The following is a 72,089-nucleotide window of genomic DNA, read 5'->3' as shown; positions in this document are numbered from 1 at the left end:
ATGTAAGAATTTTACTTTATGCACTTCCTCTGTAATCCCTCCTGGAAATGTAAGAACTTTACTTTATGCACTTCCTCTGTAATCCCTCCTGGAAATGTAAGAACTCTACTTTGTGCATTTCCTCTTTAATTACTCCTGGAAATGTAAGAACTTTACTTTATGCACTTCCTCTGTAATCCCTCCTGGAAATGTAAGAACTTTACTTTATACACTTCCTCTGTAATCCCTACTGGAAATGTAAGAACTTTACTTTCTGCACTTCCTCTGTAATTCCCCCTGGAAATGTAAGGACTCTACTTTCTGCACTTCCTCTTTAATTACTCCTGGAAATGTAAGAACTTTACTTTATACACTTCCTCTGTAAATCCTCCTGGAAATGTAAGAACTTTATGCACTTCCTCTGTAATCCCTCCTGGAAATGTAAGAACTCTACTTTGCGCACTTCCTCTGTAATCCCTCCTGGAAATGTAAGAACTCTACTTTGTGCACTTCCTCTGTAATCCCTCCTGGAAATGTAATAACTCTATTTTGTGCACTTCCTCTGTAATCCCTCCTGGAAATGTAAGAACTTTACTTTATGCACTTCCTCTGTAAATCCTCCTGGAAATATAAGAACTTTATGCACTTCCTCTGTAATCCCTCCTGGAAATGTAAGAACTCTACTTTGTGCATTTCCTCTTTAATCCCTCCTGGAAATGTAAGAACTCTACTTTGTGCATTTCCTCTTTAATTACTCCTGGAAATGTAAGAACTTTACTTTATACACTTCCTCTGTAATCCCTCCTGGAAACGTAAGGACTCTACTTTGTGCATTTCCTCTTTAATTACTCCTGGAAATGTAAGAACTTTACTTTATACACTTCCTCTGTAATCCCTCCTGGAAATGTAAGAACTTTACTTTATGCACTTCCTCTGTAAATCCTCCTGGAAATGTAAGAATTTTACTTTATGCACTTCCTCTGTAATCCCTCCTGGAAATGTAAGAACTTTACTTTATGCACTTCCTCTGTAATCCCTCCTGGAAATGTAAGAACTCTACTTTGTGCATTTCCTCTGTAATCCCTCCTGGAAATGTAAGAACTCTACTTTGTGCACTTCCTCTGTAATCCCTCCTGGAAATGTAAGAACTCTATTTTGTGCACTTCCTCTGTAATCCCTCCTGGAAATGTAAGAACTTTACTTTATGCACTTCCTCTGTAAATCCTCCTGGAAATGTAAGAACTTTATGCACTTCCTCTGTAATCCCTCCTGGAAATGTAAGAACTCTACTTTGTGCACTTCCTCTGTAATCCCTCCTGGAAATGTAAGAACTCTACTTTGTGCACTTCCTCTGTAATCCCTCCTGGAAATGTAAAAACTCTACTTTGTGCATTTCCTCTTTAATTACTCCTGGAAATGTAAGAACTTTACTTTATACACTTCCTCTGTAATCCCTCCTGGAAATGTAAGAAATCTACTTTATGCACTTCCTCTGTAATCCCTCCTGGAAATGTAAGAACTTTAATTTCTGCACTTCCTCTGTAATTCCCCCTGGAAATGTAAGGACTCTACTTTCTGCACTTCCTCTTTAATTACTCCTGGAAATGTAAGAACTTTACTTTATACACTTCCTCTGTAAATCCTCCTGGAAATGTAAGAACTTTATGCACTTCCTCTGTAATCCCTCCTGGAAATGTAAGAACTCTACTTTGCGCACTTCCTCTGTAATCCCTCCTGGAAATGTAAGAACTCTACTTTGTGCACTTCCTCTATAATCCCTCCTGGAAATGTAAGAACTCTACTTTGTGCACTTCCTCTGTAATCCCTCCTGGAAATGTAAGAACTTTACTTTATGCACTTCCTCTTTAATTCCCCCTGGAAATGTAAGAACTTTACTTTATGCACTTCCTCTGTAAATCCTCCTGTAAATGTAAGAACTCTACTTTGTGCACTTACTTTGTAATCCCTCCTGGAAATGTAAGAACTTTACTTTATACACTTCCTCTGTAATCCCTCCTGGAAATGTAAGAACTTAACTTTATACACTTCCTCTGTAATCGCTCCTGGAAATGTAAGAACTCTACTTTATGCACTTCCTCTGTAATCCCTCCTGGAAATGTAAGAACTCTACTTTGGGCATTTCCTCTTTAATTACTCCTGGAAATGTAAGAACTTTACTTTATACACTTCCTCTGTAATCCCTTCTGGAAATGTAAGGAATCTACTTTGTGCACTTCCTCTGTAAATCCTCCTGGAAATGTAAGAATTTTACTTTATGCACTTCCTCTGTAATCCCTCCTGGAAATGTAAGAACTTTACTTTATGCACTTCCTCTGTAATCCCTCCTGGAAATGTAAGAACTCTACTTTATGCACTTCCTCTGTAGTCCCTCCTGGAAATGTAAGAACTCTACTTTGTGCATTTCCTCTTTAATTACTCCTGGAAATGTAAGAACTTTACTTTATACACTTCCTCTGTAATCTCTCCTGGAAATGTAAGGACTCTACTTTGTGCATTTCCTCTTTAATTACTCCTGGAAATGTAAGAACTTTACTTTATACACTTCCTCTGTAATCCCTCCTGGAAATGTAAGAACTCTACTTTATGCACTTCCTCTGTAATCCCTCCTGGAAATGTAAGAACTTTACTTTCTGCACTTCCTCTGTAATTCCCGCTGGAAATGTAAGGACTCTACTTTCTGCACTTCCTCTTTAATTACTCCTGGAAATGTAAGAACTTTATACACTTCCTCTGTAAATCCTCCTGGAAATGTAAGAACTTTATGCACTTCCTCTGTAATCCCTCCTGGAAATGTAAGAAATCTACTTTGCGCACTTCCTCTGTAATCCCTCCTGGAAATGTAAGAACTCTACTTTGTGCACTTCCTCTGTAATCCCTCCTGGAAATGTAAGAACTCTACTTTGTGCACTTCCTCTGTAATCCCTCCTGGAAATGTAAGAACTTTACTTTATGCACTTCCTCTGTAAATCCTCCTGAAAATGTAAGAACTTTATGCACTTCCTCTGTAATCCCTCCTGGAAATGTAAGAACTCTACTTTGCGCACTTCCTCTGTAATCCCTCCTGGAAATGTAAGAACTCTACTTTGTGCATTTCCTCTTTCATTACTCCTGGAAATGTAAGAACTTTACTTTATACACTTCCGCTGTAATCCCTCCTGGAAATGTAAGAACTCTACTTTATGCACTTCCTCTGTAATCCCTCCTGGAAATGTAAGTACTTTACTTTCTGCACTTCCTCTGTAATTCCCCCTGGAAATGTAAGGACTCTACTTTCTGCACTTCCTCTTTAATTACTCCTGGAAATGTAAGAACTTTACTTTATACACTTCCTCTGTAAATCCTCCTGGAAATGTAAGAACTTTATGCACTTCCTCTGTAATCCCTCCTGGAAATGTAAGAACTCTACTTTGCGCACTTCCTCTGTAATCCCTCCTGGAAATGTAAGAACTCTACTTTGTGCACTTCCTCTGTAATCCCTCCTGGAAATGTAAGAACTCTACTTTGTGCACTTCCTCTGTAATCCCTCCTGGAAATGTAAGGCCTTTACTTTCTGCACTTCCTCTGTAATTCCCCCTGGAAATGTAAGGACTCTACTTTGTGCACTTCATCTGTAATCCCTCCTGGAAATGTAAGAACTTTACTTTATGCACTTCCTCTTTAATTCCCCCTGGAAATGTAAGAACTTTACTTTATGCACTTCCTCTGTAAATCCTCCTGGAAATGTAAGAACTCTACTTTGTGCACTTACTCTGTAATCCCTCCTGGAAATGTAAGAACTCTAATTTGTGCACTTCCTCTGTATTCCCTCCTGGAAATGTAAGAACTCTACTTTGGACACTTCCTCTGTAATCCCTCCTGGAAATGTAAGAACTCTACTTTGTGCACTTCCTCTTTAAATTATTCCTGGAAATGTAAGAACTTAACTTTATGCACTTCCTCTGGAATCCCTCCTGGAAATGTAAGAACTCTACTTTATGCACTTCCTCTGTAATCCCTCCTGGAAATGTAAGAACTCTACTTTATTCACTTCCTCTGTAATTCCCCCTGGAAATGTAAGGACTCTACTTTGTGCACTTCCTCTTTAATTACTCCTGGAAATGTAAGAACTTAACTTCATGCACTTCCTCTGTAATCCCTCCTGGAAATGTAAGAACTCTACTTTATGCACTTTCTCTGTAATCCCTCCTGGAAATGTAAGAACTTTACTTTATGCACTTCCTCTGTAATCCCTCCTGGAAATGTAAGAACTTTACTTTATACACTTCCTCTGTAATCCCTCCTGGAAATGTAAGAACTTTACTTTATGCACTTCCTCTGTAATCCCTCCTGGAAATGTAAGAACTCTACTTTATGCACTTCCTCTGTAATCCCTCCTGGAAATGTAAGAACTCTACTTTGTGCATTTCCTCTTTAATTACTCCTGGAAATGTAAGAACTTTACTTTATACACTTCCTCTGTAATCCCTCCTGGAAATGTAAGGAATCTACTTTGTGCATTTCCTCTTTAATTACTCCTGGAAATGTAAGAACTCTACTTTATACACTTCCTCTGTAATCCCTCCTGGAAATGTAAGAAGTTTACTTTATGCACTTCCTCTGTAAATCCTCCTGGAAATGTAAGAATTTTGCTTTATGCACTTCCTCTGTAATCCCTCCTGGAAATGTAAGAACTTTACTTTATGCACTTCCTCTGTAATCCCTCCTGGAAATGTAAGAACTCTACTTTGTGCATTTCCTCTTTAATTACTCCTGGAAATGTAAGAACTCTACTTTGTGCATTTCCTCTTTCATTACTCCTGGAAATGTAAGAACTTTACTTTATACACTTCCGCTGTAATCCCTCCTGGAAATGTATGAACTCTACTTTATGCACTTCCTCTGTAATCCCTCCTGGAAATGTAAGTACTTTACTTTCTGCACTTCCTCTGTAATTCCCCCTGGAAATGTAAGGACTCTACTTTCTGCACTTCCTCTTTAATTACTCCTGGAAATGTAAGAACTTTACTTTATACACTTCCTCTGTAAATCCTCCTGGAAATGTAAGAACTTTATGCACTTCCTCTGTAATCCCTCCTGGAAATGTAAGAACTCTACTTTGCGCACTTCCTCTGTAATCCCTCCTGGAAATGTAAGAACTCTACTTTGTGCACTTCCTCTGTAATCCCTCCTGGAAATGTAAGAACTCTACTTTGTGCACTTCCTCTGTAATCCCTCCTGGAAATGTAAGGCCTTTACTTTCTGCACTTCCTCTGTAATTCCCCCTGGAAATGTAAGGACTCTACTTTGTGCACTTCATCTGTAATCCCTCCTGGAAATGTAAGAACTTTACTTTATGCACTTCCTCTTTAATTCCCCCTGGAAATGTAAGAACTTTACTTTATGCACTTCCTCTGTAAATCCTCCTGGAAATGTAAGAACTCTACTTTGTGCACTTACTCTGTAATCCCTCCTGGAAATGTAAGAACTCTAATTTGTGCACTTCCTCTGTATTCCCTCCTGGAAATGTAAGAACTCTACTTTGGACACTTCCTCTGTAATCCCTCCTGGAAATGTAAGAACTCTACTTTGTGCACTTCCTCTTTAAATTATTCCTGGAAATGTAAGAACTTAACTTTATGCACTTCCTCTGGAATCCCTCCTGGAAATGTAAGAACTCTACTTTATGCACTTCCTCTGTAATCCCTCCTGGAAATGTAAGAACTCTACTTTATTCACTTCCTCTGTAATTCCCCCTGGAAATGTAAGGACTCTACTTTGTGCACTTCCTCTTTAATTACTCCTGGAAATGTAAGAACTTAACTTCATGCACTTCCTCTGTAATCCCTCCTGGAAATGTAAGAACTCTACTTTATGCACTTTCTCTGTAATCCCTCCTGGAAATGTAAGAACTTTACTTTATGCACTTCCTCTGTAATCCCTCCTGGAAATGTAAGAACTTTACTTTATACACTTCCTCTGTAATCCCTCCTGGAAATGTAAGAACTTTACTTTATGCACTTCCTCTGTAATCCCTCCTGGAAATGTAAGAACTCTACTTTATGCACTTCCTCTGTAATCCCTCCTGGAAATGTAAGAACTCTACTTTGTGCATTTCCTCTTTAATTACTCCTGGAAATGTAAGAACTTTACTTTATACACTTCCTCTGTAATCCCTCCTGGAAATGTAAGGAATCTACTTTGTGCATTTCCTCTTTAATTACTCCTGGAAATGTAAGAACTCTACTTTATACACTTCCTCTGTAATCCCTCCTGGAAATGTAAGAAGTTTACTTTATGCACTTCCTCTGTAAATCCTCCTGGAAATGTAAGAATTTTGCTTTATGCACTTCCTCTGTAATCCCTCCTGGAAATGTAAGAACTTTACTTTATGCACTTCCTCTGTAATCCCTCCTGGAAATGTAAGAACTCTACTTTATGCACTTCCTCTGTAGTCCCTCCTGGAAATGTAAGAACTCTACTTTTTGCATTTCCTCTTTAATTACTCCTGGAAATGTAAGAAATTTACTTTATACACTTCCTCTGTAATCCCTCCTGGAAATGTAAGGACTCTACTTTGTGCATTTCCTCTTTAATTACTCCTGGAAATGTAAGAACTTTACTTTATACACTTCCTCTGTAATCCCTCCTGGAAATGTAAGAACTCTACTTTATGCACTTCCTCTGTAATCCCTCCTGGAAATGTAAGAACTTTACTTTCTGCACTTCCTCTGTAATTCCCCCTGGAAATGTAAGGACTCTACTTTCTGCACTTCCTCTTTAATTACTCCTGGAAATGTAAGAACTTTATACACTTCCTCTGTAAATCCTCCTGGAAATGTAAGAACTTTATGCACTTCCTCTGTAATCCCTCCTGGAAATGTAAGAAATCTACTTTGCGCACTTCCTCTGTAATCCCTCCTGGAAATGTAAGAACTCTACTTTGTGCACTTCCTCTGTAATCCCTCCTGGAAATGTAAGAACTCTACTTCGTGCACTTCCTCTGTAATCCCTCCTGGAAATGTAAGAACTTTACTTTATGCACTTCCTCTGTAAATCCTCCTGAAAATGTAAGAACTTTATGCACTTCCTCTGTAATCCCTCCTGGAAATGTAAGAACTCTACTTTGTGCACTTCCTCTGTAATCCCTCCTGGAAATGTAAGAACTCTATTTTGTGCACTTCCTCTGTAATCCCTCCTGGAAATGTAATAACTTTAATTTATGCACTTCCTCTGTAAATCCTCCTGGAAATGTAAGAACTCTATGCACTTCCTCTGTAATCCCTCCTGGAAATGTAAGAACTCTACTTTGTGCACTTCCTCTGAAATCCCTCCTGGAAATGTAAGAACTCTACTTTGTGCACTTCCTCTGTAATCCCTCCTGGAAATGTAAAAACTCTACTTTGTGCATTTCCTCTTTAATTACTCCTGGAAATGTAAGAACTTTACTTTATACACTTCCTCTGTAATACCTCCTGGAAATGTAAGAAATCTACTTCATGCACTTCCTCTGTAATCCCTCTTGGAAATATAAGAACTTTAATTTCTGCACTTCCTCTGTAATTCCCCCTGGAAATGTAAGGACTCTACTTTCTGCACTTCCTCTTTAATTACTCCTGGAAATGTAAGAACTTTACTTTATACACTTCCTCTGTAAATCCTCCTGGAAATGTAAGAACTTTATGCACTTCCTCTGTAATCCCTCCTGGAAATGTAAGAACTCTACTTTGCGCACTTCCTCTGTAATCCCTCCTGGAAATGTAAGAACTCTACTTTGTGCACTTCCTCTGTAATCCCTCCTGGAAATGTAAGAACTCTACTTTGTGCACTTCCTCTGTAATCCCTCCTGGAAATGGAAGAACTTTACTTTATGCACTTCCTCTTTAATTCCCCCTGGAAATGTAAGAACTTTACTTTATGCACTTCCTCTGTAAATCCTCCTGGAAATGTAAGAACTCTACTTTGTGCACTTACTCTGTAATCCCTCCTGGAAATGTAAGAACTTTACTTTATACACTTCCTCTGTAATCCCTCCTGGAAATGTAAGAACTTTACTTTATGCACTTCCTCTGTAATCCCTCCTGGAAATGTAAGAACTTAACTTTATACACTTCCTCTGTAATCCCTCCTGGAAATGTAAGAACTTTACTTTATGCACTTCCTCTGTAATCGCTCCTGGAAATGTAAGAACTCTACTTTATGCACTTCCTCTGTAATCCCTCCTGGAAATGTAAGAACTCTACTTTGTGCATTTCCTCTTTAATTACTCCTGGAAATGTAAGAACTTTACTTTATACACTTCCTCTGTAATCCCTCCTGGAAATGTAAGGAATCTACTTTGTGCACTTCCTCTGTAAATCCTCCTGGAAATGTAAGAATTTTACTTTATGCACTTCCTCTGTAATCCCTCCTGGAAATGTAAGAACTTTACTTTATGCACTTCCTCTGTAATCCCTCCTGGAAATGTAAGAACTCTACTTTATGCACTTCCTCTGTAGTCCCTCCTGGAAATGTAAGAACTCTACTTTGTGCATTTCCTCTTTAATTACTCCTGGAAATGTAAGAACTTTACTTTATACACTTCCTCTGTAATCCCTCCTGGAAATGTAAGGACTCTACTTTGTGCATTTCCTCTTTAATTACTCCTGGAAATGTAAGAACTTTACTTTATACACTTCCTCTGTAATCCCTCCTGGAAATGTAAGAACTCTACTTTATGCACTTCCTCTGTAATCCCTCCTGGAAATGTAAGAACTTTACTTTCTGCACTTTCTCTGTAATTCCCCCTGGAAATGTAAGGACTCTACTTTCTGCACTTCCTCTTTAATTACTCCTGGAAATGTAAGAACTTTATACACTTCCTCTGTAAATCCTCCTGGAAATGTAAGAACTTTATGCACTTCCTCTGTAATCCCTCCTGGAAATGTAAGAAATCTACTTTGCGCACTTCCTCTGTAATCCCTCCTGGAAATGTAAGAACTCTACTTTGTGCACTTCCTCTGTAATCCCTCCTGGAAATGTAAGAACTCTACTTTGTGCACTTCCTCTGTAATCCCTCCTGGAAATGTAAGAACTTTACTTTATGCACTTCCTCTGTAAATCCTCCTGAAAATGTAAGAACTTTATGCACTTCCTCTGTAATCCCTCCTGGAAATGTAAGAACTCTACTTTGCGCACTTCCTCTGTAATCCCTCCTGGAAATGTAAGAACTCTACTTTGTGCATTTCCTCTTTCATTACTCCTGGAAATGTAAGAACTTTACTTTATACACTTCCGCTGTAATCCCTCCTGGAAATGTAAGAACTCTACTTTATGCACTTCCTCTGTAATCCCTCCTGGAAATGTAAGAACTTTACTTTCTGCACTTCCTCTGTAATTCCCCCTGGAAATGTAAGGACTCTACTTTCTGCACTTCCTCTTTAATTACTCCTGGAAATGTAAGAACTTTACTTTATACACTTCCTCTGTAAATCCTCCTGGAAATGTAAGAACTTTATGCACTTCCTCTGTAATCCCTCCTGGAAATGTAAGAACTCTACTTTGCGCACTTCCTCTGTAATCCCTCCTGGAAATGTAAGAACTCTACTTTGTGCACTTCCTCTGTAATCCCTCCTGGAAATGTAAGAACTCTACTTTGTGCACTTCCTCTGTAATCCCTCCTGGAAATGTAAGGCCCTTACTTTCTGCACTTCCTCTGTAATTCACCCTGGAAATGTAAGGACTCTACTTTGTGCACTTCGTCTGTAATCCCTCCTGGAAATGTAAGAACTTTACTTTATGCACTTCCTCTTTAATTCCCCCTGGAAATGTAAGAACTTTACTTTATGCACTTCCTCTGTAAATCCTCCTGGAAATGTAAGAACTCTACTTTGTGCACTTACTCTGTAATCCCTCCTGGAAATGTAAGAACTCTACTTTGTGCACTTCCTCTGTATTCCCTCCTGGAAATGTAAGAACTCTACTTTGGACACTTCCTCTGTAATCCCTCCTGGAAATGTAAGAACTCTACTTTGTGCACTTCCTCTTTAAATTATTCCTGGAAATGTAAGAACTTAACTTTATGCACTTCCTCTGGAATCCCTCCTGGAAATGTAAGAACTCTACTTTATGCACTTCCTCTGTAATCCCTCCTGGAAATGTAAGAACTCTACTTTATTCACTTCCTCTGTAATTCCCCCTGGAAATGTAAGGACTCTACTTTGTGCACTTCCTCTTTAATTACTCCTGGAAATGTAAGAACTTAACTTCATGCACTTCCTCTGTAATCCCTCCTGGAAATGTAAGAACTCTACTTTATGCACTTTCTCTGTAATCCCTCCTGGAAATGTAAGAACTTTACTTTATGCACTTCCTCTGTAATCCCTCCTGGAAATGTAAGAACTTTACTTTATACACTTCCTCTGTAATCCCTCCTGGAAATGTAAGAACTTTACTTTATGCACTTCCTCTGTAATCCCTCCTGGAAATGTAAGAACTCTACTTTATGCACTTCCTCTGTAATCCCTCCTGAAATTTAAGAACTCTACTTTGTGCATTTCCTCTTTAATTACTCCTGGAAATGTAAGAACTTTACTTTATACACTTCCTCTGTAATCCCTCCTGGAAATGTAAGGAATCTACTTTGTGCATTTCCTCTTTAATTACTCCTGGAAATGTAAGAACTCTACTTTATACACTTCCTCTGTAATCCCTCCTGGAAATGTAAGAAGTTTACTTTATGCACTTCCTCTGTAAATCCTCCTGGAAATGTAAGAATTTTGCTTTATGCACTTCCTCTGTAATCCCTCCTGGAAATGTAAGAACTCTACTTTATGCACTTCCTCTGTAGTCCCTCCTGGAAATGTAAGAACTCTACTTTGTGCATTTCCTCTTTAATTACTCCTGGAAATGTAAGAACTTTACTTTATACACTTCCTCTGTAATCCCTCCTGGAAATGTAAGGACTCTACTTTGTGCATTTCCTCTTTAATTACTCCTGGAAATGTAAGAACTTTACTTTATACACTTCCTCTGTAATCCCTCCTGGAAATGTAAGAACTCTACTTTATGCACTTCCTCTGTAATCCCTCCTGGAAATGTAAGAACTTTACTTTCTGCACTTCCTCTGTAATTCCCCCTGGAAATGTAAGGACTCTACTTTCTGCACTTCCTCTTTAATTACTCCTGGAAATGTAAGAACTTTATACACTTCCTCTGTAAATCCTCCTGGAAATGTAAGAACTTTATGCACTTCCTCTGTAATCCCTCCTGGAAATGTAAGAAATCTACTTTGCGCACTTCCTCTGTAATCCCTCCTGGAAATGTAAGAACTCTACCTTGTGCACTTCCTCTGTAATCCCTCCTGGAAATGTAAGAACTCTACTTCGTGCACTTCCTCTGTAATCCCTCCTGGAAATGTAAGAACTTTACTTTATGCACTTCCTCTGTAAATCCTCCTGAAAATGTAAGAACTTTATGCACTTCCTCTGTAATCCCTCCTGGAAATGTAAGAACTCTAATTTGCGCACTTCCTCTGTAATCCCTCCTGGAAATGTAAGAACTCTACTTTGTGCATTTCCTCTTTAATTACTCCTGGAAATGTAAGAACTTTACTTTATACACTTCCTCTGTAATCCCTCCTGGAAATGTAAGAACTCTACTTTATGCACTTCCTCTGTAATCCCTCCTGGAAATGTAAGAACTTTACTTTATGCACTTCCTCTGTAATCCCTCCTGGAAATGTAAGAACTTTACTTTATACACTTCCTCTGTAATCCCTCCTGGAAATGTAAGAACTTTACATTCTGCACTTCCTCTGTAATTCCCCCTGGAAATGTAAGGACTCTACTTTCTGCACTTCCTCTTTAATTACTCCTGGAAATGTAAGAACTTTACTTTATACACTTCCTCTGTAAATCCTCCTGGAAATGTAAGAACTTTATGCACTTCCTCTGTAATCCCTCCTGGAAATGTAAGAACTCTACTTTGCGCACTTCCTCTGTAATCCCTCCTGGAAATGTAAGAACTCTACTTTGTGCACTTCCTCTGTAATCCCTCCTGGAAATGTAAGAACTCTATTGTGTGCACTTCCTCTGTAATCCCTCCTGGAAATGTAAGAACTTTACTTTATGCACTTCCTCTGTAAATCCTCCTGGAAATGTAAGAACTTTATGCACTTCCTCTGTAATCCCTCCTGGAAATGTAAGAACTCTACTTTGTGCACTTCCTCTGTAATCCCTCCTGGAAATGTAAGAACTCTACTTTGTGCACTTCCTCTGTAATCCCTCCTGGAAATGTAAAAACTCTACTTTGTGCATTTCCTCTTTAATTACTCCTGGAAATGTAAGAACTTTACTTTATACACTTCCTCTGTAATCCCTCCTGGAAATGTAAGAAATCTACTTTATGCACTTCCTCTGTAATCCCTCCTGGAAATGTAAGAACTTTAATTTCTGCACTTCCTCTGTAATTCCCCCTGGAAATGTAAGGACTCTACTTTCTGCACTTCCTCTTTAATTACTCCTGGAAATGTAAGAACTTTACTTTATACACTTCCTCTGTAAATCCTCCTGGAAATGTAAGAACTTTATGCACTTCCTCTGTAATCCCTCCTGGAAATGTAAGAACTCTACTTTGCGCACTTCCTCTGTAATCCCTCCTGGAAATGTAAGAACTCTACTTTGTGCACTTCCTCTGTAATCCCTCCTGGAAATGTAAGAACTCTACTTTGTGCACTTCCTCTGTAATCCCTCCTGGAAATGTAAGAACTTTACTTTATGCACTTCCTCTTTAATTCCCCCTGGAAATGTAAGAACTTTACTTTATGCACTTCCTCTGTAAATCCTCCTGGAAATGTAAGAACTCTACTTTGTACATTTACTCTGTAATCCCTCCTGGAAATGTAAGAACTTTACTTTATACACTTCCTCTGTAATCTCTCCTGGAAATGTAAGAACTTTACTTTATGCACTTCCTCTGTAATCCCTCCTGGAAATGTAAGAACTTTACTTTATACACTTCCTCTGTAATCCCTCCTGGAAATGTAAGAACTTTACTTTATGCACTTCCTCTGTAATCGCTCCTGGAAATGTAAAAACTCTACTTTATGCACTTCCTCTGTAATCCCTCCTGGAAATGTAAGAACACTACTTTGTGCATTTCCTCTTTAATTACTCCTGGAAATGTAAGAACTTTACTTTATACACTTTCTCTGTAATCCCTCCTGGAAATATAAGGACTCTACTTTGTGCATTTCCTCTTTAATTACTCCTGGAAATGTAAGAACTTTACTTTATACACTTCCTCTGTAATCACTCCTGGAAATGTAAGAACTTTACTTTATGCACTTCCTCTGTAAATCCTCCTGGAAATGTAAGAATTTTACTTTATGCACTTCCGCTGTAATCCCTCCTGGAAATGTAAGAACTCTACTTTGTGCACTTCCTCTGTAATCCCTCCTGGAAATGTAAGAACTTTACTTTCTGCACTTCCTCTGTAATGTCCCCTGGAAATGTAAGGACTCTACTTTGTGCACTTCCTCTTTAAATTATTCCTGGAAATGTAAGAACTTAACTTTATGCACTTCCTCTGTAATCCCTCCTGGAAATGTAAGAACTCTACTTTATTCACTTCCTCTGTAATTCCCCCTGGAAACGTAAGGACTCTACTTTGTGCACTTCCTCTTTAAATTATTCCTGGAAATGTAAGAACTTAACTTTATGCACTTCCTCTGTAATCCCTCCTGGAAATGTAAGAACTCTACTTTATTCACTTCCTCTGTAATTCCCCCTGGAAACGTAAGGACTCTACTTTGTGCACTTCCTCTTTAAATTATTCCTGGAAATGTAAGAACTTAACTTTATGCACTTCCTCTGTAATCCCTCCTGGAAATGTAAGAACTCTACTTTATGCACTTTCTCTGTAATCCCTCCTGGAAATGTAAGAACTTTACTTTCTGCACTTCCTCTGTAATTCCTCCTGGAAATGTAAGAACTTTACTTTATGCACTTCCTCTGTAATCCCTCCTGGAAATGTAAGAACTTTACTTTATACACTTCCTCTGTAATCCCTCCTGGAAATGTAAGAACTTTACTTTATGCACTTCCTCTGTAATCGCTCCTGGAAATGTAAGAACTCTACTTTATGCACTTCCTCTGTAATCCCTCCTGGAAATGTAAGAACTCTACTTTGTGCATTTCCTCTTTAATTACTCCTGGAAATGTAAGAACTTTACTTTATACACTTCCTCTGTAATCCCTCCTGGAAATATAAGGACTCTACTTGTGCATTTCCTCTTTAATTACTCCTGGAAATGTAAGAACTTTACTTTATACACTTCCTCTGTAATCCCTCCTGGAAATGTAAGAACTTTATGCACTTCCTCTGTAAATCCTCCTGGAAATGTAAGAATTTTACTTTATGCACTTCCTCTGTAATCCCTCCTGGAAATGTAAGAAGTTTACTTTATGCACTTCCTCTGTAATCCCTCCTGGAAATGTAAGAACTCTACTTTATGCACTTCCTCTGTAATCCCTCCTGGAAATGTAAGAACTCTACTTTGTGCATTTCCTCTTTAATTACTCCTGGAAATGTAAGAACTTTACTTTATACACTTCCTCTGTAATCCCTCCTGGAAATGTAAGGACTCTACTTTGTGCATTTCCTCTTTAGTTACTCCTGGAAATGTAAGAACTTTACTTTATACACTTCCTCTGCAATCCCTCCTGGAAATGTAAGAACTCTACTTTATGCACTTCCTCTGTAATCCCTCCTGGAAATGTAAGAACGTTACATTCTGCACTTCCTCTGTAATTCCCCCTGGAAATGTAAGGACTCTACTTTCTGCACTTCCTCTTTAATTACTCCTGGAAATGTAAGAACTTTACTTTATACACTTCCTCTGTAAATCCTCCTGGAAATGTAAGAACTTTATGCACTTCCTCTGTAATCCCTCCTGGAAATGTAAGAACTCTACTTTGCGCACTTCCTCTGTAATCCCTCCTGGAAATGTAAGAACTCTACTTTGTGCACTTCCTCTGTAATCCCTCCTGGAAATGTAAGAACTCTACTTTGTGCACTTCCTCTGTAATCCCTCCTGGAAATGTAAGGACTCTACTTTGTGCACTTCCTCTGTAATCCCTCCTGGAAATGTAAGAATTCTACTTTGTGCACTTCCTCTTTATTCCCTCCTGGAAATGTAAGAACTCTACTTTGAGCACTTCCTCTGTAATCCCTCCTGGAAATGTAAGAACTCTACTTTGTGCACTTCCTCTGTAATCCCTCCTGGAAATGTAAGAACTCTACTTTATGCACTTCCTCTGTGTAATCCCTCCGGGAAATGTAAGAACTTTACTTTGTGCACTTCCTCTTTAAATTATTCCTGGAAATGTAAGAACTTAACTTTATGCACTTGCTCTGTAATCCCTCCTGGAAATGTAAGAACTCTACTTTATGCACTTCCTCTGTAATCCCTCCTGGAAATGTAAGAACTCTACTTTATTCACTTCCTCTGTAATTCCACCTGGAAATGTAAGGACTCTACTTTGTGCACTTCCTCTTTAATTACTCCTGGAAATGTAAGACCTTAACTTTATGCACTTCCTCTGTAATCCCTCGTGGAAATGTAAGAACTCTACTTTATGCACTTCCTCTGTAATCCCTCCTGGAAATGTAAGAACTTTACTTTCTGCACTTCCTCTGTAATTCCCCCTGGAAATGTAAGAACTTTACTTTATGCACTTCCTCTGTAATCCCTCCTGGAAATGTAAGAACTTTACTTTATACACTTCCTCTGTAATCCCTCCTGGAAATGTAAGAACTTTACTTTATGCACTTCCTCTGTAAACCCTCCTGGAAATGTAAGAACTCTACTTTATGAACTTCCTCTGTAATCCCTCCTGGAAATGTAAGAACTTTACTTTCTGCACTTCCTCTGTAATTCCCCCTGGAAATGTAAGGACTTTATTTTATGCACTTCCTCTTTAATTACTCCTGGAAATGTAAGAACTTTACTTTATACACTTCCTCTGTAAATCCTCCTGGAAATGTAAGAACTTTATGCACTTCCTCTGTAATCCCTCCTGGAAATGTAACAACTCTACTTTGCGCACTTCCTCTGTAATCCCTCCTGGAAATGTAACAACTCTACTTTGTGCACTTCCTCTGTAATCCCTCCTGGAAATGTAAGAACTCTACTTTGTGCACTTCCTCTGTAATCCCTCCTGGAAATGTAAGAACTTTACTTTATGCACTTCCTCTGTAAATCCTCCTGGAAATGTAAGAACTTTATGCACTTCCTCTGTAATCCCTCCTGGAAATGTAAGAACTCTACTTTGCGCACTTCCTCTGTAATCCCTCCTGGAAATGTAAGAACTCTACTTTGTGCACTTCGTCTGTAATCCCTCCTGGAAATGTAAGAACTCTACTTTGTGCACTTCCTCTGTAATCCCTCCTGGAAATGTAAGAACTTTACTTTCTGCACTTCCTCTGTAATTCCCCCTGGAAATGTAAGACTCTACTTTGTGCACTTCCTCTTTAATTACTCCAGGAAATGTAAGAACTTAACTTTATGCACTTCCTCTGTAATCCCTCCTGGAAATGTAAGAACTCTACTTTATGCACTTCCTCTGTAATCCCTCCTGGAAATGTAAGAATTCTACTTTGTGCACTTCCTCTTTAATTACTCCTGTAAATGTAAGAACTTAACTTCATGCACTTCCTCTGTAATTCCCCCTGGAAATATAAGGACTCTATATTGTGCACTTCCTCAGTAATTCCTCCTGCAAATGTAAGAACTTTAATTTCTGCACTTCCTCTGTAATTCCCCCTGGAAAGGTAAGGACTCTACTTTGTGCACTTCCTCTGTAATCCCTCCTGGAAATGTAAGAACTTTACTTTATGTACTTCCTCTTTAATTCCCCCAGGAAATGTAAGAACTTTACTTTATGCACTTCCTCTGTAAATCCTCCTGGAAATGTAAGAACTTTACTTTATGCACTTCCTCTGTAATCCCTCCTGGAAATGTAAGAACTTTACTTTATGCACTTCCTCTGTAAATCCTCCTGGAAATGTAAGAACTTTATGCACTTCCTCTGTAAATCCTCCTGGAAATGTAAGGACTCTACTTTATGCACTTCCTCTTTAATTCCCCCTGGAAATGTAAGAACTTTACTTTATGCACTTCCTCTCTAATCCCTCCTGGAAATGTAAGAACTCTACTTTGTGCACTTCCTCTGTAATCCCTCCTGGAAATGTAAGAACTCTACTTTGTGCACTTCCTCTGTAATCCCTCCTGGAAATGTAAGAACTTTACTTTATGCACTTCCTCTGTAATCCCTCCTGGAAATGTAAGAACTCTACTTTATGCACTTCCTCTTTAATTCCCCCTGGAAATGTAAGAACTTTACTTTATGCACTTCCTCTGTAATCCCTCCTGGAAATGTAAGAACTTTACTTTATGCACTTCCTCTGTAAATCTTCCTGGAAATGTAAGAACTCTACTTTGTGCACTTACTCTGTAATCCCTCCTGGAAATGTAAGAACTCTACTTTGTGCACTTCCTCTGTAATCCCTCCTGGAAATGTAAGAACTCTACTTTGGGCACTTCCTCTGTAATCCCTCCTGGAAATGTAAGAACTTTATGTACTTCCTCTGTAATCCCTCCTGGAAATGTAAGAACTTTATGCACTTCCTCTGTAATCCCTCCTGGAAATGTAAGAACTCTACTTTATGCACTTCCTATGTAATTCCCCCTGGAAATGTAAGGACTCTACTTTGCACATTTACTCTTTAATTACTCCTGGAAATGTAAGAACTTTACTTTATACACTTCCTCTGTAATCCCTCCTGGAAATGTAAGAACTTTACTTTGTGCACTTCCTCTGTAATCCCTCCTGGAAATGTAAGAACTCTACTTTGTGCACTTCCTCTGTAATTCCTCCTGGAAATGTAAGAACTCTACTTTGTGCACTTCCTCTGTAATCCCTCCTGGAAATGTAAGAACTTTACTTTCTGCACTTCCTCTGTAATTTCCCCTGGAAATGTAAGGACTCTACTTTGTGCACTTCCTCTTTAATTACTCATGGAAATGTAAGAACTTTATGCACTTCCTCTGTAATCCCTCCTGGAAATGTAAGAACTCTACTTTATGCACTTCCTCTGTAATCCCTCCTGGAAATGTAAGAACTCTACTTTATTCACTTCCTCTGTAATTCCCCCTGGAAATGTAAGGACTCTACTTTCTGCACTTCATCTGTAATTCCCCCTGGAAATGTAAGAACTTTACTTTATGCACTTCCTCTGTAATCCCTCCTGGAAATGTAAGAACTTTACTTTATGCACTGCCTCTGTAATCCCTCCTGGAAATGTAAGAACTTTACTTTCTGCACTTCCTCTGTAATTCCCGATGGAAATGTAAGGACTCTACTTTCTGCACTTCCTCTGTAATCCCTCCTGGAAATGTAAGAACTTTACTTTCTGCACTTCCTCTGTAATTCCCCCTGGAAATGTAAGGACTCTACTTTGTGCATTTCCTCTTTAATTACTCCTGGAAATGTAAGAACTTTACTTTATACACTTCCTCGGTAATCCCTCCTCGAAATGTAAGAACTTTACTTTATGCACTTCCTCTGTAAATCCTCCTGGAAATGTAAGAACTTTATGCACTTCCTCTGTAAATCCTCCTGGAAATGTAAGGACTCTACTTTGTGCACTTCCTCTTTAATTCCCCCTGGAAATGTAAGAACTTTACTTTATGCACTTCCTCTGTAATCCCTCCTGGAAATTTAAGAACTCTACTTTGTGCACTTCCTCTGTAATTCCCCCTGGAAATGTAAGAACTTAACTTTCTGCACTTCCTCTGTAATCCCTCCTGGAAATGTAAGAACTCTACTTTCTGCACTTCCTCTGTAATCCCTCCAGGAAATGTAAGAACTTTACTTTCTGCACTTTCTCTGTAATTCCCCCTGGAAATGTAAGAACTCTACTTTGTGCACTTCCTCTGTAATCCCTCCTGGAAATGTAAGAACTTTACTTTATGCACTTCCTCTTTAATTCCCCCTGGAAATGTAAGAACTTTACTTTATGAACTTCCTCTGTAAATCCTCCTGGAAATGTAAGAAGTCTACTTTGTGCATTTACTCTGTAATCCCTCCTGGAAATGTAAGAACTTTACTTTATACACTTCCTCTGTAATCCCTCCTGGAAATGTAAGAACTTTACTTTATGCACTTCCTCTGTAATCCCTCCTGGAAATGTAAGAACTTTACTTTATACACTTCCTCTGTAATCCCTCCTGGAAATGTAAGAACTTTACTTTATGCACTTCCTCTGTAATCGCTCCTGGAAATGTAAGAACTCTACTTTATGCACTTCCTCTGTAATCCCTCCTGGAAATGTAAGAACTCTACTTTGTGCATTTCCTCTTTAATTACTCCTGGAAATGTAAGAACTTTACTTTATACACTTCCTCTGTAATCCCTCCTGGAAATATAAGGACTCTACTTTGTGCATTTCCTCTTTAATTACTCCTGGAAATGTAAGAACTTTACTTTATACACTTCCTCTGTAATCACTCCTGGAAATGTAAGAACTTTACTTTATGCACTTCCTCTGTAAATCCTCCTGGAAATGTAAGAATTTTACTTTATGCACTTCCTCTGTAATCCCTCCTGGAAATGTAAGAACTCTACTTTGTGCACTTCCTCTGTAATCCCTCCTGGAAATGTAAGAACTCTACTTTATTCACTTCCTCTGTAATTCCCCCTGGAAACGTAAGGACTCTACTTTGTGCACTTCCTCTTTAATTACTCCTGGAAATGTAAGAACTTAACTTTATGCACTTCCTCTGTAATCCCTCCTGGAAATGTAAGAACTCTACTTTATGCACTTTCTCTGTAATCCCTCCTGGAAATGTAAGAACTTTACTTTCTGCACTTCCTCTGTAATTCCCCCTGGAAATGTAAGAACTTTACTTTATGCACTTCCTCTGTAATCCCTCCTGGAAATGTAAGAACTTTACTTTATACACTTCCTCTGTAATCCCTCCTGGAAATGTAAGAACTTTACTTTATGCACTTCCTCTGTAATCGCTCCTGGAAATGTAAGAACTCTACTTTATGCACTTCCTCTGTAATCCCTCCTGGAAATGTAAGAACTCTACTTTGTGCATTTCCTCTTTAATTACTCCTGGAAATGTAAGAACTTTACTTTATACACTTCCTCTGTAATCCCTCCTGGAAATATAAGGACTTTACTTTGTGCATTTCCTCTTTAATTACTCCTGGAAATGTAAGAACTTTACTTTATACACTTCCTCTGTAATCCCTCCTGGAAATGTAAGAACTTTATGCACTTCCTCTGTAAATCCTCCTGGAAATGTAAGAATTTTACTTTATGCACTTCCTCTGTAATCCCTCCTGGAAATGTAAGAACTTTACTTTATGCACTTCCTCTGTAATCCCTCCTGGAAATGTAAGAACTTTACTTTATACACTTCCTCTGTAATCCCTCCTGGAAATGTAAGAACTTTACTTTATGCACTTCCTCTGTAATCGCTCCTGGAAATGTAAGAACTCTACTTTATGCACTTCCTCTGTAATCCCTCCTGGAAATGTAAGAACTCTACTTTGTGCATTTCCTCTTTAATTACTCCTGGAAATGTAAGAACTTTACTTTATACACTTCCTCTGTAATCCCTCCTGGAAATATAAGGACTCTACTTTGTGCATTTCCTCTTTAATTACTCCTGGAAATGTAAGAACTTTACTTTATACACTTCCTCTGTAATCCCTCCTGGAAATGTAAGAACTTTATGCACTTCCTCTGTAAATCCTCCTGGAAATGTAAGAATTTTACTTTATGCACTTCCTCTGTAATCCCTCCTGGAAATGTAAGAACTTTACTTTATGCACTTCCTCTGTAATCCCTCCTGGAAATGTAAGAACTCTACTTTATGCACTTCCTCTGTAATCCCTCCTGGAAATGTAAGAACTCTACTTTGTGCACTTCCTCTGTAATTCCTCCTGGAAATGTAAGAACTCTACTTTGTGCACTTCCTCTGTAATCCCTCCTGGAAATGTAAGAACTTTACTTTCTGCACTTCCTCTGTAATTTCCCCTGGAAATGTAAGGACTCTACTTTGTGCACTTCCTCTTTAATTACTCATGGAAATGTAAGAACTTTATGCACTTCCTCTGTAATCCCTCCTGGAAATGTAAGAACTCTACTTTATGCACTTCCTCTGTAATCCCTCCTGGAAATGTAAGAACTCTACTTTATTCACTTCCTCTGTAATTCCCCCTGGAAATGTAAGGACTCTACTTTCTGCACTTCATCTGTAATTCCCCCTGGAAATGTAAGAACTTTACTTTATGCACTTCCTCTGTAATCCCTCCTGGAAATGTAAGAACTTTACTTTATGCACTGCCTCTGTAATCCCTCCTGGAAATGTAAGAACTTTACTTTCTGCACTTCCTCTGTAATTCCCGATGGAAATGTAAGGACTCTACTTTCTGCACTTCCTCTGTAATCCCTCCTGGAAATGTAAGAACTTTAATTTCTGCACTTCCTCTGTAATTCCCCCTGGAAATGTAAGGACTCTACTTTGTGCATTTCCTCTTTAATTACTCCTGGAAATGTAAGAACTTTACTTTATACACTTCCTCGGTAATCCCTCCTCGAAATGTAAGAACTTTACTTTATGCACTTCCTCTGTAAATCCTCCTGGAAATGTAAGAACTTTATGCACTTCCTCTGTAAATCCTCCTGGAAATGTAAGGACTCTACTTTGTGCACTTCCTCTTTAATTCCCCCTGGAAATGTAAGAACTTTACTTTCTGCACTTCCTCTGTAATCCCTCCTGGAAATTTAAGAACTCTACTTTGTGCATTTCCTCTTTAATTACTCCTGGAAATGTAAGAACTTTACTTTATACACTTCCTCTGTAATCCCTCCTGGAAATATAAGGACTCTACTTTGTGCATTTCCTCTTTAATTACTCCTGGAAATGTAAGAACTTTACTTTATACACTTCCTCTGTAATCACTCCTGGAAATGTAAGAACTTTACTTTATGCACTTCCTCTGTAAATCCTCCTGGAAATGTAAGAATTTTACTTTATGCACTTCCTCTGTAATCCCTCCTGGAAATGTAAGAACTCTACTTTGTGCACTTCCTCTGTAATCCCTCCTGGAAATGTAAGAACTCTACTTTATTCACTTCCTCTGTAATTCCACCTGGAAATGTAAGAACTCTACTTTATGCACTTCCTCTGTAATCCCTCCTGGAAATGTAAGAACTCTACTTTATGCACTTCCTCTGTAATCCCTCCTGGAAATGTAAGAACTTTACTTTCTGCAGTTCCTCTGTAATTCCCCCTGGAAATGTAAGAACTTTACTTTATGCACTTCCTCTGTAATCCCTCCTGGAAATGTAAGAACTTTACTTTATACACTTCCTCTGTAATCCCTCCTGGAAATGTAAGAACTTTACTTTATGCACTTCCTCTGTAATCCCTCCTGGAAATTTAAGAACTCTACTTTATGCACTTCCTCTGTAATCCCTCCTGGAAATGTAAGAACTCTACTTTATGCACTTCCTCTGTAATCCCTCCTGGAAATGTAAGAACTTTACTTTGTGCAGTTCCTCTGTAATTCCCCCTGGAAATGTAAGAACTTTACTTTATGCACTTCCTCTGTAATCCCTCCTGGAAATGTAAGAACTTTACTTTATACACTTCCTCTGTAATCCCTCCTGGAAATGTAAGAACTTTACTTTATGCACTTCCTCTGTAATCCCTCCTGGAAATGTAAGAACTCTACTTTATGCACTTCCTCTGTAATCCCTCCTGGAAATGTAAGAACTCTACTTTATGCACTTCCTCTGTAATCCCTCCTGGAAATGTAAGAACTTTACTTTCTGCACTTCCTCTGTAATTCCCCCTGGTAATGTAAGGACTTTACTTTATGCACTTCCTCTTTAATTACTCCTGGAAATGTAAGAACTTTACTTTATACACTTCCTCTGTAAATCCTCCTGGAAATGTAAGAACTTTATGCACTTCCTCTGTAATCCCTCCTGGAACTGTAAGAAATCTACTTTGCGCACTTCCTCTGTAATCCCTCCTGGAAATGTAACAACTCTACTTTGTGCACTTCCTCTGTAATCCCTCCTGGAAATGTAAGAACTTTACTTTATGCACTTCCTCTGTAAATCCTCCTGGAAATGTAAGAACTCTACTTTGCGCACTTCCTCTGTAATCCCTCCTGGAAATGTAAGAACTTTACTTTATGCAATTCCTCTTTAATTGCCCCTGGAAATGTAAGAACTTTACTTTATGCACTTCCTCTGTAAATCCTCCTGGAAATGTAAGAACTTTACTTTATGCACTTCCTCTGTAAACCCTCCTGGAAATATAAGAACTTTACTTTATGCACTTCCTCTGTAAATCCTCCTGGAAATGTAAGAACTTTATGCACTTCCTCTGTAAATCCTCCTGGAAATGTAAGGACTCTACTTTGTGCACTTCCTCTTTAATTCCCCCTGGAAATGTAAGAACTTTACTTTTATGCACTTCCTCGGTAATCCCTCCTGGAAATGTAAGAACTCTACTTTGTGCACTTCCTCTGTAATCCCTTCTGGAAATGTAAGAACTCTACTTTGTGCACTTCCTCTGTAATCCCTCCTGGAAATGTAAGAACTCTACTTTATGCACTTCCTCTGTAATCCCTCCTGGAAATGTAAGAACTTTACTTTCTGCACTTCCTCTGTAATTCCCCCTGGAAATGTAAGGACTTTACTTTATGCACTTCCTCTTTAATTACTCCTGGAAATGTAAGAACTTTACTTTATACACTTCCTCTGTAAATCCTCCTGGAAATGTAAGAACTCTACTTTGTGCACTTCCTCTGTAATCCCTCCTGGAAATGTAAGAACTCTACTTTGTGCACTTCCTCTGTAATCCCTCCTGGAAATGTAAGAACTTTACTTTCCGCACTTCCTCTGTAATTCCCCCTGGAAATGTAAAGACTCTACTTTGTGCACTACCTCTTTAATTACTCCTGGAAATGTAAGAACTTAACTTCATGCACTTCCTCTGTAATTCCCCCTGGAAATGTAAGGACTCTATATTGTGCACTTCCTCAGTAATTCCTCCTGGAAATGTAAGAACTTTACTTTCTGCACTTCCTCTGTAATTTCCCCTGGAAATGTAAGGACTCTACTTTGTGCACTTCCTCTGTAAATCCTACTGGAAATGTAAGAACTTTACTTTATGCACTTCCTCTGTAAACCCTCCTGGAAATATAAGAACTTTACTTTATGCACTTCCTCTGTAAATCCTCCTGGAAATGTAAGAACTTTATGCACTTCCTCTGTAAATCCTCCTGGAAATGTAAGGACTCTACTTTGTGCACTTCCTCTTTAATTCCCCCTGGAAATGTAAGAACTTTACTTTTATGCACTTCCTCTGTAATCCCTCCTGGAAATGTAAGAACTCTACTTTGTGCACTTCCTCTGTAATCCCTTCTGGAAATGTAAGAACTCTACTTTATGCACTTCCTCTGTAATCCCTCCTGGAAATGTAAGAACTCTACTTTGTGCACTTCCTCTGTAATCCCTCCTGGAAATGTAAGAACTCTACTTTATGCACTTCCTCTGTAATCCCTCCTGGAAATGTAAGAACTTTACTTTCTGCACTTCCTCTGTAATTCCCCCTGGAAATGTAAGGACTTTACTTTATGCACTTCCTCTTTAATTACTCCTGGAAATGTAAGAACTTTACTTTATACACTTCCTCTGTAAATCCTCCTGGAAATGTAAGAACTCTACTTTGTGCACTTCCTCTGTAATCCCTCCTGGAAATGTAAGAACTCTACTTTGTGCACTTCCTCTGTAATCCCTCCTGGAAATGTAAGAACTTTACTTTCCGCACTTCCTCTGTAATTCCCCCTGGAAATGTAAAGACTCTACTTTGTGCACTACCTCTTTAATTACTCCTGGAAATGTAAGAACTTAACTTCATGCACTTCCTCTGTAATTCCCCCTGGAAATGTAAGGACTCTATATTGTGCACTTCCTCAGTAATTCCTCCTGGAAATGTAAGAACTTTACTTTCTGCACTTCCTCTGTAATTTCCCCTGGAAATGTAAGGACTCTACTTTGTGCACTTCCTCTGTAAATCCTCCTGGAAATGTAAGAACTTTACTTTATGCACTTCCTCTGTAAACCCTCCTGGAAATATAAGAACTTTACTTTATGCACTTCCTCTGTAAATCCTCCTGGAAATGAAAGAACTTTATGCACTTCCTCTGTAAATCCTCCTGGAAATGTAAGGACTCTACTTTGTGCACTTCCTCTTTAATTCCCCCTGGAAATGTAATAACTTTACTTTTATGCACTTCCTCTGTAATCCCTCCTGGAAATGTAAGAACTCTACTTTGTGCACTTCCTCTGTAATCCCTTCTGGAAATGAAAGAACTCTACTTTGTGCACTTAATCTGTAATCCCTCCTGGAAATGTAAGAACTTTATGCACTTCCTCTGTAAATCCTCCTGGAAAAGTAAGAACTCTACTTTGTGCACTTACTCTGTAATCCCTCCTGGAAATGTAAGAACTCTTCTTTGTGCACTTCCTCTGTAATCCCTCCTGGAAATGTAAGAACTCTACTTTGGGCACTTCCTCTGTAATCCCTCCTGGAAATGTAAGAACTTTATGCACTTCCTCTGTAATTCCCCCTGGAAATGTAAAGACTCTACTTTGTGCACTTCCTCTTTAATTCCCCCTGGAAATGTAAGGACTCTACTTTGCACATTTACTCTTTAATTACTCCTGGAAATGTAAGAACTTTACTTTATACACTTCCTCTGTAATCCCTCCTGGAAATGTAAGAACTTTACTTTATGCACTTCCTCTGTAAATCCTCCTGGAAATGTAAGAACTTTATGCACTTCCTCTGTAATCCCTCCTGGAAATGTAAGAACTCTACTTTGTGCACTTCCTCTGTAATTCCTCCTGGAAATGTAAGAACTCTACTTTGTGCACTTTCTCTGTAATCCCTCCTGGAAATGTAAGAACTTTACTTTCTGCACTTCCTCTGTAATTTCCCCTGGAAATGTAAGGACTCTACTTTGTGCACTTCCTCTTTAATTACTCCTGGAAATGTAAGAACTTTATGCACTTCCTCTGTAATTCCTCCTGGAAATGTAAGAACTCTACTTTATGCACTTCCTCTGTAATCCCTCCTGGAAATGTAAGAACTCTACTTTGCACATTTACTCTTTAATTACTCCTGGAAATGTAAGACCTTTACTTTATACACTTCCTCTGTAATCCCTCCTGGAAATGTAAGAACTTTACTTTATGCACTTCCTCTGTAAATCCTCCTGGAAATGTAAGAACTTTATACACTTCCTCTGTAATCCCTCCTGGAAATGTAAGAACTCTACTTTGTGCACTTCCTCTGTAATTCCTCCTGGAAATGTAAGAACTCTACTTTGTGCACTTCCTCTGTAATCCCTCCTGGAAATGTAAGAACTTTACTTTCTGCACTTCCTCTGTAATTTCCCCTGGAAATGTAAGGACTCTACTTTGTGCACTTCCTCTTTAATTACTCCTGGAAATGTAAGAACTTTATGCACTTCCTCTGTAATTCCTCCTGGAAATGTAAGAACTCTACTTTATGCACTTCCTCTGTAATCCCTCCTGGAAATGTAAGAACTCTACTTTGTGCATTTTCTCTTTAATTACTCCTGGAAATGTAAGAACTTTATTTTATGCACTTCCTCTGTAAATCCTCCTGGAAATGTAAGAACTTTACTTTATGCACTTCCTCTGTAATCCCTCCTGGAAATGTATGAACTCTACTTTGTGCACTTCCTCTGTAATCCCTCCTGGAAATGTAAGAACTCTACTTTATGCACTTCCTCTGTATTCCCTCCTGGAAATGTAAGAACTCTACTTTGTGCACTTCCTCTGTAATCCCTCCTGGAAATGTAAGAACTCTACTTTGTGCACTTCCTCTGTAATCCCTCCTGGAAATGTAAGAACTTTACTTTATGCACTTCCTCTGTAAATTCTCCTGGAAATGTAAGAAGTTTATGCTCTTCCTCTGTAATCCCTCCTGGAAATGTAAGAACTTTACTTTATGCACTTCCTCTTTAATTCCTCCTGGAAATGTAAGAACTTTATTTTATGCACTTCCTCTGTAAATCCTCCTGGAAATGTAAGAACTTTATGCACTTCCTCTGTAAATCCTCCTGGAAATGTAAGGACTCTACTTTGTGCACTTCCTCTTTAATTCCCCCTGGAAATGTAAGAACTTTACTTTATGCACTTCCTCTGTAATCCCTACTGGAAATGTAAGAACTCTACTTTGTGCACTTCCTCTGTAATCCCTCCTGGAAATGTAAGAACTCTACTTTGTGCACTTCCTCTGTAATCCCTCCTGGAAATGTAAGAACTTTACTTTGTGCACTTCCTCTTTAATTCCCCCTGGAAATGTAAGAACTTTACTTTATGCACTTCCTCTGTAATCCCCCCTGGAAATGTAAGAACTCTACTTTATGCACTTCCTCTCTAATCCCTCCTGGAAATGTAAGAACTTTACTTTATGCACTTCCTCTTTAATTCCCACTGGAAATGTAAGAATTTTACTTTATGCACTTCCTCTGTAAATCCTCCTGGAAATGTAAGAACTTTATGCACTTCCTCTGTAAATCCTCCTGGAAATGTAAGAACTCTACTTTGTGCACTTACTCTGTAATCCCTCCTGGAAATGTAAGAACTCTACTTTGTGCACTTACTCTGTAATCCCTCCTGGAAATGTAAGAACTCTACTTTGGGCACTTCCTCTGTAATCCCTCCTGGAAATGTAAGAACTTTATGTACTTCCTCTGTAATCCCTCCTGGAAATGTAAGAACTTTATGCATTTCCTCTGTAATCCCTCCTGGAAATGTAAGAACTCTACTTTATGCACTTCCTCTGTAATTCCCCCTGGAAATGTAAGGACTCTACTTTGTACATTTACTCTTTAATTACTCCTGGAAATGTAAGAACTTTACTTTATACACTTCCTGTGTAATCCCTCCAAAATGTAAGAACTTTACTTTGTGCACTTCCTCTGCAATCCCTCCTGGAAATGTAAGAACTCTACTTTGTGCACTTCCTCTGTAATTCCTCCTGGAAATGTAAGAACTCTACTTTGTGCACTTCCTCTGTAATCCCTCCTGGAAATGTAAGAACTTTACTTTCTGCACTTCCTCTGTAATTTTCCCTGGAAATGTAAGGACTCTACTTTGTGCACTTCCTCTTTAATTACTCCTGGAAATGTAAGAACTTTATGCACTTCCTCTGTAATCCCTCCTGGAAATGTAAGAACTGTACTTTATGCACTTCCTCTGTAATCCCTCCTGGAAATGTAAGAACGCTACTTTATTCACTTCCTCTGTAATTCCCCCTGGAAATGTATGGACTCTACTTTCTGCACTTCATCTGTAATTCCCCCTGGAAATGTAAGAACTTTACTTTATGCACTTCCTCTGTAATCCCTCCTGGAAATGTAAAAACTTTACTTTATGCACTGCCTCTGTAATCCCTCCTGGAAATGTAAGAACTTTACTTTCTGCACTTCCTCTGTAATTCCCGATGGAAATGTAAGGACTCTACTTTCTGCACTTCCTCTGTAATCCCTCCTGGAAATGTAAGAACTTTACTTTCTGCACTTCCTCTGTAATTCCCCCTGGAAATGTAAGGACTCTACTTTGTGCATTTCCTCTTTAATTACTGATGGAAATGTAAGAACTTTACTTTATACACTTCCTCGGTAATCCCTCTTCGAAATGTAAGGACTTTATGAACTTCCTCTGTAAATCCTCCTGGAAATGTAAGAACTTTATTTACTTCATCTGTAAATCCTCCTGGAAATGTAAGGACTCTACTTTGTGCACTTCCTCTTTAGTTCCCCCTGGAAATGTAAGAACTTTACTTTATGCACTTCCTCTGTAATCCCTCCTGGAAATTTAAGAACTCTACTTTGTGCACTTCCTCTGTAATCCCTCCTGGAAATGTAAGAACTCTACTTTGCGAACTTCCTCTGTGTAATCCCTCCGGGAAATGTAAGAACTCTACTTTATGCACTTCCTCTGTAATCCCTCCTGGAAATGTAAGAACGCTACTTTATTCACTTCCTCTGTAATTCCCCCTGGAAATGTATGGACTCTACTTTCTGCACTTCATCTGTAATTCCCCCTGGAAATGTAAGAACTTTACTTTATGCACTTCCTCTGTAATCCCTCCTGGAAATGTAAAAACTTTACTTTATGCACTGCCTCTGTAATCCCTCCTGGAAATGTAAGAACTTTACTTTCTGCACTTCCTCTGTAATTCCCGATGGAAATGTAAGGACTCTACTTTCTGCACTTCCTCTGTAATCCCTCCTGGAAATGTAAGAACTTTACTTTCTGCACTTCCTCTGTAATCCCTCCTGGAAATGTAAGAACTTTATGTACTTCCTCTGTAATCCCTCCTGGAAATGTAAGAACTTTATGCATTTCCTCTGTAATCCCTCCTGGAAATGTAAGAACTCTACTTTATGCACTTCCTCTGTAATTCCCCCTGGAAATGTAAGGACTCTACTTTGTACATTTACTCTTTAATTACTCCTGGAAATGTAAGAACTTTACTTTATACACTTCCTGTGTAATCCCTCCAAAATGTAAGAACTTTACTTTGTGCACTTCCTCTGCAATCCCTCCTGGAAATGTAAGAACTCTACTTTGTGCACTTCCTCTGTAATTCCTCCTGGAAATGTAAGAACTCTACTTTGTGCACTTCCTCTGTAATCCCTCCTGGAAATGTAAGAACTTTACTTTCTGCACTTCCTCTGTAATTTCCCCTGGAAATGTAAGGACTCTACTTTGTGCACTTCCTCTTTAATTACTCCTGGAAATGTAAGAACTTTATGCACTTCCTCTGTAATCCCTCCTGGAAATGTAAGAACTGTACTTTATGCACTTCCTCTGTAATCCCTCCTGGAAATGTAAGAACGCTACTTTATTCACTTCCTCTGTAATTCCCCCTGGAAATGTATGGACTCTACTTTCTGCACTTCATCTGTAATTCCCCCTGGAAATGTAAGAACTTTACTTTATGCACTTCCTCTGTAATCCCTCCTGGAAATGTAAGAACTCTACTTTGCGAACTTCCTCTGTGTAATCCCTCCGGGAAATGTAAGAACTCTACTTTATGCACTTCCTCTGTAATCCCTCCTGGAAATGTAAGAACGCTACTTTATTCACTTCCTCTGTAATTCCCCCTGGAAATGTATGGACTCTACTTTCTGCACTTCATCTGTAATTCCCCCTGGAAATGTAAGAACTTTACTTTATGCACTTCCTCTGTAATCCCTCCTGGAAATGTAAAAACTTTACTTTATGCACTGCCTCTGTAATCCCTCCTGGAAATGTAAGAACTTTACTTTCTGCACTTCCTCTGTAATTCCCGATGGAAATGTAAGGACTCTACTTTCTGCACTTCCTCTGTAATCCCTCCTGGAAATGTAAGAACTTTACTTTCTGCACTTCCTCTGTAATTCCCCCTGGAAATGTAAGGACTCTACTTTGTGCATTTCCTCTTTAATTACTGATGGAAATGTAAGAACTTTACTTTATACACTTCCTCGGTAATCCCTCTTCGAAATGTAAGAACTTTATGAACTTCCTCTGTAAATCCTCCTGGAAATGTAAGAACTTTATTTACTTCCTCTGTAAATCCTCCTGGAAATGTAAGGACTCTACTTTGTGCACTTCCTCTTTAGTTCCCCCTGGAAATGTAAGAACTTTACTTCATGCACTTCCTCTGTAATCCCTCCTGGAAATTTAAGAACTCTACTTTGTGCACTTCCTCTGTAATCCCTCCTGGAAATGTAAGAACTCTACTTTGCGCACTTCCTCTGTGTAATCCCTCCGGGAAATGTAAGAACTTTACTTTGTGCACTTCCTCTTTAAATTATTCCTGGAAATGTAAGAACTTAACTTTATGCACTTGCTCTGTAATCCCTCCTGGAAATGTAAGAACTCTACTTTATGCACTTCCTCTGTAATCCCTCCTGGAAATGTAAGAACTCTACTTTATTCACTTCCTCTGTAATTCCACCTGGAAATGTAAGGACTCTACTTTGTGCACTTCCTCTTTAATTACTCCTGGAAATGTAAGAACTTAACTTTATGCACTTCCTCTGTAATCCCTCCTGGAAATGTAAGAACTTTACTTTCTGCACTTCCTCTGTAATTCCCCCTGGAAATGTAAGAACTTTACTTTATACACTTCCTCTGTAAATCCTCCTGGAAATGTAAGAACTTTATGCACTTACTCTGTAATCCCTCCTGGAAATGTAAGAACTCTACTTTGCGCACTTCCTCTGTAATCCCTCCTGGAAATGTAACAACTCTACTTTATGCACTTCCTCTGTAATCCCTCCTGGAAATGTAAGAACTCTACTTTGCGCACTTCCTCTGTAATCCCTCCTGGAAATGTAAGAACTCTACTTTGTGCACTTCCTCTGTAATCCCTCCTGGAAATGTAAGAACTCTACTTTGTGCACTTCCTCTGTAATCCCTCCTGGAAATGTAAGAACTTTACTTTCTACACTTCCTCTGTAATTCCCCCTGGAAATGTAAGGACTCTACTTTGTGCACTTCCTCTTTAATTACTCCAGGAAATGTAAGAACTTAACTTTATGCACTTGCTCTGTAATCCCTCCTGGAAATGTAAGAACTCTACTTTATGCACTTCCTCTGTAATCCCTCCTGGAAATGTAAGAATTCTACTTTATGCACTTCCTCTGTAATTCCCCCTGGAAATGTAAGGACTCTACTTTGTGCACTTCCTCTTTAATTACTCCTGGAAATGTAAGAACTTTACTTTATGCACTTCCTCTGTAATTCCCTCTGGAAATGTAAGGACTCTACTTTGTGCACTTCCTCAGTAATTCTTCCTGGAAATGTAAGAACTTTACTTTCTGCACTTCCTCTGTAATTCCCCCTGGAAATGTAAGAACTCTACTTTGTGCACTTCCTCTGTAATCCCTCCTGGAAATGTGAGAACTTTACTTTATGCACTTCCTCTTTAATTCCCCCTGGAAATGTAAGAACTTTACTTTATGCACTTCCTCTGTAAATCCTCCTGGAAATGTAAGAACTTTACTTTATGCACTTCCTCTGTAATCCCTCCTGGAAATGTAAGAACTTTACTTTATGCACTTCCTCTGTAAATCCTCCTGGAAATGTAAGAACTTTATGCACTTCCTCTGTAAATCCTCCTGGAAATGTAAGGAATCTACTTTGTGCACTTCCTCTTTAATTCCCCCTGGAAATGTAAGAACTTTACTTCATGCACTTCCTCTGTAAGCACTCCTGGAAATGTAAGAACTCTACTTTGTGCACTTCCTCTGTAATCCCTCCTGGAAATGTAAGAACTCTACTTTGTGCACTTCCTCTGTAATCCCTCCTGGAAATGTAAGAACTTTACTTTGTGCACTTCCTCTTTAATTCCCCCTGGAAATGTAAGAACTTTACTTTATGCACTTCCTCTGTAATCCCTCCTGGAAATGTAAGAACTTTACTTTATGCACTTCCTCTTTAATTCCCCCTGGAAATGTAAGAACTTTACTTTATGCACTTCCTTTGTAATCCCTCCTGGAAATGTAAGAACTTTACTTCATGCACTTCCTCTGTAAAATCCTCCTGGAAATGTAAGAACTCTACTTTGTGCACTTACTCTGTAATCCCTCCTGGAAATGTAAGAACTCTACTTTGTGCACTTCCTCTGTAATCCCTCCTGGAAATGTAAGAAATCTACTTTGGGCACTTCCTCTGTAATCCCTCTGGGAAATGTAAGAACTCTACTTTGTGTACTTCCTCTGTAATCCCTCCTTGAAATGTAAGAACTTTATGTACTTCCTCTGTAATCCCTCCTGGAAATGTAAGAAATTTATGCACTTCCTCTGTAATCCCTCCTGGAAATGTAAGAACTTTACTTTATGCACTTCCTCTGTAAATCCTCCTGGAAATCTAAGAACTTCATGCACTTCCTCTTTAATTCCCCCTGAAAATGTAAGAACTTTACTTTGTGCACTTCCTCTGTAATACCTCCTGGAAATGTAAGAACTCTACTTTGTGCACTTCCTCTGTAATTCCTCCTGGAAATGTAAGAACTCTACTTTGTGCACTTCCTCTGTAATCCCTCCTGGAAATGTAAGAACTTTACTTTCTGCACTTCCTCTGTAATTTCCCCTGGAAATGTAAGGACTCTACTTTGTGCACTTCCTCTTTAATTACTCCTGGAAATGTAAGAACTTTATGCACTTCCTCTGTAATCCCTCCTGGAAATGTAAGAACTCTACTTTATGCACTTCCTCTGTAATCCCTCCTGGAAATGTAAGAACTCTACTTTATGCACTTCCTCTGTAATCCCTCCTGGAAATGTAAGAACTTTACTTTCTGCACTTCCTCTGTAATTCCCCCTGGAAATGTAAGAACTTTACTTTATGCACTTCCTCTGTAATTCCTCCTGGAAATGTAAGAACTTTACTTTATACACTTCCTCTGTAATCCCTCCTGGAAATGTAAGAACTTTACTTTATGCACTTCCTCTAAAATCCCTCCTGGAAATGTAAGAACTCTACTTTCAGCACTTCCTCTGTAATCCCTCCTGGAAATGTAAGAACTTTACTTTATACACTTCCTCTGTAAATCCTCCTGGAAATGTAAGAACTTTAAGCACTTCCTCTGGAAATCCTCCTGGAAATATAAGGACTCTAATTTGTGCACTTCCTCTTTAATTCCCCCTGGAAATGTAAGAACTTTACTTTATGCACTTCCTCTGTAATCCCTCCAGGAAATGTAAGAACTCTACTTTGTGCACTTCCTCTGTAATCCCTCCTGGAAATGCAAGAACTCTACTTTGTGCACTTCCTCTGTAATCCCTCCTGGAAATGTAAGAACTCTACTTTGTGCACTTCCTCTGTAATCCCTCCTGGAAATATAAGAACTCTATTTTGTGCACTTCCTCTGTAATCCCTCCTGGAAATGTAAGTACTTTACTTTCTGCACTTCCTCTGTAATTTCCCCTGGAAATGTAAGGACTCTACTTTGTGCACTTCCTCTTTAATTACTCCTGGAAATGTAAGAACTTTATGCACTTCCTCTGTAATCCCTCCTGGAAATGTAAGAACTCTACTTTATGCACTTCCTCTGTAATCCCTCCTGGAAATGTAAGAACTCTACTTTATTCACTTACTCTGTAATTCCCCCTGGAAATGTAAGGACTCTACTTTCTGCACTTCATCTGTAATTCCCCCTGGAAATGTAAGAACTTTACTTTATGCACTTCCTCTGTAATCCCTCCTGGAAATGTAAGAACTTTACTTTATGCACTTCCTCTGTAATTCCTCCTGGAAATGTAAGAACTCTACTTTATGCACTGCCTCTGTAATCCCTCCGGGAAATGTAAGAACTTTACTTTCTGCACTTCCTCTGTAATTCCCGATGGAAATGTAAGGACTCTACTTTCTGCACTTCCTCTGTAATCCCTCCTGGAAATGTAAGAACTTTACTTTCTGCACTTCCTCTGTAATTCCCCCTGGAAATGTAAGGACTCTACTTTGTGCATTTCCTCTTTAATTACTCCTGGAAATGTAAGAACTTTACTTTATACACTTCCTCGGTAATCCCTCCTCGAAATGTAAGAACTTTACTTTATGCACTTCCTCTGTAAATCCTCCTGGAAATGTAAGGACTCTACTTTGTGCACTTCCTCATTAATTCCCCCTGGAAATGTACGAACTTTACTTTATGCACTTCCTCTGTAATCCCTCCTGGAAATTTAAGAACTCTACTTTGTGCACTTCCTCTTTAATTACTCCTGGAAATGTAAGAACTTAACTTTCTGCACTTCCTTTGTAATCCCTCCTGGAAATGTAAGAACTCTACTTTCTGCACTTCCTCTGTAATCCCTCCAGGAAATATAAGAACTTTACTTTCTGCACTTTCTCTGTAATTCCCCCTGGAAATGTAAGGACTCTACTTTGTGCACTTCCTCTGTAATCCCTCCTGGAAATGTAAGAACTTCACTTTATGCACTTCCTCTGTAATCCCTCCTGGAAATGTAAGAACTCTACTTTGTGAACTTCCTCTGTAATCCCTCCTGGAAATGTAAGAACTCTACTTTGTGCACTTCCTCTGTAATCCCTCCAGGAAATGTAAGAACTCTACTTTGTGCACTTCCTCTGTAATCCCTCCAGGAAATGTAAGAACTTTACTTTGTGCACTTCCTCTTTAATTAATCCTGGAAATGTAAGAACCTAACTTTATGCACTTCCTCTTTAATTCCCCCCTGGAAATGTAAGAACTTTACTTTATGCACTTCCTCTGTAATACCTCCAGGAAATGTAAGAACTCTACTTTGTGCACTTCCTCTGTAATCCCTCCTGGAAATGTAAGAACTCTACTTTGTGCACTTTGTCTGTAATCCCTCCTGGAAAAGTAAGAACTCTACTTTGTGTACTTCCTCTGTAATCCCTCCTGGAAATGTAAGGACTCTACTTTGTGCACTTCCTCTTTAATTACTCCAGGAAATGTAAGAACTCTACTTTATGCACTTCCTCTGTAATTTCCCCTGGAAATGTAAGAACTCTACTTTGTGCACTTCCTCTGTAATCCCTCCTGGAAATGTAAGAACTCTACTTTGTGCACTTCCTCTGTAATCCCTCCTGGAAATGTAAGAACTCTACTTTGTGCACTTCCTCTGTAATCCCTCCAGGAAATGTAAGTACTCTACTTTGTGCACTTCCTCTGTAATCCCTCCTGGAAATGTAAGAACTTTATGCACTTCCTCTGTAATCCCTCCTGGAAATGTAAGAACTCTACTTTATGCACTTCCTCTGTAATCCCTCCTGGAAATGTAAGAACTTTACTTTCTGCACTTCCTCTGTAATTCCACCTGGAAATGTAAGGACTCTACTTTGTGCATTTCCTCTTTGATTACTCCTGGAAATGTAAGAACTTTACTTTGTACACTTCCTCTGTAATCCCTCCTGGAAATGTAAGAACTTTACTTTATGCACTTCCTCTGTAAATCCTCCTGGAAATGTAAGAACTTTATGCACTTCCTCTTTAATTCCCCCTGGAAATGTAAGAACTTTACTTTATGCACTTCCTCTGTAATCCCTCCTGGAAATGTAAGAACTCTACTTTGTGCACTTCCTCTGTAATCCCTCCTGGAAATGTAAGAACTCTACTTTGTGCACTTCCTCTGTAATCCCTCCAGGAAATGTAAGAACTTTACTTTGTGCACTTCCTCTTTAATTAATCCTGGAAATGTAAGAACCTAACTTTATGCACTTCCTCTTTAATTCCCCCCTGGAAATGTAAGAACTTTACTTTATGCACTTCCTCTGTAATACCTCCAGGAAATGTAAGAACTCTACTTTGTGCACTTCCTCTGTAATCCCTCCTGGAAATGTAAGAACTCTACTTTGTGCACTTTGTCTGTAATCCCTCCTGGAAAAGTAAGAACTCTACTTTGTGTACTTCCTCTGTAATCCCTCCTGGAAATGTAAGGACTCTACTTTGTGCACTTCCTCTTTAATTACTCCAGGAAATGTAAGAACTCTACTTTATGCACTTCCTCTGTAATTTCCCCTGGAAATGTAAGGACTCTACTTTGTGCACTTCCTCTTTAATTACTCCTGGAATTGTAAGAACTTAACTTTATGCACTTTCTCTGTAATCCCTCCTGGAAATGTAAGAACTTTACTTTATGCACTTTCTCTGTAATCCCTCCTGGAAATGTAAGAACTTTACTTTCTGCACTTCCTCTGTAATCCCTCCTGGAAATGTAAGAACTTTACTTTATGCACTTCCTCTGTAATTCCTCCTGGATATGTAAGAACTCTACTTTATGCACTGCCTCTGTAATCCCTCCTGGAAATGTAAGAACTTTACTTTCTGCACTTCCTCTGTAATCCCTCCTGGAAATGTAAGAACTTTACTTTCTGAACTTCCTCTGTAATTCCCCCTAGAAACGTAAGGACTCTACTTTGTGCATTTACTCTTTAATTACTCCTGGAAATGTAAGAACTTTACTTTATACACTTCCTCGGTAATGCCTCCTCGAAATGTAAGAACTTTACTTTATGCACTTCCTCTGTAAATCCTCCTGGAAATGTAAGAACTCTACTTTGTGCACTTCCTCTTTAATTCCCCCTGGAAATGTAAGAACTTTACTTTATGCACTTCCTCTGTAATCCCTCCTGGAAATTTAAGAACTCTACTTTGTGCACTTCCTCTGTAAATCCTCCTGGAAATGTAAGAACTTTACTTTCTGCACTTCCTTTGTAATCCCTCCTGGAAATGTAAGAACTCTACTTTCTGCACTTCCTCTGTAATCCCTCCAGGAAATATAAGAACTTTACTTTCTGCACTTTCTCTGTAATTCCCCCTGGAAATGTAAGGACTCTACTTTGTGCACTTCCTCTGTAATCCCTCCTGGAAATGTAAGAACTTTACTTTATGCACTTCCTCTTTAATTCCCCCTGGAAATGTAAGAACTCTACTTTATGCACTTCCTCTGTAATCCCTCCTGGAAATGTAAGAACTTTACTTTCTGCACTTCCTCTGTAATTCCCCCTGGAAATGTAAGAACTTTACTTCATGCACTTCCTCTGTAATCCCTCCTGGAAATGTAAGAACTTTACTTTATACAATTCCTCTGTAATCCCTCCTGGAAATGAAAGAACTTTACTTTATGCACTTCCTCTAAAATCCCTCCTGGAAATGTAAGAACTCTACTTTATGCACTTCCTCTGTAATCCCTCCTGGAAATGTAAGAACTTTACTTTCTGCACTTCCTCTGTAATCCCTCCTGGAAATGTAAGAACTTTATGCACTTCCTCTGTAAATCCTCCTGGAAATGTAAGGACTCTACTTTGTGCATTTCCTCTTTAATTACTCCTGGAAATGTAAGAACTTTACTTTATACACTTCCTCTGTAATCCCTCCTGGAAATGTAAGAACTTTACTTTATGCACTTCCTCTGTAAATCCTCCTGGAAATGTAAGAACTTTAAGCACTTCCTCTGGAAATCCTCCTGGAAATATAAGAACTCTACTTTCTGCACTTCCTCTTTAATTCCCCCTGGAAATGTAAGAACTTTACTTTATGCACTTCCTCTGTAATCCCTCCTGGAAATGTAAGAACTTTACTTTCTGCACTTCCTCTGTAATCCCTCCTAGAAATGTAAGAACTTTACTTTATGCACTTCCTCTGTAATTCCTCCTGGAAATGTAAGAACTCTACTTTATGCACTGCCTCTGTAATCCCTCCTGGAAATGTAAGAACTTTACTTTCTGCACTTCCTCTGTAATCCCTCCTGGAAATGTAAGAACTTTACTTTCTGCACTTCCTCTGTAATTCCCCCTAGAAATGTAAGGACTCTACTTTGTGCATTTCCTCTTTAATTACTTCTGGAAATGTAAGAACTTTACTTTATACACTTCCTCGGTAATCCCTCCTCGAAATGTAAGAACTTTACTTTATGCACTTCCTCTGTAAATCCTCCTGGAAATGTAAGAACTCTACTTTGTGCACTTAATCTTTAATTCCCCCTGGAAATGTAAGAACTTTACTTTATGCACTTCCTCTGTAATCCCTCCTGGAAATTTAAGAACTCTACTTTGTGCACTTCCTCTGTAAATCCTCCTGGAAATGTAAGGACTCTACTTTGTGCACTTCCTCTTTAATTCCCCCTGGAAATGTAAGAACTTTACTTTATGCACTTCCTCTGTAATCCCTCTGGAAATTTAAGAACTCTACTTAATGCACTTCCTCTGTAATCCCTCCTGGAAATGTAAGAACTTTACTTTCTGCACTTCCTTTGTAATCCCTCCTGGAAATGTAAGAACTCCACTTTCTGCACTTCCTCTGTAATCCCTCCAGGAAATATAAGAACTTTACTTTCTGCACTTTCTCTGTAATTCCCCCTGGAAATGTAAGGACTCTACTTTGTGCACTTCCTCTGTAATCCCTCCTGGAAATGTAAGAACTTTACTTTATGCACTTCCTCTTTAATTCCCCCTGGAAATGTAAGAACTTCACTTTATGCACTTCCTCTGTAATCCCTCCTGGAAATGTAAGAACTCTACTTTGTGCACTTCCTCTGTAATCCCTCCTGGAAATGTATGAACTCTACTTTGTGCACTTCCTCTGTAATCCCTCCTGGAAATGTAAGAACTCTACTTTGTGCACTTCCTCTGTAATCCCTCCAGGAAATGTAAGTACTCTACTTTCTGCACTTCCTCTGTAATCCCTCCTGGAAATGTAAGAACTTTATGCACTTCCTCTGTAATCCCTCCTGGAAATGTAAGAACTCTACTTTATGCACTTCGTCTGTAATCCCTCCTGGAAATGTAAGAACTTTAATTTCTGCACTTCCTCTGTAATTCCCCCTGGAAATGTAAGGACTCTACTTTGTGCATTTCCTCTTTAATTACTCATGGAAATGTAAGATCTTTACTTTGTACACTTCCTCTGTAATCCCTCCTGGAAATGTAAGAACTTTACTTTATGCACTTCCTCTGTAAATCCTCCTGGAAATGTAAGAACTTTATGCACTTCCTCTTTAATTCCCCCTGGAAATGTAAGAACTTTACTTTATGCACTTCCTCTGTAATCCCTCCTGGAAATGTAAGAACTCTACTTTGTGCACTTCCTCTGTAATCCCTCCTGGAATTGTAAGAACTCTACTTTGTGCACTTCCTCTGTAATCCCTCCAGGAAATGTAAGAACTTTACTTTGTGCACTTCCTCTTTAATTAATCCTGGAAATGTAAGAACTTAACTTTATGCACTTCCTCTGTAATCCCTCCTGGAAATGTAAGAACTCTACTTTATGCACTTCCTCTGTAATCCCTACTGGAAATGTAAGAACTTTACTTTATGCACTTCCTCTGTAATCCCTAATGGAAATGTAAGAACTCTACTTTATGCACTTCCTCTGTAATCCCTCCTGGAAATGTAAGAACTTTACTTTCTGCACTTCCTCTGTAATTCCCCCTGGAAATGTAAGAACTTTACTTTATGCACTTCCTCTGTAATTCCTCCTGGAAATGTAAGAACTTTACTTTATACACTTCCTCTGTAATCCCTCCTGGAAATGTAAGAACTTTACTTTATGCACTTCCTCTAAAATCCCTCCTGGAAATGTAAGAACTCTACTTTATGCACTTCCTCTGTAATCCCTCCTGGAAATGTAAGAACTTTACTTTCTGCACTTCCTCTGTAATTCCCCCTGGAAATGTAAGAACTTTACTTTCTGCACTTCCTCTGTAATTCCCCCTGGAAATGTAAGGACTCTACTTTCAGCACTTCCTCTGTAATCCCTCCTGGAAATGTAAGAACTTTACTTTCTGCACTTCCTCTGTAATTCCCCCTGGAAATGTAAGGACTCTACTTTGTGCATTTCCTCTTTAATTACTCCTGGAAATGTAAGAACTTTACTTTATACACTTCCTCTGTAATCCCTCCTGGAAATGTAAGAACTTTACTTTATGCACTTCCTCTGTAAATCCTCCTGGAAATGTAAGAACTTTAAGCACTTCCTCTGGAAATCCTCCTGGAAATATAAGGACTCTACTTTCAGCACTTCCTCTGTAATCCCTCCTGGAAATGTAAGAACTTTACTTTATGCACTTCCTCTGTAATTCCCCCTGGAAATGTAAGGACTCTACTTAGTGCATTTCCTCTTTAATTAATCCTGGAAATGTAAGAATTTTAATTCAAACACTTCCTCTGTAATCCTTCCTGGAAATGTAAGAACTTTACTTTATGCACTTCCTCTGTAATCCCTCCAGGAAATGTAAGAACTCTACTTTGTGCACTTCCTCTGTAATCCCTCCTGGAAATGTAAGAATTCCTACTTTGTGCACTTCCTCTGTAATCCCTCCTGGAAATGTAAGAACTCTACCTTGTGCACTTCTTCTGTAATCCCTCCTGGAAATACAAAGACTCTACTTTCTGCATTTCCTCTTTAATTCCCCCTGGAAATGTAAGAACTTAACTTTATGCACTTCCTCTGTAAATCCTCCTGGAATTGTAAGGACTCTACTTTGTGCACATCCCCTGTAATCCCTCCTGGAAATGTAAGAACTCTACTTTGTGCACTTCCTCTGTAATCCCTCCTGGAAATGTAAGGACTCTACTTTCTGCACTTCCTCTGAAATTCCTCCTGGAAATGTAAGAATTTTACTTTATGCACTTCCTCTGTAAATCCTCCTGGAAATGTAAGAACTCTACGTTCTGCACTTCCTCTGTAATTCCTCCTGGAAATTTAAGGACTCTACTTTCTGCACTTTCTCTTTAATTCCCCCTGGAAATGTAAGCACTTTACTTTATGCACTTCCTCTGTAAATATTTCTGGAAATGTAAGAACTCTACTTTGTGAACTTCCTCTGTAAATATTCCTGGAAATGTAAGGACTCTACTTTCTGCACTTCCTCTTTAATTCCCCCTGGAAATGTAAGGACTCTACTTTCTGCACTTCCTCTTTAATTCCTCCTGGAAATGTAAGGACTCTACTTTCTGCACTTCCTCTTTAATTCCTCCTGGAAATGTAAGGACTCTACTTTGTGCACATCCCCTGCAATCCCTCCTGGAAATGTAAGAACTTTACTTTGTGCAATTCCTCTGTAAATCCTCCTGGAAATGTAAGGACTCTACTTTGTGCACTTCCTCTGTAAATACTTCTGGAAATGTAAGAACTTTACTATATTCACTTCCTCTGAAATCCCTCCTGGAAATGTAAGAATTTTACTTTATGCACTTCCTCTGTAATCCGTCCTGGAAATGTAAGAATTTTACTTTTTACACTTCCTCTGTAAATCCTCATGGAAAAGTAAGGACTCTAATTTCTGCACTTCCTCTGTAATCCCTCCTGGAAATGTAAGAACTTTACTTTATGAACTTCCTCTGTAATCCCTCCTGGAAATGTAAGAACTTTACTTTGTGCACTTCCTCTGTAAATACTCCCGGAAATGTAAGAACTTTACTATATGCACTTCCTCTGTAATCCCTCCTGGAAATGTAAGAATTTTACTTTATGCACTTCCTCTGTAATCCCTCCTGGAAATGTAAGAATTTTACTTTATGGACTTCCTCTCTAAATCCTCCTGGAAATGTAAGAACTCTACATTGTGCACTTAATCTTTAATTACTCCTGGAAATGTAAGAACTTTACTTTTTGCACTTCCTCTGTAAATACTCCTGGAAATGTAAGATTTTTACTTTATGCACTTCCTCTGTAATCCCTCCTGGAAATGTAAGAACTTTACTTTATGCACTTCCTCTGTAAATCCTCCTGCAAAAGTAAGGACTCTAATTTCTGCACTTCCTCTGTAATCCCTCCTGAAAATGTAAGAACTCTACTTTGTGCATTTCCTGTATAATTCCTCCTGGAAATGTAAGAACTTTACTTTATGCACTTCCTCTGTAATCCCTCCTGGAAATGTAAGAATTGTACTTTAGGCACTTCCTCTGTAAATCCTCCTGGAAATGTAAGGACTCTACTTTGTGCACTTCCTCTGTAATCCCTCCTGAAAATGTAAGAACTTTACTTTATGCACATCCCCTGTAAATCCTCCTGGAAATGTAAGAACTCTACTTTCTGCACTTCCTCTGTAATCCCTCCTGGAAATGTAAGAACTCTACTTTGTGCATTTCCTGTATAATTCCTCCTGGAAATGTAAGAACTTTACTTTATGCACTTCCTCTGTAATCCCTCCTGGAAATGTAAGAACTCTACTTTGTGCACTTCCTCTGTCATCCCTCCTGGAAATGTAAGGACTCTACTTTCTGCACTTCCTCTTTAATTCCACTTGGAAATGTAAGAACTTTACTTTATGCACTTCCTCTGTAATCCCTCCTGGAAATGTAAGGACTTTACTTTCTGCACTTCCTCTGTAATCCCTCCTGGAAATGTAAGGACTCTACTTTATGCACTTCCTCTGTAAGCCCTCCTGGAAATGTAAGAACTTTCCTTTATGCACTTCCTCTGTAATCCTTCCTGGAAATGTAAGAACTCTACTTTATGCACTTCCTCTGTAATCCCTCCTGGAAATGTAAGAACTTTACTTTTTGCACTTCCTCTGTAATCCCTCCAGGAAATGTAAGGACTCTACTTTCTGCACTTCCTCTTTAATTCCCCCTGGAAATGTAAGGACACTACTTTCTGCACTTCCTCTTTAATTCCTCCTGGAAATGTAAGGACTCTACTTTCTGCACTTCCTCTTTAATTCCTCCTGGAAATGTAAGGACTCTACTTTGTGCACATCCCCTGTAATCCCTCCTGGAAATGTAAGAAATCTACTTTATGCACTTCCTCTGTAAATCCTACTGGAAAAGTAAGGACTCTAATTTCTGCACTTCCTCTGTAATCCCTCCTGGAAATGTAAGAACTCTACTTTGTGCATTTCCTGTATAATTCCTCCTGGAAATGTAAGAACTTTACTTTATGCACTTCCTCTGTAATCCCTCCTGGAAATGAAAGAATTTTACTTTATGCACATCCTCTGTAATCCCTCCTGGAAATGTAAGAATTTTACTTTAGGCACTTCCTCTGTAAATCCTCCTCGAAATGTAAGGACTCTACTTTGTGCACTTCCTCTGTAATCCCTCCTGAAAATGTAAGAACTTTACTTTATGCACATCCCCTGTAATCCCTCCTGGAAATGTAAGAACTCTACTTTCTGCACTTCCTCTGTAATCCCTCCTGGAAATGTAAGGACTCTACTTTATGCACTTCCTCTGTAATCCCTCCTGGAAATGTAAGAACTTTCCTTTATGCACTTCCTCTGTAATCCCTCCTGGAAATGTAAGAACTCTACTTTATGCACTTCCTCTGTAATCCCTCCTGGAAATGTAAGAACTTTACTTTTTGCACTTCCTCTGTAAATCCTCCTGGAAATGAAAGAACTCTACTTTATGCACTTCCTCTGTCATCCCTCCTGGAAATATAAGAATTTTACTTCATGGAACTTCCTCTGTAAATCCTCCTGGAAATGTAAGAACTTTACTTTATGCACTTCCTCTGTAAATCCTCCTGGAAATGTAAGGACTCTACTTTGTGCACTTAATCTTTAATTACTCCTGGAAATATAAGAATTTTACTTCATGCACTTCCTCTGTAAATACTCCTGGAAACGTAAGAACTTTACTATATGCACTTCCTCTGTAATCCCTCCTGGAAATGTAAGAATTTTACTTTATGCACTTCCTCTGTAATCCCTCCTGGAAATGTAAGAATTTTACTTTATGCACTTCCTCTGTAAATCCTCCTGGAAATGTAAGAACTCTACATTGTGCACTTAATCTTTAATTACTCCTGGAAATGTAAGAACTTTACTTTTTGCACTTCCTCTGTAAATACTCCTGGTAATGTAAGATTTTTACTTTATGCACTTCCTCTGTAATCCCTCCTGGAAATGTAAGAACTTTACTTTATGCACTTCCTCTGTAAATCCTCCTGCAAAAGTAAGGACTCTAATTTCTGCACTTCCTCTGTAATCCCTCCTGGAAATGTAAGAACTCTACTTTGTGCATTTCCTGTATAATTCCTCCTGGAAATGTAAGAACTTTACTTTATGCACTTCCTCTGTAATCCCTCCTGGAAATGTAAGAACTCCACTTTCTGCACTTCCTCTGTAATCCCTCCAGGAAATATAAGAACTTTACTTTCTGCACTTTCTCTGTAATTCCCCCTGGAAATGTAAGGACTCTACTTTGTGCACTTCCTCTGTAATCCCTCCTGGAAATGTAAGAACTTTACTTTATGCACTTCCTCTTTAATTCCCCCTGGAAATGTAAGAACTTCACTTTATGCACTTCCTCTGTAATCCCTCCTGGAAATGTAAGAACTCTACTTTGTGCACTTCCTCTGTAATCCCTCCTGGAAATGTATGAACTCTACTTTGTGCACTTCCTCTGTAATCCCTCCTGGAAATGTAAGAACTCTACATTGTGCACTTCCTCTGTAATCCCTCCAGGAAATGTAAGTACTCTACTTTCTGCACTTCCTCTGTAATCCCTCCTGGAAATGTAAGAACTTTATGCACTTCCTCTGTAATCCCTCCTGGAAATGTAAGAACTCTACTTTATGCACTTCGTCTGTAATCCCTCCTGGAAATGTAAGAACTTTAATTTCTGCACTTCCTCTGTAATTCCCCCTGGAAATGTAAGGACTCTACTTTGTGCATTTCCTCTTTAATTACTCATGGAAATGTAAGAACTTTACTTTGTACACTTCCTCTGTAATCCCTCATGGAAATGTAAGAACTTTACTTTATGCACTTCCTCTGTAAATCCTCCTGGAAATGTAAGAACTTTATGCACTTCCTCTTTAATTCCCCCTGGAAATGTAAGAACTTTACTTTATGCACTTCCTCTGTAATCCCTCCTGGAAATGTAAGAACTCTACTTTGTGCACTTCCTCTGTAATCCCTCCTGGAAATGTAAGAACTCTACTTTGTGCACTTCCTCTGTAATCCCTCCAGGAAATGTAAGAACTTTACTTTGTGCACTTCCTCTTTAATTAATCCTGGAAATGTAAGAACTTAACTCTATGCACTTCCTCTGTAATCCTTCCTGGAAATGTAAGAACTCTACTTTATGCACTTCCTCTGTAATCCCTACTGGAAATGTAAGAACTTTACTTTATGCACTTCCTCTGTAATCCCTAATGGAAATGTAAGAACTCTACTTTATGCACTTCCTCTGTAATCCCTCCTGGAAATGTAAGAACTTTACTTTCTGCACTTCCTCTGTAATTCCCCCTGGAAATGTAAGAACTTTACTTTATGCACTTCCTCTGTAATTCCTGCTGGAAATGTAAGAACTTTACTTTATACACTTCCTCTGTAATCCCTCCTGGAAATGTAAGAACTTTACTTTATGCACTTCCTCTAAAATCCCTCCTGGAAATGTAAGAACTCTACTTTATGCACTTCCTCTGTAATCCCTCCTGTAAATGTAAGAACTTTACTTTCTGCACTTCCTCTGTAATTCCCCCTGGAAATGTAAGGACTCTACTTTCAGCACTTCCTCTGTAATCCCTCCTGGAAATGTAAGAACTTTACTTTCTGCACTTCCTCTGTAATTCCCCCTGGAAATATAAGGACTCTACTTTGTGCATTTCCTCTTTAATTACTCCTGGAAATGTAAGAACTTTACTTTATACACTTCCTCTGTAATCCCTCCTGGAAATGTAAGAACTTTACTTTATGCACTTCCTCTGTAAATCCTCCTGGAAATGTAAGAACTTTAAGCACTTCCTCTGGAAATCCTCCTGGAAATATAAGGACTCTAATTTGTGCACTTCCTCTTTAATTCCCCCTGGAAATGTAAGAACTTTACTTTATGCACTTCCTCTGTAATCCCTCCAGGAAATGTAAGAACTCTACTTTGTGCACTTCCTCTGTAATCCCTCCTGGAAATGCAAGAACTCTACTTTGTGCACTTCCTCTGTAATCCCTCCTGGAAATGTAAGAACTCTACTTTGTGCACTTCCTCTGTAATCCCTCCTGGAAATGTAAGAACTCTACTTTGTGCACTTCCTCTGTAATCCCTCCTGGAAATGTAAGAACTTTACTTTCTGCATTTCCTCTGTAATTCCCCCTGGAAATGTAAGGACTCTACTTTGTGCACTTCCTCTTTAATTACTCCTGGAAATGTAAGAACTTAACTTAATGCACTTCCTCAGTAATCCCTCCTGGAAATGTAAGAACTCAACTTTATGCACTTCCTCTGTAATCCCTCCTGGAAATGTAAGAACTTTACTTTCTGCACTTCCTCTGTAATTCCCCCTGGAAATGTAAGGACTCTACTTTGTGCACTTCCTCTGTAATCCCTCCTGGAAATGTAAGAACTTTACTTTTTGCACTTCCTCTGTAATCCCTCCTGGAAATGTAAGAACTCTACTTTGTGCACTTCCTCTGTAATACCTCCTGGAAATGTAATAACTTTACTTTATGCACTTCCTCTGTAAATCCTCCTGGAAATGTAAGAACTTTACTTTATGCACTTCCTCTATAATTCCCCCTGGAAATGTAAGGACTCTACTTAGTGCATTTCCTCTTTAATTACTCCTGGAAATGTAAGTATTTTAATTCAAACACTTCCTCTGTACTCCTTCCTGGAAATGTAAGAACTTTACTTTATGCACTTCCTCTGTAATCTCTCCAGGAAATGTAAGAACTCTACTTTGTGCACTTCCTCTGTAATCCCTCCTGGAAATGTAAGAACTCCTACTTTGTGCACTTCCTCTGTAATCCCTCCTGGAAATGTAAGAACTCTACCTTGTGCACTTCTTCTGTAATCCCTCCTGGAAATACAAAGACTCTACTTTCTGCATTTCCTCTTTAATTCCCCCTGGAAATGTAAGAACTTAACTTTATGCACTTCCTCTGTAAATCCTCCTGGAATTGTAAGGACTCTACTTTGTGCACATCCCCTGTAATCCCTCCTGGAAATGTAAGAACTCTACTTTGTGCACTTCCTCTGTAAACCCTCCTGGAAATGTAAGGACTCTACTTTCTGCACTTCCTCTGTAATTCCTCCTGGAAATGTAAGAATTTTACTTTATGCACTTCCTCTGTAAATCCTCCTGGAAATGTAAGAACTCTACGTTCTGCACTTCCTCTGTAATTCCTCCTGGAAATTTAAGGACTCTACTTTCTGCACTTTCTCTTTAATTCCCCCTGGAAATGTAAGCACTTTACTTTATGCACTTCCTCTGTAAATATTTCTGGAAATGTAAGAACTCTACTTTGTGAACTTCCTCTGTAAATATTCCTGGAAATGTAAGGACTCTACTTTCTGCACTTCCTCTTTAATTCCCCCTGGAAATGTAAGGACTCTACTTTCTGCACTTCCTCTTTAATTCCTCCTGGAAATGTAAGGACTCTACTTTCTGCACTTCCTCTTTAATTCCTCCTGGAAATGTAAGGACTCTACTTTGTGCACATCCCCTGCAATCCCTCCTGGAAATGTAAGAACTTTACTTTGTGCAATTCCTCTGTAAATCCTCCTGGAAATGTAAGGACTCTACTTTGTGCACTTCCTCTGTAAATACTCCTGGAAATGTAAGAACTTTACTATATGCACTTCCTCTGTAATCCCTCCTGGAAATGTAAGAATTTTACTTTATGCACTTCCTCTGTAATCCCTCCTGGAAATGTAAGAATTTTACTTTATGCACTTCCTCTGTAAATCCTCCTGGAAAAGTAAGGACTCTAATTTCTGCACTTCCTCTGTAATCCCTCCTGGAAATGTAAGAACTTTACTTTATGAACTTCCTCTGTAATCCCTCCTGGAAATGTAAGAACTTTACTTTGTGCACTTCCTCTGTAAATACTCCCGGAAATGTAAGAACTTTACTATATGCACTTCCTCTGTAATCCCTCCTGGAAATGTAAGAATTTTACTTTATGCACTTCCTCTGTAAATCCTCCTGGAAATGTAAGAACTCTACATTGTGCACTTAATCTTTAATTACTCCTGGAAATGTAAGAACTTTACTTTTTGCACTTCCTCTGTAAATACTCCTGGAAATGTAAGATTTTTACTTTATGCACTTCCTCTGTAATCCCTCCTGGAAATGTAAGAACTTTACTTTATGCACTTCCTCTGTAAATCCTCCTGCAAAAGTAAGGACTCTAATTTCTGCACTTTCTCTGTAATCCCTCCTGGAAATGTAAGAACTCTACTTTGTGCATTTCCTGTATAATTCCTCCTGGAAATGTAAGAACTTTACTTTATGCACTTCCTCTGTAATCCCTCCTGGAAATGTAAGAATTGTACTTTAGGCACTTCCTCTGTAAATCCTCCTGGAAATGTAAGGACTCTACTTTGTGCACTTCCTCTGTAATCCCTCCTGAAAATGTAAGAACTTTACTTTATGCACATCCCCTGTAAATCCTCCTGGAAATGTAAGAACTCTACTTTCTGCACTTCCTCTGTAATCCCTCCTGGAAATGTAAGAACTCTACTTTGTGCATTTCCTGTATAATTCCTCCTGGAAATGTAAGAACTTTACTTTATGCACTTCCTCTGTAATCCCTCCTGGAAATGTAAGAACTCTACTTTGTGCACTTCCTCTGTCATCCCTCCTGAAAATGTAAGGACTCTACTTTCTGCACTTCCTCTTTAATTCCACTTGGAAATGTAAGAACTTTACTTTATGCACTTCCTCTGTAATCCCTCCTGGAAATGTAAGGACTTTACTTTCTGCACTTCCTTTGTAATCCCTCCTGGAAATGTAAGGACTCTACTTTATGCACTTCCTCTGTAAGCCCTCCTGGAAATGTAAGAACTTTCCTTTATGCACTTCCTCTGTAATCCCTCCAGGAAATGTAAGAACTCTACTTTATGCACTTCCTCTGTAATCCCTCCTGGAAATGTAAGAACTTTCCTTTATGCACTTCCTCTGTAATCCTTCCTGGAAATGTAAGAACTCTACTTTATGCACTTCCTCTGTAATCCCTCCTGGAAATGTAAGAACTTTACTTTTTGCACTTCCTCTGTAATCCCTCCAGGAAATGTAAGGACTCTACTTTCTGCACTTCCTCTTTAATTCCCCCTGGAAATGTAAGGACTCTACTTTCTGCACTTCCTCTTTAATTCCTCCTGGAAATGTAAGGACTCTACTTTCTGCACTTCCTCTTTAATTCCTCCTGGAAATGTAAGGACTCTACTTTGTGCACATCCCCTGTAATCCCTCCTGGAAATGTAAGAAATCTACTTTATGCACTTCCTCTGTAAATCCTACTGGAAAAGTAAGGACTCTAATTTCTGCACTTCCTCTGTAATCCCTCCTGGAAATGTAAGTACTCTACTTTGTGCATTTCCTGTATAATTCCTCCTGGAAATGTAAGAACTTTACTTTATGCACTTCCTCTGTAATCCCTCCTGGAAATGAAAGAATTTTACTTTATGCACATCCTCTGTAATCCCTCCTGGAAATGTAAGAATTTTACTTTAGGCACTTCCTCTGTAAATCCTCCTCGCAATGTAAGGACTCTACTTTGTGCACTTCCTCTGTAATCCCTCCTGAAAATGTAAGAACTTTACTTTATGCACATCCCCTGTAATCCCTCCTGGAAATGTAAGAACTCTACTTTGTGCACTTCCTCTTTAATTCCCCCTGGAAATGTAAGGACTCTACTTTGTGCACTTCCTCTGTAAATCCTCCTGGAAATGTAAGAACTCTACTTTGTGCACTTCCTCTGTCATCCCTCCTGGAAATGTAAGGACTCTACTTTCTGCACTTCCTCTTTAATTCCCCTTGGAAATGTAAGAACTTTACTTTATGCACTTCCTCTGTAATCCCTCCTGGAAATGTAAGGACTCTACTTTCTGCACTTCCTCTGTAATCCCTCCTGGAAATGTAAGGACTCTACTTTATGCACTTCCTCTGTAATCCCTCCTGGAAATGTAAGAACTTTCCTTTATGCACTTCCTCTGTAATCCCTCCTGGAAATGTAAGAACTCTACTTTATGCACTTCCTCTGTAATCCCTCCTGGAAATGTAAGAACTTTACTTTTTGCACTTCCTCTGTAAATCCTCCTGGAAATGAAAGAACTCTACTTTATGCACTTCCTCTGTCATCCCTCCTGGAAATATAAGAATTTTACTTCATGGAACTTCCTCTGTAAATCCTCCTGGAAATGTAAGAACTTTACTTTATGCACTTCCTCTGTAAATCCTCCTGGAAATGTAAGGACTCTACTTTGTGCACTTAATCTTTAATTACTCCTGGAAATATAAGAATTTTACTTCATGCACTTCCTCTGTAAATACTCCTGGAAACGTAAGAACTTTACTATATGCACTTCCTCTGTAATCCCTCCTGGAAATGTAAGAATTTTACTTTATGCACTTCCTCTGTAATCCCTCCTGGAAATGTAAGAATTTTACTTTATGCACTTCCTCTGTAAATTCTCCTGGAAATGTAAGAACTCTACATTGTGCACTTAATCTTTAATTACTCCTGGAAATGTAAGATTTTTACTTTATGCACTTCCTCTGTAATCCCTCCTGGAAATGTAAGAACTTTACTTTATGCACTTCCTCTGTAAATCCTCCTGCAAAAGTAAGGACTCTAATTTCTGCACTTCCTCTGTAATCCCTCCTGGAAATGTAAGAACTCTACTTTGTGCATTTCCTGTATAATTCCTCCTGGAAATGTAAGAACTTTACTTTATGCACTTCCTCTGTAATCCCTCCTGGAAATGTAAGAACTCTACTTTCTGCACTTTCTCTTTAATTCCCCCTAGAAATGTAAGGACTCTACTTTGTGCACTTCCTCTGTAAATCCTCCTGGAAATGTAAGAACTCTACTTTATGCACTTCCTCTGTAAATCCTCCTGGAAAAGTAAGGACTCTAATTTCTGCACTTCCTCTGTAATCCCTCCTGGAAAAGTAAGAACTCTACTTTGTGCATTCCCTGTATAATTCCTCCTGGAAATGTAAGAACTTTACTTTATGCACTTCCTCTGTAATCCCTCCTGGAAATGTAAGAACTCTACTTTGTGCACTTCCTCTGTCATCCCTCCTGGAAATGTAAGGACTCTACTTTCTGCACTTCCTCTTTAATTCCACTTGGAAATGTAAGAACTTTACTTTATGCACTTCCTCTGTAATCCCTCCTGGAAATGTAAGGACTCTACTTTCTGCACTTCCTCTGTAATCCCTCCTGGAAATGTAAGGACTCTACTTTATGCACTTCCTCTGTAAGCCCTCCTGGAAATGTAAGAATTTTCCTTTATGCACTTCCTCTGTAATCCCTCCTGGAAATGTAAGGACTCTACTTTCTGCACTTCCTCTTTAATTCCCCCTGGAAATGTAAGGACTCTACTTTCTGCACTTCCTCTTTAATTCCTCCTGGAAATGTAAGGACTCTACTTTGTGCACATCCCCTGTAATCCCTCCTGGAAATGTAAGAAATCTACTTTATGCACTTCCTCTGTAATCCCTCCTGGAAATGTAAGAACTTTACTTTTTGCACTTCCTCTGTAATCCCTCCTGGAAATGTAAGAACTCTACTTTGTGCATTTCCTGTATAATTCCTCCTGGAAATGTAAGAACTTTACTTTATGCACTTCCTCTGTAATCCCTCCTGGAAATGAAAGAATTTTACTTTATGCACATCCTCTGTAATCCCTCCTGGAAATGTAAGAATTTTACTTTAGGCACTTCCTCTGTAAATCCTCCTCGAAATGTAAGGACTCTACTTTGTGCACTTCCTCTGTAATCCCTCCTGAAAATGTAAGAACTTTACTTTATGCACATCCCCTGTAATCCCTCCTGGAAATGTAAGAACTCTACTTTGTGCACTTCCTCTTTAATTCCCCCTGGAAATGTAAGGACTCTACTTTGTGCACTTCCTCTGTCATCCCTCCTGGAAATGTAAGGACTCTACTTTCTGCACTTCCTCTTTAATTCCCCTTGGAAATGTAAGAACTTTACTTTATGCACTTCCTCTGTAATCCCTCCTGGAAATGTAAGGACTCTACTTTCTGCACTTCCTCTGTAATCCCTCCTGGAAATGTAAGGACTCTACTTTATGCACTTCCTCTGTAATCCCTTCTGGAAATGTAAGAACTTTCCTTTATGCACTTCCTCTGTAATCCCTCCTGGAAATGTAAGAACTCTACTTCATGCACTTCCTCTGTAATCCCTCCTGGAAATGTAAGAACTTTACTTTTTGCACTTCCTCTGTAAATCCTCCTGGAAATGAAAGAACTCTACTTTATGCACTTCCTCTGTCATCCCTCCTGGAAATATAAGAATTTTACTTCATGCACTTCCTCTGTAAATCCTCCTGGAAATGTAAGAACTTTACTTTATGCACTTCCTCTGTAAATCCTCCTGGAAATGTAAGGACTCTACTTTGTGCACTTCCTCTGTAAATACTCCTGGAAACGTAAGAACTTTACTATATGCACTTCCTCTGTAATCCCTCCTGGAAATGTAAGAATTTTACTTCATGCACTTCCTCTGTAATCCCTCCTGGAAATGTAAGAATTTTACTTCATGCACTTCCTCTGCAAATCCTCCTGGAAATGTAAGAACTCTACATTGTGCACTTAATCTTTAATTACTCCTGGAAATGTAAGAACTTTACTTTTTGCACTTCCTCTGTAAATCCTCCTGGAAATGTAAGATTTTTACTTTATGCACTTCCTCTGTAATCCCTCCTGGAAATTTAAGGACTCTACTTTCTGCACTTCCTCTTTAATTTCCCCTGGAAATGTAAACACTTTACTTTATGCACTTCCTCTATAAATACTCCTGGAAATGTAAAAACTTTACTTTTTGCACTTCCTCTGTAAATATTCCTGGAAATGTAAGAACTCTACTTTGTGCACTTTCTCTGTAATCCCTCCTGGAAATGTAAAGACTCTACTTTCTGCACTTCCTCTTTAATTTCCCCTGGAAATGTAAGGACTCTACTTTCTGCATTTCCTCTTTAATTCCTCCTAGAAATGTAAGAACTTTACTTTTTGCACTTCCTCTGTAATCCCTCCTGGAAATGTAAGGACTCTACTTTCTGCACTTCCTCTGTAATCCCTCCTGGAAATGTAAGGACTCTACTTTATGCACTTCCTCTGTAATCCCTCCTGGAAATGTAAGAACTCTACTTTATGCACTTCCTCTGTCATCCCTCCTGGAAATATAAGATTTTTACTTTATGCACTTCCTCTGTAATCCCTCCTGGAAATTTAAGGACTCTACTTTCTGCACTTCCTCTTTAATTTCCCCTGGAAATGTAAACACTTTACTTTATGCACTTCCTCTGTAAATACTCCTGGAAATGTAAGAACTTTACTTTTTGCACTTCCTCTGTAAATATTCCTGGAAATGTAAGAACTCTACTTTGTGCACTTTCTCTGTAATCCCTCCTGGAAATGTAAGGACTCTACTTTCTGCCCTTCCTCTTTAATTCCCCCTGGAAATGTAAGGACTCTACTTTCTGCACTTCCTCTTTAATTCCTCCTGGAAATGTAAGAACTTTACTTTTTGCACTTCCTCTGTAATCCCTCCTGGAAATGTAAGGACTCTACTTTGTGCACTTCCTCTGTAATCCCTCCTGGAAATGTAAGGACTCTACTTTATGCACTTCCTCTGTAATCCCTCCTGGAAATGTAAGAACTTTCCTTTATGCACTTCCTCTGTAATCCCTCCTGGAAATGTAAGAACTCTACTTTATGCAATTCCTCTGTAAATCCTCCTGGAAATGTAAGAACTCTACTTTATGCACTTCCTCTGTCATCCCTCCTGGAAATATAAGAATTTTACTTTATGCACTTCCTCTGTAAATCCTCCTGGAATTGTAAGGACTCTACTTTGTGCACTTCCTCTGTAATCCCTCCTGGAAATGTAAGGACTCTACTTTCTTCACTTCCTCTGTAATTCCTCCTGGAAATGTAAGAATTTTACTTTATGCACTTCCTCTGTAAATCCTCCTGGAAATGTAAGAACTCTACTTTCTGCACTTCCTCTGTAATCCCTCCTGGAAATGTAAGAACTTTACTTTTTGCACTTCCTCTGTAAATCCTCCTGGAAATGTAAGAACTCTACTTTCTGCACTTCCTCTGTAAACACTCCTGGAAATGTAAGAACTTTACTTTTTGCACTTCCTCTGTAAATATTCCTGGAAATGTAAGAACTCTACTTTGTGCACTTTCTCTGTAATACCTCCTGGAAATGTAAGGACTCTACTTTCTGCACTTCCCCTGTAATCCCTCCTGGAAATGTAAGAACTCTACTTTGTGCATTTCCTGTATAATTCCTCCTGGAAATGTAAGAACTTTACTTTATGCACTTCCTCTGTAATCCCTCCTGGAAATGTAAGAATTTTACTTTATGCACATCCTCTGTAATCCCTCCTGGAAATATAAGAATTTTACTTTAGGCACTTCCTCTGTAAATCCTCCTGGAAATGTAAGGACTCTACTTTGTGCACTTCCTCTGTAATCCCTCCTGAAAATGTAAGAACTTTACTTTATGCACATCCCCTGTAATCCCTCCTGGAAATGTAAGAACTCTACTTTCTGCACTTCCTCTTTAATTCCCCCTGGAAATGTAAGGACTCTACTTTGTGCACTTCCTCTGTAAATCCTCCTGGAATTGTAAGAACTCTACTTTGTGCACTTCCTCTGTCATCCCTCCTGGAAATGTAAGGACTCTACTTTCTGCACTTCCTCTTTAATTCCCCTTGGAAATGTAAGAACTTTACTTTCTGCACTTCCTGTGTAATCCCTCCTGGAAATGTAAGGACTCTACTTTATGCACTTCCTCTGTAATCCCTCCTGGAAATGTAAGAACTCTACTTTATGCACTTCCTCTGTAATCCCTACTGGAAATGTAAGAACTCTACTTTATGCACTTCCTCTGTCTCTACTTTATGCACTTCCTCTGTCATCCCTCCTGGAAATATAAGAATTTAACTTTATGCACTTCCTCTGTAAATCCTCCTTGAAATGTAAGAACTTTACTTTATGCACTTCCTCTGTAATTCCTCCTGGAAATGTAAGAACTTTACTTTGTGCACTTCCTCTGTAAATCCTCCTGGAAATGTAAGGACTCTACTTTGTGCACTACCTCTGTAAATACTCCTGGAAATGTAAGAACTTTACTATATGCACTTCCTCTGTAATCCCTCCTGGAAATGTAAGAATTTTACTTTATGCACTTCCTCTGTAATCCCTCCTGGAAATGTAAGAATTTTACTTTATGCACTTCCTCTGTAAATTGTCCTGGAAATGTAAGAACTCTACATTGTGCACTTAATCTTTAATTACTCCTGGAAATGTAAGAACTTTACTTTTTGCACTTCCTCTGTAAATCCTCCTGGAAATGTAAGATTTTTACTTTATGCACTTCCTCTGTAATCCCTCCTGGAAATTTAAGGACTCTACTTTCTGCACTTCCTCTTTAATTTCCCCTGGAAATGTAAACACTTTACTTTATGCACTTCCTCTATAAATACTCCTGGAAATGTAAAAACTTTACTTTTTGCACTTCCTCTGTAAATATTCCTGGAAATGTAAGAACTCTACTTTGTGCACTTTCTCTGTAATCCCTCCTGGAAATGTAAAGACTCTACTTTCTGCACTTCCTCTTTAATTTCCCCTGGAAATGTAAGGACTCTACTTTCTGCATTTCCTCTTTAATTCCTCCTAGAAATGTAAGAACTTTACTTTTTGCACTTCCTCTGTAATCCCTCCTGGAAATGTAAGGACTCTACTTTCTGCACTTCCTCTGTAATCCCTCCTGGAAATGTAAGGACTCTACTTTATGCACTTCCTCTGTAATCCCTCCTGGAAATGTAAGAACTCTACTTTATGCACTTCCTCTGTCATCCCTCCTGGAAATATAAGATTTTTACTTTATGCACTTCCTCTGTAATCCCTCCTGGAAATTTAAGGACTCTACTTTCTGCACTTCCTCTTTAATTTCCCCTGGAAATGTAAACACTTTACTTTATGCACTTCCTCTGTAAATACTCCTGGAAATGTAAGAACTTTACTTTTTGCACTTCCTCTGTAAATATTCCTGGAAATGTAAGAACTCTACTTTGTGCACTTTCTCTGTAATCCCTCCTGGAAATGTAAGGACTCTACTTTCTGCCCTTCCTCTTTAATTCCCCCTGGAAATGTAAGGACTCTACTTTCTGCACTTCCTCTTTAATTCCTCCTGGAAATGTAAGAACTTTACTTTTTGCACTTCCTCTGTAATCCCTCCTGGAAATGTAAGGACTCTACTTTGTGCACTTCCTCTGTAATCCCTCCTGGAAATGTAAGGACTCTACTTTATGCACTTCCTCTGTAATCCCTCCTGGAAATGTAAGAACTTTCCTTTATGCACTTCCTCTGTAATCCCTCCTGGAAATGTAAGAACTCTACTTTATGCAATTCCTCTGTAAATCCTCCTGGAAATGTAAGAACTCTACTTTATGCACTTCCTCTGTCATCCCTCCTGGAAATATAAGAATTTTACTTTATGCACTTCCTCTGTAAATCCTCCTGGAATTGTAAGGACTCTACTTTGTGCACTTCCTCTGTAATCCCTCCTGGAAATGTAAGGACTCTACTTTCTTCACTTCCTCTGTAATTCCTCCTGGAAATGTAAGAATTTTACTTTATGCACTTCCTCTGTAAATCCTCCTGGAAATGTAAGAACTCTACTTTCTGCACTTCCTCTGTAATCCCTCCTGGAAATGTAAGAACTTTACTTTTTGCACTTCCTCTGTAAATCCTCCTGGAAATGTAAGAACTCTACTTTCTGCACTTCCTCTGTAAACACTCCTGGAAATGTAAGAACTTTACTTTTTGCACTTCCTCTGTAAATATTCCTGGAAATGTAAGAACTCTACTTTGTGCACTTTCTCTGTAATACCTCCTGGAAATGTAAGGACTCTACTTTCTGCACTTCCCCTGTAATCCCTCCTGGAAATGTAAGAACTCTACTTTGTGCATTTCCTGTATAATTCCTCCTGGAAATGTAAGAACTTTACTTTATGCACTTCCTCTGTAATCCCTCCTGGAAATGTAAGAATTTTACTTTATGCACATCCTCTGTAATCCCTCCTGGAAATATAAGAATTTTACTTTAGGCACTTCCTCTGTAAATCCTCCTGGAAATGTAAGGACTCTACTTTGTGCACTTCCTCTGTAATCCCTCCTGAAAATGTAAGAACTTTACTTTATGCACATCCCCTGTAATCCCTCCTGGAAATGTAAGAACTCTACTTTCTGCACTTCCTCTTTAATTCCCCCTGGAAATGTAAGGACTCTACTTTGTGCACTTCCTCTGTAAATCCTCCTGGAATTGTAAGAACTCTACTTTGTGCACTTCCTCTGTCATCCCTCCTGGAAATGTAAGGACTCTACTTTCTGCACTTCCTCTTTAATTCCCCTTGGAAATGTAAGAACTTTACTTTCTGCACTTCCTGTGTAATCCCTCCTGGAAATGTAAGGACTCTACTTTATGCACTTCCTCTGTAATCCCTCCTGGAAATGTAAGAACTCTACTTTATGCACTTCCTCTGTAATCCCTACTGGAAATGTAAGAACTCTACTTTATGCACTTCCTCTGTCTCTACTTTATGCACTTCCTCTGTCATCCCTCCTGGAAATATAAGAATTTAACTTTATGCACTTCCTCTGTAAATCCTCCTTGAAATGTAAGAACTTTACTTTATGCACTTCCTCTGTAATTCCTCCTGGAAATGTAAGAACTTTACTTTGTGCACTTCCTCTGTAAATCCTCCTGGAAATGTAAGGACTCTACTTTGTGCACTACCTCTGTAAATACTCCTGGAAATGTAAGAACTTTACTATATGCACTTCCTCTGTAATCCCTCCTGGAAATGTAAGAATTTTACTTTATGCACTTCCTCTGTAATCCCTCCTGGAAATGTAAGAATTTTACTTTATGCACTTCCTCTGTAAATTGTCCTGGAAATGTAAGAACTCTACATTGTGCACTTAATCTTTAATTACTCCTGGAAATGTAAGAACTTTACTTTTTGCACTTCCTCTGTAAATCCTCCTGGAAATGTAAGATTTTTACTTTATGCACTTCCTCTGTAATCCCTCCTGGAAATTTAAGGACTCTACTTTCTGCACTTCCTCTTTAATTTCCCCTGGAAATGTAAACACTTTACTTTATGCACTTCCTCTATAAATACTCCTGGAAATGTAAAAACTTTACTTTTTGCACTTCCTCTGTAAATATTCCTGGAAATGTAAGAACTCTACTTTGTGCACTTTCTCTGTAATCCCTCCTGGAAATGTAAAGACTCTACTTTCTGCACTTCCTCTTTAATTTCCCCTGGAAATGTAAGGACTCTACTTTCTGCATTTCCTCTTTAATTCCTCCTAGAAATGTAAGAACTTTACTTTTTGCACTTCCTCTGTAATCCCTCTTGGAAATGTAAGGACTCTACTTTCTGCACTTCCTCTGTAATCCCTCCTGGAAATGTAAGGACTCTACTTTATGCACTTCCTCTGTAATCCCTCCTGGAAATGTAAGAACTCTACTTTATGCACTTCCTCTGTCATCCCTCCTGGAAATATAAGATTTTTACTTTATGCACTTCCTCTGTAATCCCTCCTGGAAATTTAAGGACTCTACTTTCTGCACTTCCTCTTTAATTTCCCCTGGAAATGTAAACACTTTACTTTATGCACTTCCTCTGTAAATACTCCTGGAAATGTAAGAACTTTACTTTTTGCACTTCCTCTGTAAATATTCCTGGAAATGTAAGAACTCTACTTTGTGCACTTTCTCTGTAATCCCTCCTGGAAATGTAAGGACTCTACTTTCTGCCCTTCCTCTTTAATTCCCCCTGGAAATGTAAGGACTCTACTTTCTGCACTTCCTCTTTAATTCCTCCTGGAAATGTAAGAACTTTACTTTTTGCACTTCCTCTGTAATCCCTCCTGGAAATGTAAGGACTCTACTTTGTGCACTTCCTCTGTAATCCCTCCTGGAAATGTAAGGACTCTACTTTATGCACTTCCTCTGTAATCCCTCCTGGAAATGTAAGAACTTTCCTTTATGCACTTCCTCTGTAATCCCTCCTGGAAATGTAAGAACTCTACTTTATGCAATTCCTCTGTAAATCCTCCTGGAAATGTAAGAACTCTACTTTATGCACTTCCTCTGTCATCCCTCCTGGAAATATAAGAATTTTACTTTATGCACTTCCTCTGTAAATCCTCCTGGAATTGTAAGGACTCTACTTTGTGCACTTCCTCTGTAATCCCTCCTGGAAATGTAAGGACTCTACTTTCTTCACTTCCTCTGTAATTCCTCCTGGAAATGTAAGAATTTTACTTTATGCACTTCCTCTGTAAATCCTCCTGGAAATGTAAGAACTCTACTTTCTGCACTTCCTCTGTAAATACTCCTGGAAATGTAAGAACTTTACTTTTTGCACTTCCTCTGTAAATATTCCTGGAAATGTAAGAACTCTACTTTGTGCACTTTCTCTGTAATCCCTCCTGGAAATGTAAGGACTCTACTTTCTGCACTTCCCCTGTAATCCCTCCTGGAAATGTAAGAACTCTACTTTGTGCATTTCCTGTATAATTCCTCCTGGAAATGTAAGAACTTTACTTTATGCACTTCCTCTGTAATCCCTCCTGGAAATGTAAGAATTTTACTTTATGCACATCCTCTGTAATCCCTCCTGGAAATATAAGAATTTTACTTTAGGCACTTCCTCTGTAAATCCTCCTGGAAATGTAAGGACTCTACTTTGTGCACTTCCTCTGTAATCCCTCCTGAAAATGTAAGAACTTTACTTTATGCACATCCCCTGTAATCCCTCCTGGAAATGTAAGAACTCTACTTTCTGCACTTCCTCTTTAATTCCCCCTGGAAATGTAAGGACTCTACTTTGTGCACTTCCTCTGTAAATCCTCCTGGAATTGTAAGAACTCTACTTTGTGCACTTCCTCTGTCATCCCTCCTGGAAATGTAAGGACTCTACTTTCTGCACTTCCTCTTTAATTCCCCTTGGAAATGTAAGAACTTTACTTTCTGCACTTCCTGTGTAATCCCTCCTGGAAATGTAAGGACTCTACTTTATGCACTTCCTCTGTAATCCCTCCTGGAAATGTAAGAACTCTACTTTATGCACTTCCTCTGTAATCCCTACTGGAAATGTAAGAACTCTACTTTATGCACTTCCTCTGTCTCTACTTTATGCACTTCCTCTGTCATCCCTCCTGGAAATATAAGAATTTAACTTTATGCACTTCCTCTGTAAATCCTCCTTGAAATGTAAGAACTTTACTTTATGCACTTCCTCTGTAATTCCTCCTGGAAATGTAAGAACTTTACTTTGTGCACTTCCTCTGTAAATCCTCCTGGAAATGTAAGGACTCTACTTTGTGCACTACCTCTGTAAATACTCCTGGAAATGTAAGAACTTTACTATATGCACTTCCTCTGTAATCCCTCCTGGAAATGTAAGAATTTTACTTTATGCACTTCCTCTGTAATCCCTCCTGGAAATGTAAGAATTTTACTTTATGCACTTCCTCTGTAAATTGTCCTGGAAATGTAAGAACTCTACATTGTGCACTTAATCTTTAATTACTCCTGGAAATGTAAGAACTTTACTTTTTGCACTTCCTCTGTAAATCCTCCTGGAAATGTAAGATTTTTACTTTATGCACTTCCTCTGTAATCCCTCCTGGAAATTTAAGGACTCTACTTTATGCACTTCCTCTGTAATCCCTCCTGGAAATGTAAGAACTCTACTTTATGCACTTCCTCTGTCATCCCTCCTGGAAATATAAGAATTTTACTTTATGCACTTCCTCTGTAAATCCTCCTGGAATTGTAAGGACTCTACTTTGTGCACTTCACCTGTAATCCCTCCTGGAAATGTAAGAACTCTACTTTGTGCACTTCCTCTGTAATCCCTCCTGGAAATGTAAGGACTCTACTTTATGCACTTCCTCTGTAAATCCTCCTGGAAATGTAAGAACTTTACTTTTTGCACTTCCTCTGTAAATCCTCCTGGAAATGTAAGAACTCTACTTTCTGCACTTTCTCTGTAAATACTCCTGGAAATGTAAGAACTTTACTTTTTGCACTTCCTCTGTAAATATTCCTGGAAATGTAAGAACTCTACTTTGTGCTTTCTATGTAATCCCTCCTGGAAATGTAAGGACTCTACTTTCTGCACTTCCTCTGTAATCCCTCCTGGAAATGTAAGAACTTTACTTTTTGCACTTCCTCTGTAAATCCTCCTGGAAATGTAAGAACTCTACTTTCTGCACTTCCTCTGTAAACACTCCTGGAAATGTAAGAACTCTACTTTGTGCATTTCCTGTATAATTCCTCCTGGAAATGTAAGAACTTTACTTTATGCACTTCCTCTGTAATCCCTCCTGGAAATGTAAGAATTTTACTTTATGCACATCCTCTGTAATCCCTCCTGGAAATATAAGAATTTTACTTTAGGCACTTCCTCTGTAAATCCTCCTGGAAATGTAAGGACTCTACTTTGTGCACTTCCTCTGTAATCCCTCCTGAAAATGTAAGAACTTTACTTTATGCACATCCCCTGTAATCCCTCCTGGAAATGTAAGAACTCTATTTTCTGCACTTCCTCTTTAATTCCCCCTGGAAATGTAAGGACTCTACTTTGTGCACTTCCTCTGTAAATCCTCCTGGAATTGTAAGAACTCTACTTTGTGCACTTCCTCTGTCATCCCTCCTGGAAATGTAAGGACTCTACTTTCTGCACTTCCTCTTTAATTCCCCTTGGAAATGTAAGAACTTTACTTTCTGCACTTCCTGTGTAATCCCTCCTGGAAATGTAAGGACTCTACTTTATGCACTTCCTCTGTAATCCCTCCTGGAAATGTAAGAACTCTACTTTATGCACTTCCTCTGTAATCCCTACTGGAAATGTAAGAACTCTACTTTATGCACTTCCTCTGTCTCTACTTTATGCACTTCCTCTGTCATCCCTCCTGGAAATATAAGAATTTAACTTTATGCACTTCCTCTGTAAATCCTCCTTGAAATGTAAGAACTTTACTTTATGCACTTCCTCTGTAATTCCTCCTGGAAATGTAAGAACTTTACTTTGTGCACTTCCTCTGTAAATCCTCCTGGAAATGTAAGGACTCTACTTTGTGCACTACCTCTGTAAATACTCCTGGAAATGTAAGAACTTTACTATATGCACTTCCTCTGTAATCCCTCCTGGAAATGTAAGAATTTTACTTTATGCACTTGCTCTGTAATCCCTCCTGGAAATGTAAGAATTTTACTTTATGCACTTCCTCTGTAAATTGTCCTGGAAATGTAAGAACTCTACATTGTGCACTTAATCTTTAATTACTCCTGGAAATGTAAGAACTTTACTTTTTGCACTTCCTCTGTAAATCCTCCTGGAAATGTAAGATTTTTACTTTATGCACTTCCTCTGTAATCCCTCCTGGAAATTTAAGGACTCTACTTTCTGCACTTCCTCTTTAATTTCCCCTGGAAATGTAAACACTTTACTTTATGCACTTCCTCTATAAATACTCCTGGAAATGTAAAAACTTTACTTTTTGCACTTCCTCTGTAAATATTCCTGGAAATGTAAGAACTCTACTTTGTGCACTTTCTCTGTAATCCCTCCTGGAAATGTAAAGACTCTACTTTCTGCACTTCCTCTTTAATTTCCCCTGGAAATGTAAGGACTCTACTTTCTGCATTTCCTCTTTAATTCCTCCTAGAAATGTAAGAACTTTACTTTTTGCACTTCCTCTGTAATCCCTCCTGGAAATGTAAGGACTCTACTTTCTGCACTTCCTCTGTAATCCCTCCTGGAAATGTAAGGACTCTACTTTATGCACTTCCTCTGTAATCCCTCCTGGAAATGTAAGAACTCTACTTTATGCACTTCCTCTGTCATCCCTCCTGGAAATATAAGATTTTTACTTTATGCACTTCCTCTGTAATCCCTCCTGGAAATTTAAGGACTCTACTTTCTGCACTTCCTCTTTAATTTCCCCTGGAAATGTAAACACTTTACTTTATGCACTTCCTCTGTAAATACTCCTGGAAATGTAAGAACTTTACTTTTTGCACTTCCTCTGTAAATATTCCTGGAAATGTAAGAACTCTACTTTGTGCACTTTCTCTGTAATCCCTCCTGGAAATGTAAGGACTCTACTTTCTGCCCTTCCTCTTTAATTCCCCCTGGAAATGTAAGGACTCTACTTTCTGCACTTCCTCTTTAATTCCTCCTGGAAATGTAAGAACTTTACTTTTTGCACTTCCTCTGTAATCCCTCCTGGAAATGTAAGGACTCTACTTTGTGCACTTCCTCTGTAATCCCTCCTGGAAATGTAAGGACTCTACTTTATGCACTTCCTCTGTAATCCCTCCTGGAAATGTAAGAACTTTCCTTTATGCACTTCCTCTGTAATCCCTCCTGGAAATGTAAGAACTCTACTTTATGCAATTCCTCTGTAAATCCTCCTGGAAATGTAAGAACTCTACTTTATGCACTTCCTCTGTCATCCCTCCTGGAAATATAAGAATTTTACTTTATGCACTTCCTCTGTAAATCCTCCTGGAATTGTAAGGACTCTACTTTGTGCACTTCCTCTGTAATCCCTCCTGGAAATGTAAGGACTCTACTTTCTTCACTTCCTCTGTAATTCCTCCTGGAAATGTAAGAATTTTACTTTATGCACTTCCTCTGTAAATCCTCCTGGAAATGTAAGAACTCTACTTTCTGCACTTCCTCTGTAATCCCTCCTGGAAATGTAAGAACTTTACTTTTTGCACTTCCTCTGTAAATCCTCCTGGAAATGTAAGAACTCTACTTTCTGCACTTCCTCTGTAAATACTCCTGGAAATGTAAGAACTTTACTTTTTGCACTTCCTCTGTAAATATTCCTGGAAATGTAAGAACTCTACTTTGTGCACTTTCTCTGTAATCCCTCCTGGAAATGTAAGGACTCTACTTTCTGCACTTCCCCTGTAATCCCTTCTGGAAATGTAAGAACTCTACTTTGTGCATTTCCTGTATAATTCCTCCTGGAAATGTAAGAACTTTACTTTATGCACTTCCTCTGTAATCCCTCCTGGAAATGTAAGAATTTTACTTTATGCACATCCTCTGTAATCCCTCCTGGAAATATAAGAATTTTACTTTAGGCACTTCCTCTGTAAATCCTCCTGGAAATGTAAGGACTCTACTTTGTGCACTTCCTCTGTAATCCCTCCTGAAAATGTAAGAACTTTACTTTATGCACATCCCCTGTAATCCCTCCTGGAAATGTAAGAACTCTACTTTCTGCACTTCCTCTTTAATTCCCCCTGGAAATGTAAGGACTCTACTTTGTGCACTTCCTCTGTAAATCCTCCTGGAATTGTAAGAACTCTACTTTGTGCACTTCCTCTGTCATCCCTCCTGGAAATGTAAGGACTCTACTTTCTGCACTTCCTCTTTAATTCCCCTTGGAAATGTAAGAACTTTACTTTCTGCACTTCCTGTGTAATCCCTCCTGGAAATGTAAGGACTCTACTTTATGCACTTCCTCTGTAATCCCTCCTGGAAATGTAAGAACTCTACTTTATGCACTTCCTCTGTCATCCCTCCTGGAAATATAAGATTTTTACTTTATGCACTTCCTCTGTAATCCCTCCTGGAAATTTAAGGACTCTACTTTCTGCACTTCCTCTTTAATTTCCCCTGGAAATGTAAACACTTTACTTTATGCACTTCCTCTGTAAATACTCCTGGAAATGTAAGAACTTTACTTTTTGCACTTCCTCTGTAAATATTCCTGGAAATGTAAGAACTCTACTTTGTGCACTTTCTCTGTAATCCCTCCTGGAAATGTAAGGACTCTACTTTCTGCCCTTCCTCTTTAATTCCCCCTGGAAATGTAAGGACTCTACTTTCTGCACTTCCTCTTTAATTCCTCCTGGAAATGTAAGAACTTTACTTTTTGCACTTCCTCTGTCTCTACTTTATGCACTTCCTCTGTCATCCCTCCTGGAAATATAAGAATTTAACTTTATGCACTTCCTCTGTAAATCCTCCTTGAAATGTAAGAACTTTACTTTATGCACTTCCTCTGTAATTCCTCCTGGAAATGTAAGAACTTTACTTTGTGCACTTCCTCTGTAAATCCTCCTGGAAATGTAAGGACTCTACTTTGTGCACTACCTCTGTAAATACTCCTGGAAATGTAAGAACTTTACTATATGCACTTCCTCTGTAATCCCTCCTGGAAATGTAAGAATTTTACTTTATGCACTTCCTCTGTAATCCCTCCTGGAAATGTAAGAATTTTACTTTATGCACTTCCTCTGTAAATTGTCCTGGAAATGTAAGAACTCTACATTGTGCACTTAATCTTTAATTACTCCTGGAAATGTAAGAACTTTACTTTTTGCACTTCCTCTGTAAATCCTCCTGGAAATGTAAGATTTTTACTTTATGCACTTCCTCTGTAATCCCTCCTGGAAATTTAAGGACTCTACTTTATGCACTTCCTCTTTAATTTCCCCTGGAAATGTAAACACTTTACTTTATGCACTTCCTCTATAAATACTCCTGGAAATGTAAAAACTTTACTTTTTGCACTTCCTCTGTAAATATTCCTGGAAATGTAAGAACTCTACTTTGTGCACTTTCTCTGTAATCCCTCCTGGAAATGTAAAGACTCTACTTTCTGCACTTCCTCTTTAATTTCCCCTGGAAATGTAAGGACTCTACTTTCTGCATTTCCTCTTTAATTCCTCCTAGAAATGTAAGAACTTTACTTTTTGCACTTCCTCTGTAATCCCTCCTGGAAATGTAAGGACTCTACTTTCTGCACTTCCTCTGTAATCCCTCCTGGAAATGTAAGGACTCTACTTTATGCACTTCCTCTGTAATCCCTCCTGGAAATGTAAGAACTCTACTTTATGCACTTCCTCTGTCATCCCTCCTGGAAATATAAGATTTTTACTTTATGCACTTCCTCTGTAATCCCTCCTGGAAATTTAAGGACTCTACTTTCTGCACTTCCTCTTTAATTTCCCCTGGAAATGTAAACACTTTACTTTATGCACTTCCTCTGTAAATACTCCTGGAAATGTAAGAACTTTACTTTTTGCACTTCCTCTGTAAATATTCCTGGAAATGTAAGAACTCTACTTTGTGCACTTTCTCTGTAATCCCTCCTGGAAATGTAAGGACTCTACTTTCTGCCCTTCCTCTTTAATTCCCCCTGGAAATGTAAGGACTCTACTTTCTGCACTTCCTCTTTAATTCCTCCTGGAAATGTAAGAACTTTACTTTTTGCACTTCCTCTGTAATCCCTCCTGGAAATGTAAGGACTCTACTTTGTGCACTTCCTCTGTAATCCCTCCTGGAAATGTAAGGACTCTACTTTATGCACTTCCTCTGTAATCCCTCCTGGAAATGTAAGAACTTTCCTTTATGCACTTCCTCTGTAATCCCTCCTGGAAATGTAAGAACTCTACTTTATGCAATTCCTCTGTAAATCCTCCTGGAAATGTAAGAACTCTACTTTATGCACTTCCTCTGTCATCCCTCCTGGAAATATAAGAATTTTACTTTATGCACTTCCTCTGTAAATCCTCCTGGAATTGTAAGGACTCTACTTTGTGCACTTCCTCTGTAATCCCTCCTGGAAATGTAAGGACTCTACTTTCTTCACTTCCTCTGTAATTCCTCCTGGAAATGTAAGAATTTTACTTTATGCACTTCCTCTGTAAATCCTCCTGGAAATGTAAGAACTCTACTTTCTGCACTTCCTCTGTAATCCCTCCTGGAAATGTAAGAACTTTACTTTTTGCACTTCCTCTGTAAATCCTCCTGGAAATGTAAGAACTCTACTTTCTGCACTTCCTCTGTAAATACTCCTGGAAATGTAAGAACTTTACTTTTTGCACTTCCTCTGTAAATATTCCTGGAAATGTAAGAACTCTACTTTGTGCACTTTCTCTGTAATCCCTCCTGGAAATGTAAGGACTCTACTTTCTGCACTTCCCCTGTAATCCCTCCTGGAAATGTAAGAACTCTACTTTGTGCATTTCCTGTATAATTCCTCCTGGAAATGTAAGAACTTTACTTTATGCACTTCCTCTGTAATCCCTCCTGGAAATGTAAGAATTTTACTTTATGCACATCCTCTGTAATCCCTCCTGGAAATATAAGAATTTTACTTTAGGCACTTCCTCTGTAAATCCTCCTGGAAATGTAAGGACTCTACTTTGTGCACTTCCTCTGTAATCCCTCCTGAAAATGTAAGAACTTTACTTTATGCACATCCCCTGTAATCCCTCCTGGAAATGTAAGAACTCTACTTTCTGCACTTCCTCTTTAATTCCCCCTGGAAATGTAAGGACTCTACTTTGTGCACTTCCTCTGTAAATCCTCCTGGAATTGTAAGAACTCTACTTTGTGCACTTCCTCTGTCATCCCTCCTGGAAATGTAAGGACTCTACTTTCTGCACTTCCTCTTTAATTCCCCTTGGAAATGTAAGAACTTTACTTTCTGCACTTCCTGTGTAATCCCTCCTGGAAATGTAAGGACTCTACTTTATGCACTTCCTCTGTAATCCCTCCTGGAAATGTAAGAACTCTACTTTATGCACTTCCTCTGTAATCCCTACTGGAAATGTAAGAACTCTACTTTATGCACTTCCTCTGTCTCTACTTTATGCACTTCCTCTGTCATCCCTCCTGGAAATATAAGAATTTAACTTTATGCACTTCCTCTGTAAATCCTCCTTGAAATGTAAGAACTTTACTTTATGCACTTCCTCTGTAATTCCTCCTGGAAATGTAAGAACTTTACTTTGTGCACTTCCTCTGTAAATCCTCCTGGAAATGTAAGGACTCTACTTTGTGCACTACCTCTGTAAATACTCCTGGAAATGTAAGAACTTTACTATATGCACTTCCTCTGTAATCCCTCCTGGAAATGTAAGAATTTTACTTTATGCACTTCCTCTGTAAATTGTCCTGGAAATGTAAGAACTCTACATTGTGCACTTAATCTTTAATTACTCCTGGAAATGTAAGAACTTTACTTTTTGCACTTCCTCTGTAAATCCTCCTGGAAATGTAAGATTTTTACTTTATGCACTTCCTCTGTAATCCCTCCTGGAAATTTAAGGACTCTACTTTATGCACTTCCTCTGTAATCCCTCCTGGAAATGTAAGAACTCTACTTTATGCACTTCCTCTGTCATCCCTCCTGGAAATATAAGAATTTTACTTTATGCACTTCCTCTGTAAATCCTCCTGGAATTGTAAGGACTCTACTTTGTGCACTTCCCCTGTAATCCCTCCTGGAAATGTAAGAACTCTACTTTGTGCACTTCCTCTGTAATCCCTCCTGGAAATGTAAGGACTCTACTTTATGCACTTCCTCTGTAAATCCTCCTGGAAATGTAAGAACTTTACTTTTTGCACTTCCTCTGTAAATCCTCCTGGAAATGTAAGAACTCTACTTTCTGCACTTTCTCTGTAAATACTCCTGGAAATGTAAGAACTTTACTTTTTGCACTTCCTCTGTAAATATTCCTGGAAATGTAAGAACTCTACTTTGTGCTTTCTATGTAATCCCTCCTGGAAATGTAAGGACTCTACTTTCTGCACTTCCTCTGTAATCCCTCCTGGAAATGTAAGAACTTTACTTTTTGCACTTCCTCTGTAAATCCTCCTGGAAATGTAAGAACTCTACTTTCTGCACTTCCTCTGTAAACACTCCTGGAAATGTAAGAACTCTACTTTGTGCATTTCCTGTATAATTCCTCCTGGAAATGTAAGAACTTTACTTTATGCACTTCCTCTGTAATCCCTCCTGGAAATGTAAGAATTTTACTTTATGCACATCCTCTGTAATCCCTCCTGGAAATATAAGAATTTTACTTTAGGCACTTCCTCTGTAAATCCTCCTGGAAATGTAAGGACTCTACTTTGTGCACTTCCTCTGTAATCCCTCCTGAAAATGTAAGAACTTTACTTTATGCACATCCCCTGTAATCCCTCCTGGAAATGTAAGAACTCTACTTTCTGCACTTCCTCTTTAATTCCCCCTGGAAATGTAAGGACTCTACTTTGTGCACTTCCTCTGTAAATCCTCCTGGAATTGTAAGAACTCTACTTTGTGCACTTCCTCTGTCATCCCTCCTGGAAATGTAAGGACTCTACTTTCTGCACTTCCTCTTTAATTCCCCTTGGAAATGTAAGAACTTTACTTTCTGCACTTCCTGTGTAATCCCTCCTGGAAATGTAAGGACTCTACTTTATGCACTTCCTCTGTAATCCCTCCTGGAAATGTAAGAACTCTACTTTATGCACTTCCTCTGTAATCCCTACTGGAAATGTAAGAACTCTACTTTATGCACTTCCTCTGTCTCTACATGGTGGCTATGTCTAATTTGGCGTGACACCATGAATTTCGGGCTTAGTACCAGCTGATAATACAAAGCTGGCCTGGTACTAACCCTATTATTACCCAGGGTGCCACTCACCACCAGGGCAGCTGGAAGAGCCGGGTAAAGCACCTGGAAATGGTGCTATGATGAATGCGCCAATTTCAGGGGTGGCTGCGGGCTGAGATTTTCAGCGTGGGGGGCCCAGAATGCTTGGGCCTTACCATGCTGCGAATCCCAGCCCCCAGCTGCCTGGTTTTATCTGGCTGGCGATGAACATATGGCAGGAGCCCACACATTTTTAAAAAAAAAATAAATGTTAAATAAGTTTAAAACAAATATTCTGCTTCTCTGTCTTTTGATCGCCAGCCAAGGTAAAGCCAGGCAGCTGGGGGTGGCAGTACGTAGCTGTCTGCTTTATCTGCGGTGAGAATCAAAAATTCTGCGGAGTGCTACATCGTTTTTAAAAATTTCTTTTCACACTTCTATATGTGACAGACCCAACAGCCAATCGCAGATGCTGTCAAAGAGGATGGGCGTCTGTGATTGGCTGTTTCAGTAATGTACAATCAGCCCATACATTCTAGTATGGTACTATGTATGGGCTGCTTTCAGGTTACTCAAGCAGCCAGTCACAGACGCCCATTCTCTGTGTCAGCGTCTGTGATTGGCTGTTGGGACTGTCACACATATAGAAGTGTGAAAATATATAAATAATAAAACAAAAATGACATAGCGCTCTGCAGAATTTTTGATTCTCAGCGCAGATAAAGCAGACAACTACGGGCTGCCACCTCTAGCTGCCTGGCTTTACCTTGGCTGCTGATCAAAAGTCAGGAAAGCCCAATGGTTTTTTTTAATTATTTTAAAAAATTATTTAAAAAAAAAAAATGGGTGGGCTCCCGCCATATTTTGATCGCCAGCCAGGTAAAACCAGGCAGCTGGGGGCTGGGATTCTCAGCATGGTAAGGCCCAAGCATTCTGGACCCCCCATGCTGAAAACGGCAGCCCGCAGCCACCCCTGGAATTGGCACATTCATTGTAGCTCCATTTCCAGGCGCTTTATCTGGCTCTTCCAACGGCCCTGGTGGGGGGTGGCACGCTGGGTAATGATGGGGTTAGTACCAGCTTTGTATTATCAGCTGGCACTAAGGCTGAAATTCATGGCGTCACGCCAAGCTAGACATGGCCACCATGAATTTCTAGTAAACAGAAGAAAAAAAAAAGACACAACACAGAGAAAAATTTTTTTTTAATAAAGATAAAACACATGTAGGGACTCCATCTTTAATAAAAAACAAAATGGGCAATGGGCATGCATGATGGTACCACCAGTGGCTGGGTAATGGGCATGCATGATGGTACCACCAGTGGCTGGGCAATGGGCATGCATGATGGTACCACCAGTGGCTGGCAGGACATGCTGGGCATGATTCATGCCTTGTATGTCTTGCCAGCCTCCTTGGTACTATCATGCCCACCCACTATGTCCTGCCAGCCCCTGGTGATAGTACATGCTGCTGGGCATAGTACCAGTAACCAGAGGCTGGCAGCAGGACATGCTGGGCAATCATGCCCATTGTCCAGTAGTATTTACTGCCAGCCCCGGCCAGGGGTCCTCCCAGTCCCCCCTCCCCCCTATCCCTTCCTCCTCTCCCGGCCCCCGTTTCATACTCACGCGTCGAGATGAGCTGCAGCCGCTGCCTGGGGCGACGCCGGGTCCGTCCTTCACAGCGCGCACAGGAAGCAGTCCCAGGGCAATGACGTCATCACCCTGAGACTGACCTCCTACGCACGTACCGGCAGTGTCGAGCTGCGCAGAGGAGGCAGAGGGCCCATCACTAATCATATCGGCAGTGCTGCGAACCGGGGAGGGGGAGGGGGGCATCTGTTCTCTGTACAGGGCCCAGGGGGGTAGGGGGCGGGGTCATCGGGACCCGGGGCCCACTGGGGGTTTTCTCGATCCTCCGGTGGGCCAGTCCGCCCCTGCAAGCAATCAGGACCCAGCACTTCACACTTATGTCCTTACTCACCTCCTCCCTCTTTACCCTACTAAATAAATAGATGGGACCCCAAGCCAACTCTGACACATACAGACA

The sequence above is a fragment of the Phyllobates terribilis genome, unplaced genomic scaffold, assembly GCF_046119375.1.
Source record: "Phyllobates terribilis strain yellow unplaced genomic scaffold, ASM4611937v1 Scaffold_175__1_contigs__length_3988992, whole genome shotgun sequence".
Classification (NCBI taxonomy): Eukaryota; Metazoa; Chordata; class Amphibia; order Anura; family Dendrobatidae; genus Phyllobates; species Phyllobates terribilis.
The sequence above is the reverse complement of the archived record's forward strand: the minus strand, read 5'-3'. Positions refer to the sequence as shown.